The 64,640-nt window shown below is 47.2% G+C and overlaps 3 protein-coding genes and 1 pseudogene across 3 annotated transcripts; 2 read left to right on the top strand and 2 right to left on the bottom strand.

Annotated features, from left to right (window-relative positions):
• Positions 1-18,223: 18,223 nt before the first annotated feature.
• Positions 18,224-21,647, top strand: LOC123100640 (uncharacterized). Its single transcript, XM_044522534.1, has 6 exons — positions 18,224-19,216; positions 19,626-20,236; positions 20,331-20,598; positions 20,676-20,844; positions 20,999-21,098; positions 21,201-21,647. Exons 1-6 carry the CDS (start codon positions 18,353-18,355, stop codon positions 21,316-21,318), a joined length of 2,130 nt encoding a protein of 709 aa, XP_044378469.1. The 5' UTR covers positions 18,224-18,352; the 3' UTR covers positions 21,319-21,647.
• Positions 21,648-22,663: 1,016 nt separating this feature from the next.
• Positions 22,664-24,424, bottom strand: LOC123097180 (flocculation protein FLO11-like; annotated as a pseudogene).
• A 7,379-nt stretch (positions 24,425-31,803) lies between these two features.
• LOC123100639 (flocculation protein FLO11-like) lies at positions 31,804-33,747 on the bottom strand. The gene has a single exon (XM_044522533.1). It carries the CDS (start codon positions 33,728-33,730, stop codon positions 32,297-32,299), a length of 1,434 nt encoding a protein of 477 aa, XP_044378468.1. The 5' UTR covers positions 33,731-33,747; the 3' UTR covers positions 31,804-32,296.
• A 6,577-nt stretch (positions 33,748-40,324) lies between these two features.
• On the top strand, positions 40,325-41,495 carry LOC123100638 (LOB domain-containing protein 41-like). The gene has a single exon (XM_044522532.1). The coding sequence runs from the start codon at positions 40,462-40,464 to the stop codon at positions 41,287-41,289; it is 828 nt and encodes a 275-aa protein (XP_044378467.1). The 5' UTR covers positions 40,325-40,461; the 3' UTR covers positions 41,290-41,495.
• Positions 41,496-64,640: the final 23,145 nt, after the last annotated feature.

The following is a 64,640-nucleotide window of genomic DNA, read 5'->3' as shown; positions in this document are numbered from 1 at the left end:
GAGCCCGTCCGCGCGCTCGTGCGCGCCCACGGCCGCACGCGCGCCCGCTCGCCCGTGCGCCCGCGCCCACTATGGCCGAGCCCGGACAAGTCCGGTGCCCAAAGGGCCCGGGCGGACATGTCCGCCCCTGGCCTATGACAAACGGGCCCAGCCCCAGAACGAAAAAAAGGAAAAAAACAAATAAATAAATAATTAAGATAATTAATTAACTTATTTAATCATGTTAATATTAATTAATTAAGATTAATTAAACTAATAACTAATTAACTACTGATAATTAACTAACAGTCACTGACAGGTGGGACCCACCTGTCAGGTTGACCAGGTCAACGGTCAACGGTGACTGCTGACGTTAGCATGACATCATGCTGATGTCATAAATCCATTTTCGAATTAAATTAAATAATTAATTAAATTCCAGAAATTAATAAAATCTTTAGAAAATCATATCTTTTAATCCGTAACTCGGATTAAAATATTTTCAACATGAAAGTTGCTCAGAACGACGAGACGAATCCGGATACGCAGTCCGTTCGTCCACCACACCTCCCCAACCTATCGAACTCGCAACTTTCCCCCTCCGGTCCATCTGTCCGAAAACGCAAAACATCGGGAATACTTTCCCGGATGTTCCCCCCTTCGCCGGTACCACCTACTGTCGCGTTAGGACACACCTCGCACTGCTCATTGTCATGTCACGCATCGTCATGTTTATGTTTGCATTGTATTTACTGTTTCTTCCCCCTCTTCTCTCCGGTAGACTACGAGACCGACACTGCTGCTGCCCAGTTCGACTACGGAGTTGACGACCCCTCCTACTTGCCAGAGCAACCAGGCAAGCCCCCCCTTGATCACCAGATATCGCCTATTCTTCTCTATACTGCTTGCATTAGAGTAGTGTAGCATGTTACTGCTTTCCGATATCCTATCCTGATGCATAGCCTATCCTTGCTACTACTGTTGTTACCTTTACCTGCAATCCTACATGCTTAGTATAGGATGCTAGTTTTCCATCAGTGGCCCTACATTCTTGTCCGTCTGCTGTGCTATACTATCGAGCCGTGATCACCTGGGCGGTGATCACGGGTATATACTTATATACTATATACATGACACATGTGGTGACTAAAGTCGGGTCGGCTCGTAGGAGTACCCGCAAGTGGATCTTTGTGGCGGAGCGACAGGGCAGGTTGAGACCGCCTAGGTGAGAGGTGGGCCTGGCCCTGGTCGGCGTTCGCGGATACTTAACACGCTTAACGAGATCTTGGTATTTGATCTGAGTCTGGCCATTTGGTCTATACGCACTAACCATCTACGCGGGAGTAGTTATGGGTATCCCGGCGTCGTGGTATCAGCCGAAGCCTTCGTGACGTCAGCGATTGAGTGGCGCGCGCCGTGTTGGACCGCTTTGACGTAACCGCCATGATCGTGTGGGTTGCTAGGTCTGCTCGCGGCCGCGTTCGCAACGTGCAGGTGTGCATAGGGCGATGGGCCCAGACCCCTGCGCGCTTAGGATTAGACCGGCGTGCTGACCGCTCTGTTGTGCTTAGGTAGGGCTGCGACGCGTTGATCTTACGAGGCCGGGCATGACCCAGAAAAGTGTGTCCGGCCAAATGGGATCGAGCGTGTTGGGTTATGTGGTGCACCCCTGCAGGGAAGTTTATCTATTCGAATAGCCGTGTCCCTTGGTAAAAGGACGACCCGGAGTTGTACCTTGACCTTATGACAACTAGAACTAGATACTGAATAAAATACACCCTTCCAAGTGCCAGATACAACCCGGTGATCGCTCTCTAACAGGGCGACGAGGAGGGGATCGCCGGGTAGGATTATGCTATGCGATGCTACTTGGAGGACTTCAATCTACTCTCTTCTACATGCTGCAAGATGGAGATGACCAGAAGCGTAGCCTTCGACAGGACTAGCTATCCCCCTTTTATTCTGGCATTCTGCAGTTCAGTCCACTGATATGCCCCTTTACACATATACCCATGCATATGTAGTGTAGCTCCTTGCTTGCGAGTACTTTGGATGAGTACTCACGGTTGCTTCTCTCCCTCTTTTCCCCCCTTTCCTTTCTGTCTGGTTGTCGCAACCAGATGCTGGAGTCCAGAAGCCAGACGCCACCGTCGACGATGACACCTACGACACTGGAGGTGCCTACTACTACGTGCAGCCCGCTGACGACGACCAGGAGTAGTTAGGAGGATCCCAGGCAGGAGTCCTGCGCCTCGTTCGATCTGTATCCCAGTTTGTGCTAGCCTTCTTAAGGAAAACTTGTTTAACTTATGTCTGTACTCAGATATTGTTGCTTCCGCTGACTCGTCTGTGATCGAGCACTTGTATTCGAGCCCTCGAGGCCCCTGGCTTGTATTATGATGCTTGTATGACTTATTTATGTTTTAGAGTTGTGTTGTGATATCTTCCCGTGAGTCCCTGATCTTGATCGTACACATTTGCGTGCATGATTAGTGTACGGTCAAATCGGGGGCGTCACAAGTTGGTATCAGAGCCGACTGCCTGTAGGAACCCCCCTTTCCACACTCCTTGGCCGAAGTCGAGTCTAGACATTACAAAACTTTTACTAACATGGCTGTGTGTCTTACGGGCCCACGTCGCCATTGGGTGGTACTAGGATCTTTTACTCCTCGACCTTTACTCTGGGACTCTGAACTCTCTTCTACTCGGGTTAAACGAATTTACTAACTCTAACACTAGGATCCCGTGACCGCATTCACCCCAAAGTTGGATAAGCCATAGTTGTTTCTTAGAATAGTATTTTGAACAATTCACACACTGTCATTTGACTCCTTTGAAACGTCTTTGCTTTCAGATGGAACCCACGAGGCAGGTCGTGCGCCACACGACGGCCATTGGTGCCTCGGGATCACCGGCTGTGCTAGCTGAGATGATGACCTATCTGGGTTATCGCTGGCACCCTGAGTACACCGTCTACGAGGAGTACCAGGACTTTAACCAGGAGCAGTACCGTGCCATCGTCCACCTCTACTCGCGGGAGTATGACTCCACTACTGTGCTGCACACCGCACATGGTGTTGGTGTGACCATCGATATGGCTGTCCACGATGCTGCCTATGCTGCTCTGACACGTCTTCGTGGAGAGTATCGGGAGTTGGACACCTCCCCTTTCAGGCACATTGCTATCGCATCTGATGTTGGTGCGGAGGGATACTATACTGCTGCCTACTCCACTGTCACCCGAGAGCCCTTCTACCATCAGAACCTGGTTCTGCATGCTGATGGGCTGGATCGAGCTAACCGAGCTCTTCGCCACGAGATGTACACCACCCGTCAGCACCTTTACCGTGCTCTGACGCTGCTGCACCCCTTTGTCCGATCTGGACAGCTACCGCGTACTGCGATCTACCCAGCCAGGACCGTGATGCCCCACGGTGTCGGTTGGCCAGAGGTGGGAGGCTACTCTCCCGCACTTGGTCCTCTTCTGCCACCTGAGCGTCGGGCTCTACACCTGAGTATCCGCGGCCCCCAGTCTGCTGACGTGGAGGGCTATCCGTTGCCTCACTACCAGCTGTCGGGCTACGATTACCTCCACAGTACCTCTTGGGACTGATGTAGGCTTGCTTGTAGTGTTAGATGCATTCGCCGCGAGCCTGTGTGCCGCCTATGTTGTTTTAGTCTATGTACTGAACTCTGTGTACTGAACTCTATGCATGACCCCTTTTGTAAGTTATGCCGACTACTATGTAGTAGCTATCGTGCTCCTTTCATTATGCATGTTTCATCATGAATGATTCTTGTCTTTGCAAATTTCTCAATGCTGAACTACCCCTGTTATATATTAGCAGGATGGTTAGACCAGGTGGTCGTGGTAGTGGTGGCAATGCCCCACCACCACCTGAGTACATGGCTGGTATGATCCAACAGTTTGAACTGAACCGCCAATTCATGGAAAATATGATGGCTCAGTTTCCTCGCCCCAATATGGACCAGCAACCAACCCCAGTAACTCTGCAGGATTTCATGCGCCTCAATCCAACTGTGTACCGCAGCTCAACTCAGCCTCTGGATGCTGATGACTGGCTCCGTGACATCACCTATGAGATGGAGTCTGCCGATGTAGCCCCTGCCAGCTATGTCAACTTTGCTTCCTTCTTTCTGAAGGGACCCGCAGCTCAATGGTGGGACAGCCACAGGCGTACTCTGCCAGCTGGAACAATCATCACCTGGCCAGACTTCCAAGCTGCTTTCCGTGCCCGCTTCATTCCTCAGGGAGTCATGGACCGGAAGAAGCGTGAGTTCCGCAACCTCACCCAAGGCAACAAAACTGTTGAAGCTTATCAACGGGAGTTTCTGGACTTGTCCCGCTATGCTGAAGAAGACATTGCAACTGATGCTCGCAGACAGGAGAAGTTCCGTGATGGACTACAAGCTGACATCAAGCTCGCACTTCTAGTGCATGACTTCGCCGATTTCGCCACCTTGGTGAATAAGGCCATCAATGTCGAGACTGGTCTGCAGGAATACCAGAGCTCTCAGAGGCGCAACCGTGACACGGGCTCATCTTCGGGCCCGCCCTCGCAGAAGCGAAAGATATGGATCCCGAACAGCATGTACCGTCCAAATGCACCTGCTCCAAGGAAATCTTATGCTGCACCGCGTCTGCCTCCTCCACCATCTAGGCAGTCAAAGCTACCAGCTCCCCCACCTGGGGCTCCTGTTCCCACTCCCGATAATGGTCTGTGCTACAAGTGTGGTCAACCGGGTCACTTTGCCAGGAACTGCTATCAGAATCAGAACCAGAATCAACTGGCCCTTCCAGCAGCTGGCCGTGGTAACAACCAGCCCCGCAACAACAATGCTAAGTCTTATGGTCGTGCTCATGCCAACCACGTTGATCTCAACGAAGCTCAAGACCAGCCTGCTACTGTGATGGGTACACTCCTCGTAAATTCAGTACCAGCATCCGTTTTATTTGATACAGGAGCATCCCATTCATTCATATCAGCAGAATTTGCATTCCTGCATGGCATTAAATACGAAGAGATGAACACTCCGCTAGTGGTACACACCCCTGCGGGCCAATGTCAAACCTCTATGGTTAGTCACGACGTTCCTGTTGAAATTGAAGGACTGGAATTTCTTGTCTCTCCCATCGTACTGAAGTCCTGTAGCATTGATCTCATTCTGGGAATGAATTGGTTAAAAGCGCATACTGCTTCAATCGTTTGCACCACTAAGACCGTCCATCTGCTACACCCTTCAGATGAGATAGTTACTTACCAAGCCCATCTGGTGCAAAATGCCGAGGCAAGGCTCTATGCATTGAATGCATTGAACGCTGCACCACTCGAGGGCATTGAAAACATTCCCGTCGTGCGTGAATTCCTCGACGTCTTCCCTGAAGAACTTCCAGGGATTCCCCCTGCTAGAGCTGTCGAATTCATCATCGACTTGAAACCAGGCACCACTCCTATAGCCAAGCGACCCTACAAGATGCCGCCGCATGAACTCCTTGAGCTTAAGGAGGAAATCGACAATTCTCTTCGCAAAGGATTCATTCGCCCAAGTTGCTCTCCTTGGGGAGCACCTTCTCTCTTTGTCAAGAAGAAGGATGGGACAAACCGATTAGTTCAAGACTACCGTCCTATAAACCAAGCTACCATTCAGAATAAATACCCTCTTCCTCGGATCAATGATCTGTATGATCAACTGGCGGGTTCGTCAGTGTTCTCTAAGCTCGACTTGAGGTTGGGTTACCACCAGATCCGTGTTCGCGAAGAGGATATCCCAAAGACCGCCTTCGTGACTCGCTATGGTTCATACGAGTACACCGTCATGTCTTTCGGTTTAACCAATGCTCCAGCCACCTTCTCTCGTCTGATGAACTATATATTCATGGATTACCTCGACAAGTTCGTCGTGGTTTATCTGGATGATATCCTGGTATTTTCCAAGAACGAAGAAGAACATGCTGAACATCTTCGACTTGTGCTGGAAAAGCTACGAGAGCATCAACTATATGCCAAGTTCTCCAAATGTGAATTCTGGCTACCGGAAGTAACCTATCTTGGGCATGTCATCTCTAAGGATGGTATTGCCGTCAACCCTGAACGAGTCCAGGCTATCCTTGATTGGACTCCTCCCAAGAACGTTAAGCAAGTCAGAAGTTTTCTCGGTCTCGCCAGCTATTGCCGTCGATTCGTCGAGAACTTCTCCAAGATCGCCAGGCCTCTGACTAACCTGTTGCATAAGGGCGTCAAGTTCCAATGGACAGACAAATGTCAGGAAAGTTTCCAGGCACTCAAAGACAAGTTGACTTCTGCCCCAGTTCTAGCTCCACCTGATACTAAGAAGGACTTCGTCATTTACTGCGACGCTTCCCGTCAAGGATTAGGCTGTGTCCTAATGCAAGACCGCAAAGTGATTGCTTATGCCTCTCGGCAATTGCGCCCTCACGAAGAGAACTACCCAGTTCACGACCTCGAACTTGCTGCTGTCATTCATGCGCTGAAGCAGTGGCGACATTACCTTCTCGGTAATCGTTGCGAGATCTTCACTGACCACCAAAGTCTGAAGTATCTGTTTACTCAGCCAGACCTGAACCTCCGTCAGCAGAGATGGATGGAGCTTGTTGCAGACTTTGACTTGGGTATTTCCTATACGCCAGGCAAGGCTAATGTAATGGCTGATGCCTTGAGCCGCAAGTCTTACTGCAACCACCTCCAGGTTCACAAAGTTCAGCCCTCGCTTGTTGAAGAATTCAGGAAGCTGAACCTCCATATTGTTCCTCCGGGTGCACTCGCTCCCCCTCCTAAGGAGTTTGGCAAGGTGAACCTCCACGTTGTTACCCAGGGTTCCCTCAATACCCTAGTTGCTAAACCAGATCTCGTGGACAGCATCAAAAGGCTACAGAAGTATGACTCTGAAGCCCACAAGATTAAGCGCTACCTCGCAGAAGGAAAGCCCTCATTCTTCACTATTGCTGAAGATGGCACCTTATACTTCAAGGGCCGCCTAGTGGTGCCATGTGCAGAGAAAAACCTGGATATGACACAGGAAGTTATGAAAGAAGCTCATGATACGCCTCTATGTATCCATCCTGGTAGTACAAAGATGTACCAAGACATCCGTCAGAGATTCTGGTGGTCTAATATGAAGCAAGACATTGCTCGTTATGTTGCTGAGTGTGACGTTTGCCGTCGTATCAAAGCAGAACATCAAAGGCCTGCTGGAACTCTGCAACCTATCTCTATTCCTGAATGGAAATGGGACCATGTTGAGATGGACTTCGTCACTGGATTTCCCAAATCACAGAAAGGTAATGATGCTATTCTTGTCGTCATTGACCGGCTTTCCAAAGTTGCACATTTTCTGGCGGTCAAAGAAACGATCACTGCTAGCCAGTTGGCAACGCTCTATATGTCCAGGATTGTTTCACTCCACGGTATTCCATTGGTTATCAGTTCAGACCGTGGCAGCTTATTCACTTCAAGATTCTGGGCAAGTTTCCAAGAAGCCATGGGAACTCATCTGTCATTCAGTACTGCGTTTCATCCTCAGTCGCAAGGGCAAGTTGAACGCGTCAACCAAGTTCTCGAAGACATGCTTCGAGCTTGTGTTATTTCCTTCGGCAAGAAATGGGAGGAATCTCTCCCGTATGCTGAGTTCTCTTATAATAATAGCTATCAAGCTAGTCTGAAGATGGCCCCCTTCGAAGTGTTATATGGACGAAAGTGCCGAACCCCTCTGAACTGGTCAGAAACTGGGGAACGTCCACTCTTCGGTCCGGATATTATCCAAGATGCCGAAGAACAAGTCCGCATTATTCCGTGAGAATCTCAAGACTGCTCAGTCACGTCAGAAGAGTCAGTATGACCGTCATCATAAAGACATGGTCTATCAACCTGGCGAAAAGGCTTATCTTCGAGTCACACCTATGAAGGGTGCTCACCGCTTCGGGATCAAGGGCAAACTAGCTCCTCGCTATATTGGCCCATTCACTATTCTCGAAAGGCGTGGAAAAGTGGCATACCAACTGGAGCTTCCGCCGAACCTTTCTCAGGTTCACGATGTGTTCCATGTGTCACAGCTCCGCCGTTGCTTCAAGGACCCAATCCGAGCAGTGGATCATGAAGTGCTCGAATTGCAGCAAGACCTCTCCTATAAGGAGCATCCGGTCCGCATTCTCGACCAAGGTGAACGCCGCACACGTCAGAAGGCGATCAAGTTTCTCAAAGTCCAGTGGTCGCACCATTCTGAAGATGAAGCCACTTGGGAACGAGAGGATCGTCTGCGCGAAGAATACCCCGCACTGTTTCCTTCTACCTCCTAAATCTCGGGACGAGATTTCTTGTAGTGGAGGAGATTTGTAACGCCCGGATAATCATGCTACAGTAATCTCACGTTAATGATGGCACGTCACCTCTGTCACTGTAATTAATCTCGGGTTAATTCAAAACCGTTTCAAATTTAAATCCTAAATAAGTCAAACGACAAAAGTTTTCAAATATTAAAATAAAAATGTTCGGAAGATGCCATATTTTGCATAAGTAAATATGGTGTGGTAAACACATTTTTATAAAATGCCTAAATAGTTTAAATTGAAATAAAACAGAAAAGCAAATAAATAAAAGAAAGAAAATACCAAAAGAGAAAACAAACAAAAAAAAAGAAAGGAGAAACCCCCCCACTGGACCCTGGCCCAACTGGGCCAACCCCAGGCCCAGCCGGCCGGCCCACCGACGCCCCCACTCCTTATCCACTCCTCCCCCCACTCCCACAGTACCCACCGACGGCCACCCATTCCCCCCCGAAATATCCCTCCTCTGCCTCCCCCGATCTGGATCGAGGAGGAGGCCATCGCCGTCGCGCTCGCCCCGCTGCCCCTGGACCTCTCCGCCGCCGCCCGGATCGTCGTCGCCCGGAGTCGCCTCGCCTCCTCCCCTGCGTCGCGTCGTCCCCGACCCCCTCCACGAGCCCCGCTGCCCCGTCCCTACAAACCTCGGTGAGGCCACGGCCTCGTCCTCCTCCTTCCCTGCCTCTGATCGAGGCCGACCGCACACGCGCGCGCCCGCACGGCCATAGCCGCGCCCTCTCCCCCGTGAGGCTCCGCCTTCCTTCGCTTCCCCGCTCACCGCTGCTATCGCCCCGTCGCGGCCATCGCCCGCGTGCGCCCCGACCGCGCGCCCGCGTCGGCCACGCCCCGCCTGGCCCCCTCGTCGCGCTAACCCCCGCCGTCGCCTCCCACGGCCGTCCCACACCGCCCATGCCCGAGCCCCGCCTAGCTGCACCTCGCCACTGTCGCTGCCGAGCGAGGCCGCCGTCGCCTCGGGCCCCTGCTCGCCGTGCCCGACCTCCCTCCTCGGCGTCCACAGCGCCGCTCCGGCGTCGTCCTCGCGCTCGCTGCGGCCTCCTTCCCCCACGCGCAGGCGACGCCCCACGCCCATGGCCATTTCCGGCGCTCCGGCGCCCGCGCCCTGCTCCTCCCCTTCTGCCCTGCCGTGGCCTCGCCGCTGCCACGCCGGCGAACCCTCCCCCCTTGCCGTGGCCCCGGCTGGCCGCATCCAGGTCCAGCGCCCGCGCGGCGACCGAGCCCGTCCGCGCGCTCGTGCGCGCCCACGGCCGCACGCGCGCCCGCTCGCCCGTGCGCCCGCGCCCACTATGGCCGAGCCCGGACAAGTCCGGTGCCCAAAGGGCCCGGGCGGACATGTCCGCCCCTGGCCTATGACAAACGGGGCCCAGCCCCAGAACGAAAAAAGGTAAAAAAATAAAAATAATTAATTAATTAATTAATTAATTAAGATAATTAATTAACTTATTTAATCATGTTAATATTAATTAATTAAGATTAATTAAACTAATAACTAATTAACTACTGATAATTAACTAACAGTCACTGACAGGTGGGACCCACCTGTCAGGTTGACCAGGTCAACGGTCAACGTTGACTGCTGACATCAGCATGACATCATGCTGATGTCATAAATCCATTTTCGAATTAAATTAAATAATTAATTAAATTCCAGAAATTAATAAAATCTTTAGAAAATCATATCTTTTAATCCGTAACTCGGATTAAAATATTGTCAATATGAAAGTTGCTCAGAACGACGAGACGAATCCGGATACGTAGTCCGTTCGTCCATCACACCTCCCCAACCTATCGAACTCGCAACTTTCCCCTTCGGTCCATCTGTCCGAAAACGCAAAACATCGGGAATACTTCCCCGGATGTTCCCCCCCTTCGCCGGTACCACCTACTGTCGCGTTAGGACACACCTCGCACTGCTCATTGTCATGTCACGCATCGTCATGTTTATGTTTGCATTGTATTTACTGTTTCTTCCCCCTCTTCTCTCCGGTAGACTACGAGACCGACATTGCTGCTGCCCAGTTCGACTACGGAGTTGACGACCCCTCCTACTTGCCAGAGCAACCAGGCAAGCCCCCCCCTGATCACCAGATATCGCCTATTCTTCTCTATACTGCTTGCATTAGAGTAGTGTAGCATGTTACTGCTTTCCGATATCCTATCCTGATGCATAGCCTATCCTTGCTACTACTGTTGTTACCTTTACCTGCAATCCTACATGCTTAGTATAGGATGCTAGTTTTCCATCAGTGGCCCTACATTCTTGTCCGTCTGCTGTGCTATACTATCGGGCCGTGATCACCTGGGCGGTGATCACGGGTATATACTTATATACTATATACATGACACATGTGGTGACTAAAGTCGGGTCGGCTCGTAGGAGTACCCGCAAGTGGATCTTTGTGGCGGAGCGACAGGGCAGGTTGAGACCGCCTAGGTGAGAGGTGGGCCTGGCCCTGGTCGGCGTTCGCGGATACTTAACACGCTTAACGAGATCTTGGTATTTGATCTGAGTCTGGCCATTTGGTCTATACGCACTAACCATCTACGCGGGAGTAGTTATGGGTATCCCGGCGTCGTGGTATCAGCCGAAGCCTTCGTGACGTCAGCGACTGAGTGGCGCGCGCCGTGTTGGACCGCTTTGACGTAACCGCCGTGATCGTGTGGGTTGCTAGGTCTGCTCGCGGCTGCGTTCGCAACGTGCAGGTGTGCATAGGGCGATGGGCCCAGACCCCTGCGCGCTTAGGATTAGACCGGCGTGCTGACTGCTCTGTTGTGCTTAGGTAGGGCTGCGACGCGTTGATCTTACGAGGCCGGGCATGAACCAGAAAAGTGTGTCCGGCCAAATGGGATCGAGCGTGTTGGGTTATGTGGTGCACCCCTGCAGGGAGGTTTATCTATTCGAATAGTCGTGTCCCTCGGTAAAAGGACGACCCGGAGTTGTACCTTGACCTTATGACAACTAGAACTGGATACTGAATAAAATACACCCTTCCAAGTGCCAGATACAACCCGGTGATCGCTCTCTAACAGGGCGGCGAGGAGGGGATCGCCGTGTAGGATTATGCTATGCGATGCTACTTGGAGGACTTCAATCTACTCTCTTCTACATGCTGCAAGATGGAGATGACCAGAAGCGTAGTCTTCGACAGGACTAGCTATCCCCCTTTTATTCTGGCATTCTGCAGTTCAGTCCACTGATATGCCCCTTTACACATATACCCATGCATATGTAGTGTAGCTCCTTGCTTGCGAGTACTTTGGATGAGTACTCACGGTTGCTTCTCTCCCTCTTTTCCCCCCTTTCCTTTCTGTCTGGTTGTCGCAACCAGATGCTGGAGTCCAGGAGCCAGACGCCACCGTCGACGACGACACCTACGACACTGGAGGTGCCTACTACTACGTGCAGCCCGCTGACGACGACCGGGAGTAGTTAGGAGGATCCCAGGCAGGAGGCCTGCGCCTCGTTCGATCTGTATCCCAGTTTGTGCTAGCCTTCTTAAGGCAAACTTGTTTAACTTATGTCTGTACTCAGATATTGTTGCTTCCGCTGACTCGTCTGTGATCGAGCACTTGTATTCAAGCCCTCGAGGCCCCTGGCTTGTATTATGATGCTTGTATGACTTATTTATGTTTTAGAGTTGTGTTGTGATATCTTCCCGTGAGTCCCTGATCTTGATCGTACACATTTGCGTGCATGATTAGTGTAGGTCAAATCGGGGGCGTCACAAGGAATTATCCAAAGATTGGTCATGTGAGAGTTGAGCTTATTGCAAGCATGTCTTGGAGAAGAAGATTGTGACATCATCCAAATGAAGAGGGTTGAAAAGATTCAAGGTTGATCAAGACTAAGTCAAGAGTGAATCAACTTGATCAACTCACAAAGCGTAGAAGATGTACCGAGAGGGATCAAGCGATCCCATGGTGTGGTAAGCATTGTCAATTACGCTTTGTGTACTAACCCGTGATCTTCGTGAGAGTTATTTGTGGGGTTAGGTTGCGGTGTGCAAGTTCAAGTGAAGCATCATGAAGAGATCAAATGCTTGAAGCTTGCCGTCCATTGTGGTGACAATGGACTTGTGAAGATGTGCGGAAGAGTGGCTCACCCATAGTGGAGTATGGGGGAGCAATCAACTAGTCTTCATCGAGCCAACACAACCAAGAAAGGTGGTCCAACTTGAGGGATTCAAGATCGTCATCATCTAGCTCAAGTGGACCATGTGCAAGGCAAAGGTTTGCCCTTGATAGGTTTTCTATTTTACCGGTCTCATGATGGTAGTTGGGAGACCGGGTTATAGGATCGATTGTCGTACTATCAAGGGGGGCTCTCGATGAATAGCTTGATCATATCATTCGTAGAGAGCTCAAACCATTGCATCCTTGCATCATCTTTATTGGTTCTTGTTTGGTTCTTCTCTTTGTGAGTTTTGGAGCTTATGGTCATCTTGATGACAAGCTCGAGTTCATCGAAAACGGAGTTCACTCACATCTTCTATGATGTTTTCGATGTTGGAGGTTATGCCGGTTCTTCTCGGTTGGAGGTTTCACTCCTCTATTTGTTGGCATACCTCCCCTGCCTCTTCTTACTATACTCCCCTGCTTATGGTCGCTGTTTTGATGCTACTCGTCTTCCTCTATCCAACAAGCTTGAGTTTGCTCAATTCGGAGCTCATATGCAGAAGTTATGGCAGTTTTGGTTTCCTAGCGGTAGTACCGCGGGCCGGAGCGGTAGTACCGCTTGGGTGCTACAAGCGGTAGTACCGCTCTAGAGCGGTAGTACCGCTCCTGAGCGGTAGTACCGTTGGTAGCCCCCAGCCGTAGTACCGTTGCGGTCTCGTGCTAGTACCGCCTCGATTCGAGGGGTCTTTTTCGTGTCGGGTTCTACGGTACAAGCCGCGGCAGTGGGGGCCGTAGTACCGCTCTCTTGCGGTAGTACCGCCCTGCCACCGCGGTAGTACCGCTCTGGGCCCAGCGGCAGTACCGCGAGGGGGAGTGGTAGTACCGCTTATAGGGGCAAGCGGTAGTACCGCTGGCCAAGCGGTAGTACCGCTCTCTGCGGGGCTGAAGTGGGGGTAACGGTTGGATTGTTCCCCCCACTATATAAGGAGGTCTTCTTCCCAAATGAACCTTATCCTTTGAGCTCGTGTTCTTCCCCCATTGTTGACCTTCTTCGAGCTTGCTAACTCTCAATCCCTCCATGGATTCTTGCTAGTTTTTGAGGGAAAAGAGAGAGGAGATCTAGATCCACATTTCCACCAATCACTTTCTCCTCCATGTGAGGGGAACCCATTGGATCTAGATCTTGGAGTTCTTGGTGTTCTCCTTCTTGTTCTCCCTCTCATTTTCCTCCCTAGCATTAGTTGCTTCGGTGGGATTTGAGAGAGAAGGACTTGGGCACTCCGTGTGCCCTTGCCATTGCATTTGGTGCATCGGTTTGAGTTCTCCACGGTGATACGTGGAAGTTACAAGTTGAGAAGCTTATTACTCTTGGGTGCTTGGTGCCCTTGAGCTTGTTCCTCTTGGGTGCTTGGGCGCCCTAGACGGTTGGTGGTGTTCGGAGCTCAATCATTGTGGTGTAAAGCTCCGGGCAAGCGTCGGGGTCTCCAATTAGGTTGTGGAGATCGCCCCGAGCAATTTGACGGGTTCCGGTGACCGCCCCAAGGGTTGCCAAAGTGTACGGGTTCGGTGACCGCCCCCAAGGGTTGCCATTTGTACGGGTTCGGTGACCGCCCTCAAGGGTCCCTTAGTGGAATCACGGCATGTTGCATTGTGCGAGGGCGTGAGGAGATTACGGTGGCCCTAGTGGCTTCTTGGGGAGCATTGTGCCTCCACACCGCTCTAAACGGAGATTAGCATCCGCAAGGGTGTGAACTTCGGGATACATCATCGTCTCCGCGTGCCTCGGTTATCTCTTACCCGAGCCCTTTACTTATGCACTTTACTTTGTGATAGCCATATTGTTTCTTGTTATATATCTTGCTATCACCTAGTTGTTTATCTTGCTTAGCATAAGTTGTTGGTGCACATAGGTGAGCCTAGTTGTTGTAGGTTTTGTGCTTGACAAATTAACCGCTAGGTTTATTCCGCATTTGTTCAAGCCTAAACCGTAATTATTTTAAAGCGCCTATTCACCCCCCCTCTAGGCGACATCCACGATCTTTCAGGTTGTCTGTTTCTCCAACTTTAGTTGAATCGAGTTTGACTATGGCCGGTTTTTGTTGAAGGTTAAAACAACACACTTGACGAAAAATCATTGTGGTTTTGATGCGTAGGTAAGAACGGTTCTTGCTAGAAGCCCGTAGCAGCCACGTAAAACTTGCAACAACAAAGTAGAGGACGTCTAACTTGTTTTTGCAGGGCATGTTGTGATGTGATATGGTCAAGATGTGATGAGATATAAATTATTGTATGAGATGGTCATGTTTTGTAAAAGTTATCGGCAACTGGCAGGAGCCTTATGGTTGTCGCTTTATTGTATGAAATGCAATCGCCATGTAATTGCTTTACTTTATCACTAAGCGGTAGCGATAGCCGTAGAAGCAATAGTTGGCGAGACGACAACGATGCTACGATGGAGATCAAGGTGTCAAGCCGGTGACGATGGCGATCATGACGGTGCTTTGGAGATGGAGATCAAAGGCACAAGATGATGATGGCCATATCATGTCACATATTTTTGATTGCATGTGATGTTTATCTTTTATGCATCTTATTTTGCTTAGTACGGCGGTAGCATTATAAGTTGATTCCTCACTAAATTTCAAGGTATAAGTGTTCTCCCTGAGTATGCACCGTTGCTACAGTTCGTCGTGCCGAGACACCACGTGATGATCGGGTGTTATGAGCTCTACTTTCACATACAACGGGTGCAAGCCAGTTTTGCACACGCAGAATACTCGGGTTAAACTTGACGAGCCTAGCATATGCAGATATGGCCTCGGAACACTGAGACCGAAATGTCGAGCGTGAATCATATAGTAGATATGATCAACATAGTGATGTTCACCATTGAAAACTACTCCATCTCACGTGATGATCGGACATGGTTTAGTTGATTTTGATCACGTGATCATTTAGATGACTAGAGGGATGCCTATCTAAGTGGGAGTTCTTAAGTAATATGATTAATTGAACTTTAATTTATCATGAACTTAGTCCTGATAGTATTTGCATATATATGTTGTAGATCAATAGCTTGCGATGTAGCTCCCCGTTTATTTTTTTGATATGTTCCTAGAGAAAAATAAGTTGAAAGATGTTAGTAGCAATGATGCGGACTGGGTCCATGATCTGAGGATTATCCTCATTGCTGCACAGAAGAATTATGTCTTTGATGCACCGCTATTTGACAGACCCCTGCAGGAGCAACTCCGGATGTTATGAACGTCTTGCAGAGCAAAGTTGATGACTACTTGATAGTTCAGTGTGCCATGCTTTACGGCTTAGAACCGGGACTTCAGCGACGTTTTGAACGTCATGGAGCATATGAGATGTTCCAAGAGTTGAAGTTAATATTTCGAGCAAATGCCTGGATTGAGAGATATGAAGTCTTCAATAAGTTCTATAGCTGCAAGATGGAGGAGAATAGTTCTGTTAGTGAACATATACTCAGAATGTCTGGGTACCACAACCACTTGACTCAACTGGGAGTTAATCTTCCTAATGATAGTGTCATTGACAGAGTTCTTCAATCACTGCCACCAAGCTACAAAAGCTTCATGATGAACTATAATATGCAAGGGATGGAAAAGACTATTCCTAAGCTCTTCGCAATGCTAAAGGCCGCGGAGGTAGAAATCAAGAAGGAGAAGTGTTGATGGTTAACAAGACCACTAGTTTCAAGAAAAAGGGCAAAGGGAAGAAGGGGAACTTCAAGAAGAACGGCACGCAAGTTGCTGCTCAAGTGAAGAAGCCCAAGTCTGGACCTAAGTCTGAGACTGAGTGCTTCTACTGCAAAGGGACTGGTCACTGGAAGCGGAACTGCCCCAAACATTTGGCAGATAGGAAGGATGGCCAAGTGAACAAAGGTATATTTGATATACAAATTGTTGATGTGTACTTTACTAGTGTTCATATATAGTAACCCCTAGGTATTTGATACCGGTTCAGTTGCTAAGATTAGTAACTCGAAACAGGAGTTACAAAATGAACAGAGATTAGTTGAGGGCGAAGTGACGATGTGTGTTGGAAGAGATTCCAAAGTTGATAAGATCACCATCGCATACTCCCTATACCTTCGGGATTAGTATTGGAACTAAATAAATGTTATTTGGTGTTTGCGTTGAGCATAAATATGATTGGATCATGTTTATTACGATACGGTTATTCATTTAAGTCAGAGGATAATTGTTGTTCTGTTTACATGAATAAAACCTTCTATGGTCTTACATCCAATGTAAATGGTCTACTAATCTTGATCACAGTGATACACATAATATTGATGTCAAAAGATGCAAATTTAATAATGATAGTGCGACTTATTTGTGGCACTGCCGTTTAGGTCATATTGGTGTAAAGCGCATAAAGAAACTCCATGCTGATGGGCTTTTGGAATCACTTGATGCTTGCGAACCATGCCTCATAGGCAAGATGACTAAGACTCCGTTGTCCGAAACAATGGAGTGAGCCACTGACTTATTGAAAATAATACATATTGATGTATGCGGTCCGATGAGTGTTGAGGCTCACGTGTACAAATTTAAATCAACGAGCAAATCATAACTAAAACTAAAGCGTTATGTATAAATGCATATATAGAAGATAATAAGTGAGAAATAATATTTATCTATCATTGAATGTATAGTTAAAAAATGAACTAAAGATGACTCTAACAGGAAGGGTATACAAGGCGTCGTATGGACAACTCCTATAGGAAGCTCATTAATCACCAACTAGCGACAATCATGACCTCCGTTAACGCACTCAGACCCACTCGTGTGTCTCTACTACCGCATATAGCTTCCCACACATATATTGTATTAACTGCACTCGTCGACTGTTAGTGAGACTTGAAACATTTATTAGAGGTGATGATTTGCACAACGCCTTTCATAACGGAAATGCCGGAAGGAGGGAGTGATTTCCACGTGTACAAATTTAAATCAACAAGCAAATCATTACAATTAAAGCTCTATGTATAAATATAGAACATAATATATAATATTTATCTGCCATTGGATGCATAGTTGTAAAATTGGACTAAAGATGACTCCAACAAGAAGGGTATCAAAGCGTTTTACGAACAACTCGTGTACCAAGCTCATTAATCACCAACTAGGGACAATCACGATGTCCCTTAACATCCTCAAACCCACTCGTATGTTTCTTAATGCAGGAAATAGGTTCCCACACATATACCATATTAATATGCTGTGAACCGTTAGTGAGACTTGAAGCATTTATCATAGGCGATGAGATACATAATGCTTGCGTGGAGTAGCGACAATCACGATCTCACTTAGCACGCTCAAACGCCCTCGTGTGTATCTCCCTACACGCATATAGTTTCACACACATATATCGTATTAACTGCGCTTGTGAACTGTGTGTAAAACTGAAAATATTTATCAGAGGAGACGGGATGCACTCCGCCTTACATAGCGATGATACCGGTAGGAGAGAACAACTCTTACATGTACAAATTCAAATCCGGTAGTAAATAATGTTTTTTTAAATCATGCAAGGTGAGTAAATAATATGTGCAATTAAAAAGATATACTATATGAAAATATAGAACTTAATAAGTGAGGTCCAATATTTTGGGTCATAAAAATGCGGGTTACAATATTTATCTACCATTAGATGCACGGTCATAAAAACGCGCCGATGAATAATCATAAAATCCGACTAAAGATTCTGCGATGACTCATATTATAATTACCCCATTAATTCCTGCGATTTTTACATTTACCCCGAGCAATATATATATGTGCCGATTTGGTCGCCGAGAAACACAACAAATCCAGAGAAGTAAATAACTAAAATATCAGCAGCAAAACAATGGTGAACTCGCTAGGGCCACACCACTCTTCTTCTTCTTCTTCTTCTTCCTCCACCTCTCGATCGGGCCAGCGTCCCGCCTCGGGATTTGCTAGGCTGCTCTGGACCAACTCCTCCTCCTCCTCCTCTGCTCGCGCGCCCGTGGAAAAATGCCGCCTCCGCCTCCCCGCCTGCTGCTCTACTTATACCTGCCACTCGCCCTCCCGCCTAGCTAGGACCATGTCGGCGAGCGCCATGGAGGACCTCCGCGCCAAGAGCATGGCGTGCGCCGGGGTCGGGGGCGGGGAGGCGTCGTCGTCCGCAGCGGCCAGCGCCGCCGCGTCCAGGATCATCGCGCAGTGGGCCGCGCGGCGCCGGCAGGCCTGCGAGCAGATGGTGCTCGGCGGGCTCGACCGCCGCGACCGCGACTCGGAGCTCATGGCGCTCGCGCGCCTCCACGCCGTCTCCACCATGCTCGACGCCTCCTCCTTCCTCCGCGCCCGCGCCGACGCCAACGACGACGACGACGACGACGGGAGGCGCGCGCGGTCGCCGGAGCGCGCACTCGTGCGGCGGATCGCGCGTGAGTGGACGGCGCCCGCGCCCGCGCAGCCGCAGGGCTCCCCGCGCGGCGGCAACGACGGCGGCGTAGGCGAGGAGTGGCTGGGCGAGACGGAGCGCGAGCGCGTGCGGTCGGTGCGGGAGCGCGTGCGCAGGGCCAGCCAGGGCGGCGACGGCGGGGACGGCCACGCGCCGGGGCTCCGCTGGCGGCAGGCGCGCGCGCCGACCGCCGCCAGGCGCATGTCCATGGAGCGGCTGCGCGAGCTCCAGGGCCTCTCGGAGCACCGCGCTGTGTCCTCCTTCGCCCACCGCGGGCGCATCCAGGTCCGTCCGTCAGCTCGAAGCCCAGCATCCCCTGCTCCTCTTCTCTCTGTCCCCAAACAGTACAAATCTTTCCTCTTAAAAAATACTACTTCGTTTGGTCGACGATCGGAGTGTCAGAAACAGGAGTGGCATTTTTCTAATCTTGCTGAGAATTTCTAGGAAGTAATTTACATTTGGCATGCCACCATGATGATCATCCATCACCATGGGGTCCTCTGCACATTGCTGCTTGTAGCAGCTGAAAAGTTTGCATCTTTCTGGCCAAAACCCCACCTGTACTTGATTCACGCCTATTGTGCCTGCACTTCTCACTCCGGAGACCATGAGTGGAAGTTGAACATTCGCACTCTGCCGCCTTTTGTGTTGGATCATGTGCGCTAAAAGAATGATTGATTGTTATTGTTTCCAGTCCATTCTGCGAGGCAGAATCATTGGTGGTGGAAGGCCTACGCGGGACGACGTGACGATTTCTACGGCAGCCGGAGAATCGGGACAGATTACACAGAGTCGTCCTGGATCTGGAGCAGAAAACATCACCAGTGATCAAGCAACTCACCTGGAGAATGCTTCTGCCAACCATGAGATCATCCAGACGCTTCAGCCAGCACAAGATCAGCCCGACAACGTACCAAACACCAGTGATGCTCTGCAGGATGGCCAGCTTGATCAGGCACAAGACATGCACGGGTACCAGGAGTACTCGTCGGACTCGGGGTCCTCGGCGCAGAGCGGCGAGCACTCCGGCTCTTCCTCCGACGGCAACGGCAGCGCGCGGCAGGAAGCCATAGCTTACGTGCAGCCTCCACCCAGTGTGCAGTGGCCAGGGGAGACATCGGGATCGGGTGCTAGTGGCCAGGAAGCAGAGGAGGAGGAGGAGGAGTGGCATGTCATTGATAATCCAGAAGCTGAAGCACAGCAATGGCGGCCGGAAGATCTAGGCGGCTTCGCTCGGCATAACCGTCTCCAGGAAGACGCGCTCTACGGAATGTACAGGGCTGAGCTCAGAGAACTCCTAAGCAGGTAGACTAAAGATCACATAATTTTTTGCAGTGTATATATAAATTGTTGCATCATCGTGCTTGATAAAGATCAGGTGATCATCTTTGTTTTGCAGGCGCAGCGTCTCCAATCTGCTCAGCAGCGGCTTCCGCGAGAGCCTGGACCAGCTCGTCCACTCGTATGCTCAGAGGCAGGAGCATGACCCTCCAGCTCCACTCAACCAAGACCATGTTCAACACCAGCGGATCGGTGGATCAGACCGGGCCGAGCACGCCGCCGCCGGTGCGCAGCCTGCCGCCGGCCAAAGGCAGCAGCGGCGCTGGCGGATGGTGCCGCCTCGTCGTGACTGGAACCGGCAACCTGTGCACCGCCCAGATGAACTTGTGAGTCTCCGCTCCACCTCTTTCTTCAGGATACCATCTTGTGTGTTATTGCTGAAGAGCAGGAATGTGTTTGGCAGGAAGTTGATGAGGCCATCCACGACCTGCGGGACGACATGGCCGTGCTCCAGCGCGGGATGGCCAGCACGCAGCAGATGCTGCAGGCGTGCATGGAGATGCAGGTCGAGCTGCAGAGGTCCATCCGGCAGGAGGTCGCCTCTGCCATGCACCGCTCTCTGTCCCTCCATGGTCTGTCAGATCATATCATATCACTCTCCCCTCTTCTTCTTCCTCATCCATCTCCTACCATCTATCTATCTATCTATCTATCTATCTATCTATCTATCTATCTATCCATGGTGATTGACCAAGAAGACTAATCTGGATTCTGAACTTATACCAGGGACAGTTAGATGGTACGATGATGGATCACAGTGGGAGCTGGTGAGGAAAGGGACCTGCTGCATCTGCTGCGACAGCCAGATCGACTCGCTTCTCTACAGGTCTGTTCTTCTGCTTCCGTTTGCCATCTCTCAACTTAATTATCTGCACACACATACACAAACACAATGTGACATTGGTTCATCTTGTGATGCCATTCTCAGGTGTGGGCACATGTGCACCTGCTCAAAGTGCGCCCGCGAGCTGCTCCGCGGGGCCGGCAAGTGCCCGCTGTGCCGCGCGCCCATCGTCGAGGTCGTCCGGGCTTACAGCATAATCTGACAGGTCTTTATATAGAACAGAAGGAAAACAAGGAAGCAAACAGAAGCTGTCTACTAGAGGAGAGGAGTGTTTTAGTCTGACTGGAACTGGAAGGACAAGGGTTATGTGCTCGCTAGGGGTTTTGCAAGTTTCTGAAACTAGTGTCGAATTTCTCCATTGCTTTTTCCGTGGCCTCCATTACCATGCCGATGTGCCATCATACAAACTTTTAATCCAATTACATTGTAATGCAATAAATTATCAATGAGATTATTCTCTAGAAACTTTTAATCCAATAACATTGTAATAATGCAGTAAATTATCAATGAGATTATTCTCTAGAAACTTTAGTTCTGCCATGTTCTTTGTCTCTTGGAATGTTAATTCAGTCTCATTTCGGTTGAACGATGGGGTTGAAGCATATGCCTCATAGCAGGGACGTGCGTGTGCGTTATATATAAGAACCAGATTTCTAAGTTTTGTTAGGGTTTGTGCCATGCTCAAGAAGACGAGGCGGCGGCGGCTTCTTGAAGATGAAATAAGGTCCTCCTGTCTAGCTCCCGCCCCGGTGATGTTTCAAGCATCGTCGCAAAGCGTGTGGAGGTTTGTCTCCGACGGATCTCGTGGGATCCGGTCGGCGTTTGTCTTCGATGGATCCGACTGGATCCGGTTTTCATTCGTCTACGTCTATGTGTCTGCAGGTTGGATCCTTTCGATCTACGCTTCTCTTCATCGGCAGCGGTTGCTGTTTTGGTGCGCTGGTCCTATGGGGCCTTAGCACGACGACTTTCCGATTGTCTACTACAACAATGTTTGCCCGACTCCCCCGAGGGAGGGGCGATGACAGTGGCGTACCTTCGGCTCGCTCCAATGCTTCTTGTCGTCGTTAGGTGGTCTACAGACCTGGATGTAAATTTCACTTCTGGTGTTCTTTGTACTACCTTGACAATTGATGCACAGCTCAGAAGTTTTCTCGAAAAAAAAGATTACATCCAGAGATTACAAGGCTTGAGATACAATAAAAGAATCAAATCGAATTCCAAACCCTTATCTGTATGGGTTGAGTTACATTATAACACTAATAACAAAAGAATATGTCACTGAACAAATGACAGAACATAAATGAATATCCAAGCAATTGGTGGACAACATGTACTATGTCTAAGCAAGCTCATTCCAAAGCAAAACAATTGTACAATATATTTGTTACTGGCAAACTGTCACACTCGTTGTCATTACCAACATTGTTGCATGTTGTCTTACTCACCGAGTAGTTCAGCTCAAGTGATCATGGATCTTTGCATATCATCGTCGTCGGCTCTTGATCATGGATCTTTGCACATCACTGTAGTCCGCTTCGGTGCCCCTACTCTGTCGTTTCTGTGCAACGGCACACGGAGCAGGAGTTCGCCACCGCTCGATGCAGTGTGAGTGGAACATGTGGCCGCACACGTGTGCCGCCCTCACGTCGCCACCACCAACGAGTAAGGGCTTGAGGCACATTGGACATTCGCCCCCGGAGTTGGAGTTGAAGACGACAGTGCACCGGCACACGTAGCATGATCCTCGTTGGCGTACCCACCGCTCAATGCATCGCGAGTGGAACACATGGCCGCACACGTGTGCCGCCCTGATGTCATCACTATCAGCGTGCAAAGGCTCAAGGCACACCGGACAGTAGCCGATGGGGCTGGAGGTGGAGGTGGAGGTAGAGTTAGAGTTAGTGGTGGGGGTGAATGTAGAGGTGGAGTTGAAGGTGGAGTTAGGATTGGAGGAGCTGAGGTAGAGTTGACGGTGCACCGGCACATAGGACAGGAGTCCTGCTGGTGGAGCCACGGCTCAATGCAGTGCGAGTGGAACACATGACCGCACGCGTGTGCTGCCCTGACATCATCACTGCCAACGTGCAAGGGCTTGAGGCACACCGGGCAGTCACCGATCGGGGTAGATGTGGAGTTTGAGCTAGGGGTGGATGTAGAGGTGGAGTTGAAGTCAGAATTGAAGGTGGAGTTAGAGTCAGAGATGGGGTGGGCAGTGCACCGACACACGGGGCAAGACCCTCGGTTGTGGAGCCACGGCTCAATGCAAGACGCATGGAACACGTGGGCGCACGCATGCGCCGCCATGATGTTGGTACGCCCATGTAATGGCTTGTGGCACACTGGGCAGTTACCAAGGCCAGAGTTGGTGGTGGTGTTGGAGTTGGCTCCCTGTGGGCGGCGGACCGGCGCTGCTCGAGAAGGCGGTGGCGGTGTTGCTTCTCGGGGAGCCGGTGTCACGTCTATGCGGGAGGACGATGTGGCTGCTTGAGGAAGTGGTAGCACGTGTGTGCGGGAGTGTGTTGTTGCTGCTCGAGGAGACCGTGGCACGTCAGCACGAGAATTGGAGGTGGAGTTGGAGTTGGAGCCTGGAGGTGGGGATAGGGATAGAAGTGGAGGTGCGGTTAACGTTGGAGGTGGGGGTGAAGATGGGGTTAGAGGTGGAGTTGAAGGTGAAGGTAGAGTTGATAGTGCACCGACACACGGGACAAGGGCCTCCTTGGCGGAGCCACGGCTCAATGCACGGCGCGTGGTACACGTGGCTACACGCGTAAGCCGCCATGATGTTGCTACCGCCATGTAATGGCTCGAGGCACACCGGGCAGTTACCCGGGCCGGAGTTGGAGGTGGAGTTGGAGTGGGCTTCCTGTGAGCTCGAGGCTGTTGCTGTTGGAGGGGGCGTTGTCGCTACCGTAGGAGGCGGCGGCACGTCAACGTGGTCGGTCCTTGTCATTGCTGGAGGAGGCGGTGGCACCGGCGTGCGGGCTGGCCGTCCGAATTCGGGGTCCGTGTCGATTTCGCTTATGTGCCTTACGAAGTTGCCGCGGGCGGCGGAGATGGCGCGGCGTCGAGCGAGGAAGGAGTAGACGCAGAAGACGACGACGCAGAGCGCAAAGGAGACGAACACGGCGGCACATACCGGCCCCGAGAAGAGGTTGATGCCCGGCCGCCGCCCGGCGCCGACCCCGGAGGACGTGCCGCGTACACCATCAATCGCCGGGGCCGGCCTGTTGGCGCCGGCCGCCGCCGTCCATGTGGACGCTCGACCTGCCCATGCGCCGGGGCGGCGCCGCCGCGGCCGCGGCCATGTACGTATGATCCGTGGATCCTTTCGGACAAGCTGAGCTGCAAATGGAAGGGTAGCCAGCAAGTTAGCCTGTATATATAGGTGGGAAGACGAGCGGCCGGAGAACATGCATGTGGAAGAGCCATTATTCAGCCAAGCCAAAGGCACTCCAGAAGCAGAACCCGTCTTTACAGGTCACCGCCGTGTTGCTACCGTCGGAGTGTAGCTGGCTCGCTTCTTGAGGTGGCTGACGACGTCGTAGCTACCTTTTCTAAGTAAAATAATAATAATTCATTTTGAGGTATATACGACTTTCTTAGTTTGCGCGTTTTGCTGTTGATATTCGTACGCGTATATACGCAAGTCAAATGATATGCTAAATCTGTCCAATGGTGCGATTTATGTTAGCTTGTTGACATAAACATATATGAGTAATTAACATATACTACTACATAGGGATGTTCTGATGGCAATGCTTTGTAAGACGTCATGCAATAAAGAACAGAGATAGTATAAAGAGTCTTGTACCTTTGACTTCAGAAAGAAAAGGCAAGGAGAAAGAGCTTTTGCGTGTGCTGAGTGCTATGTGGCGTAGGATTCCTTCCATGATCATTTCCGAAAACTCATCAGATGATTAATTAGTTTCTAAAAACAAATTACTAAATCTGATTTGTTTTGGTCTTGATTGTGTGCCTATTAAGAGTCTCGTTGACACATAGGAAAAGTGAAGGGAAAACGTTGGAATCGGATTTTTTTTCTCTGATGACACTATTCATCTATTTGATTTAAAGGATGTGAAAAATGGAGGAAGTTTTCCTTTGGGTTGAGTTTCATAGAAACAAAGAAAATTTAGAATCCCAAGCCCAATGGCCTCTTTGATTCGCAGGATTTATACGAAAAAGGGTTTCCCCCCGCTTTATATTATAAAGCAACAACACCAAGCATCCAACAAGTCGGTTCAAAGTACAAGCAAGTCTCAAATCATCGCTGGGGGCACAGCAAGACAAGGCCCAAATAAACAGAAAAAGCAGCTAATCCGGCTCAGGAGGGGGGTGGCAGTGGCGGTGGAGCTAATGCTGCGGCCGAGGAGCGGAGACCCATGATGATGTTGTCGATGACGTCCCGATCGCGCCGCTTGCTAAGCGGTCTCCATAGCTGTAAGAAGCCGCACATTTTGTAGATTGCATCAGTCACACGGCAAGGAATCACGCGTTCGATGACTAGTTTATTGCGGATGCACCAAAGGGTCCATGCTAGGGTACCCATAGCCACCCAGGTGGGGGCACGTCTAGGACTGGGGAGCCTAAGGATCTCCCCGAACAAGTCCGGAAGGTTGTCATGGCACCAAACGCCACCAACAACCTCCCGAAAGCAGCTCCAAAGGAACTGCGCCGCCGGGCACCGGAAGAAGATGTGGTTGCAGTCTTCCGGTACCATGCAAATGGGACAAAGGCCGTCCCCAGGGCATTACGCTTACGCACCTCCGTGCCCGAAGGCAGTCGGCCTCGGACCCATTGCCAGAGGAATATGCGGATTTTCAAGGAGAGTTTGATCTCCCATAACACCGAGAGTTCAATTGGTCCGGGAGTGGAAACAATCGCCTGGTACATGGACCTAGTAGAGAATCGGCCGCTTGGCTCGAGTCGCCAAGTCAGTGAGTCGGGCTCAAGGGAAGGGGTGTGGAGGGCAACACACTCGAGCAGCTCCTCCCATTGAGCGTGCTCCACCGCCCCGAAGGTACGGCGGAAGGCAATTGCGCCCATGTTAGCCAAAGCCACGGCCACCGAGAGTTGTGGGCGGGCACATATCGAGAATAAAGCATAGAACCGCTCCGCAAAAGGTCGAGTCCCGGCCCATCTGTCAAGCCAGAATAGGGTGCCGGACCCAGAGCCCACGCTAATGGAGGTCCCAATACGCAAGACCGGCATCAGTTGGATCACGGATTGCCAGAATTGGGCCCTCCAGCTCTAGAGGCAAACGCCAGAGGCTGCCCTCGGAGGTGCTTGGCGCGAATAATCTCCATCCACAGCCCACCATCACCGGTCTGGATGTGCCACAACCATTTGGAGAGGAGGGCAATATTCATCCGCTTGGACGAGATGACCCCGAGGCCGCCCTGGTCCTTGGGCTTGCAAATCTCAGACAACTTAACCATGTGGTACTTCCGTTTATTGTTCTCTCCAGCCCAGAAGAATCTGGGGAGAAGCTTGGTGACCTCATGATGAAGGGATTCATGTAAACTATAGAATCCCATAACATACATCAAGAGGCTAACAAGGGAGGAGTTCATCAGAACCACGCGAGCGGCCTTGGAAAGCCATCTCCCCTGCCAAGGTCCAACTTGGAAATTATTGGGCGGAAGTATTTTTCCTGTAGACGGGTGTCACTAATCGGCATGCCGAGGTAAGTAGTCGGGAAGGATCCCAAGCGACAGTTCAAGCGATTAGCGATTCGCTGGGCTTCCTCCACAGAGTACCCAAGAACCATCACTTCACTCTTGGTGAAGTTAATCGTGAGACCCGACATCTCCTGAAAGCAGAGAAGGAGGAACTTGAGGTGCCGAATATCCTCGCCCGAGCCTTCCACCATCATAATGGTGTCGTTCGCATATTGGAGGTGGGTCAGACCTCCATTAGCCACGAGATTGGGGTAAATCCCCCTAATGTGGCCCGCCCGCTTGGCCAAGTCTAGGATCGTAGCTAGAGCGTCGACCACAAGATTGAATAGAAATGGGGAGATAGGGTCGCCTTGCCATACCCCGTGGCCAGTCTGGAAGTATGGCCCGACCTCCCCATTTATGTTGACAGCCGTGCGTCCACTCGTAACCAGCTGCATAACCCGAGCCACCCAATGGTGATCGAAGCCACGCTTCAACATCACCTCCCGAAGAAAGGACCAACATACAGTGTCGTACGCTTTATGGAAGTCAATCTTGAAGAACACCGCGCGAAGGCGCTTGCTCTTGACTTCATGGATGACCTCGTGGAGAACAAGGATCCCATCCAAAATATATCGGCCTTTCGTGAAGGCCATCTGGTTTGGACGATGGATACGGGGCGATTAGGGCCGCCCTAGTGGCGCACCCTTTGGCCAAAATCCGAAACAACACATTGAGGACCGTGATGGGTCGGAACTGCGGAATGTCAGCTGCTCCAGGAACCTTTGGCATCGAGGAGATGATCCCGTAGTTCAGTCGGGAAACATCCAATGTTCCTCGAGAAAACTCAAGGAACAGGTCAAGGATGATCTCCTTGACCATCGGCCAGAATGCCTGGAAGAAGCGAACCGGTAGGCCGTCGGGGCCTGGGGCCGAGGCCAAGTTCATTGCTTTGACAAAAGTCTCAACCTCCGCGGCATCAAAGGGAGCGAGGAGAGCAGCATTCTCCTCAGGAGAGATATGCTGGTTAGGCGACCAAATGTGGTCCGCAAGGGCGATCCCACCCTAGGGCGCCCGGCAAAAAGCGACTTGTAAAAGTCGTCAACCAGCGAACGGATCGCTGGGGGATCCTGAAAAAGCTGACCTCCTTCCCATAATAGGGGAATGGAACAGCGTCCGAGGGCCATTAGCGATGGCCTGGAAGTAGGCAGTGTTGGCATCACCAAACAGCACCCAGTTCATGAAACCTCACTGGCGCCAATACTCCTCTTCTTTGGAGTAGATGTCCATGAGAGAGTCTTCCAGATTATATCTGTGAGCCCATTCTTCTGTGGAGAGACCTGCAATGTCCGCACGAATGTCAAGGGAGCGGATCTCCTCAAGAAGGGATGCTTTCTGGATCCGAAGGTCCCTCCCTATATTGGCTCCCCAACCCTTCATGAATTGCCTGGACCGCTTGAACAGGTGATGCCACTCGTCCAGGATAGACATCTGCCTATGGGGCTCGTTCAGCGCCGAGGCCCAATGAGCCTGGATGGCCGCCACAAAGCCCGGCTGCCGGAGCCAGAAAGCTTCGAACCTAAACCGAGGGGGGGGGGGAGACGGGGTCTCTCATCCCTAGAGGACAAGAGTAGGGGCACATGGTCGGACCCGATGCGCGTAATAGCCTGAAGAGAAGCTAAAGGGAACCGAAGTTCCCAGTCAGGGGTGACGAATACTCGGTCAAGCACACTAAGGGTAGGGGCAACCTGTCTATTAGTCCAGGTGAATCTCGCCCCGACCCTGTCAAGCTCCAGAAGGCCGAAGTCAGCAACCCAATCGTTAAATCGCCGGATCTCAGCAAGATAGACACGTGAGTTACTCTTCTCAGCGGCGGAGCGGAGGAGGTTGAAATCCCCCACCATCACTATCGGGAGGGTAGCGGAGGCTATACAGGAATACAAAAAACATACTGATGGAACGAAATGTCATCTTCAATATTGCCGGATTAGTATGCGAGTATGATTGCGCTAAAAAAAGACATATAATTCTTTATATGAGGTTGATGCGGATAATTTTTTTCAATGAAAACTAACGCAAATGAATCCTAACCAAAAAAGTTCTATGCTAGACTGTAATCCCTACAGTCAAACAACCTACGTAGGAAAAATCCTTAGGATTAGAATCCTCCAAAATTCCTTAAAAAATCCTTTGAATCAAAGAGGCACAAACCTCTTTTACATTTTTATGCAAATAGAATAAGGTACTGGTAATAGGTACTCCCTCCATTCCATAATGTAGTGCATATTTTTTTCAGAAGTCAAACATTGCAAACTTTGACCATGTTTATAGACAAAAATATGTACATTTAAAATATCAAATGCATATCATTGGATATGTCATCAATTATATTTTTCATGTTGTATATGTTTGGAATTGTATATATAAATAGTTTCTCTTTAAACTTGGTTAAATTTTGCTTGGTTTGACTTTTCAAAAAATTCATACGCGCTACATTATGGAACAGCGCAAGTAGCATATAATATTAATTAATCTTACTTTTGGATATGATTTGACCTTAAGTTGATCAATATTTTCTGAATCCTTGTGTTTTCCCTATTCTCAGCGGATCAAACAACCAATGCTGCAGATATTTGTGTCTGCACAATCATCTATTTTGAACATGTAATCCTATCATATTTCTCTGTTTTGTTTAATTTCCTGTGTTATTAAATCTTGCGAAAAGAGGCCCTAAATGCACATAACGTGTACAGGTTAGAACTACATGTACGTCTTAAGAGATAATTAAATTAAAACTCTATGTTACTAGGATTCTTGCAATCCAAGTTTAGTCATACATACACGGCCAATGAGACTCGATACAATCAACACATGAATTTCCAGGGTATACTATCTCAATACATCATATAATTGGAACTTATCTCGGTTTGTCAAGATTTGTCTACAGATCCAAACTGACCAGGTTTGTCAAGTTCCTAAGTTTCAAAGTTATTGTCCTCGCATGTCGCCAAGTTATCAATGAGATTATTCGCATTGATCCACTAACGTTAGTTGCAGAGACTTGCTCAGATACACAATGTGACACTGGTTCATCTTCTGTTAACGTTTTCATGTGTGGGCACATGTGCACCTGCGCAAAGTGCGCCTGCGAGGTGCTCCACGTGCACCCGAGTCCCCCTTCCCTCTCGCGTCGCCCCCGCGAGGCGACCGAGAGGGCGACCAGATCCGTCGCTCGCGTCTCCCCCTTCCTCCCCTCCCCTGCTTCGCCGCCGGCGCCGGCGGGGCACCGCGGGCGTGCTCCCCTGAGCCGGAGCGTGGCGCGGCGGTGGGCGCGACGGCGCAGCGATGGGCGGGCGTGGCAGCCGCGCGCGGTGGCGGCGGCGCCGCGCTAGCTCCTGCTGCGTGGCGGACACCTTCGGTGGCAGGGCGTGCCTGGGCTGCGGCTGGATCTGGCCGCCGGACGACGAGGGCTGCGGTGGCGCGGGTTGGAGGCCGTCGCGGCTCGGTGGCGTTGGGCGGCGGATCTGTAGCCAGGCGGCGCGGGCTGCGGGCGGCGCGGGCGGCGGTTGGGGTCCGGCTTCGGGCTCCCAGCGGCGGCGGTTGGATCTTCCCGTCGCAAGCGTGCGGCGGGTCTGCTCGGGCGATGGTGGTTCCGGCAGCGGCGCGGTTCTTCGAGCGCCGCAGCTTCGGGTGGTGATGGTGTGTTGGCATGACCACTTGGTGGCGGGCTGGCGGCGGTGCCCTCTCGGTCCAGATCTGGGCCCCTTGGGGCCCCATCTGGGTCTGGGCGGGCCTGGCTCGGCCCTCGCCTGTGTTGGCTCTGATGGACGGAGATGCGGCTCGTGCAGGGGGTTGCGGAGACGGTGGCACGCCTACTGCAGCGCGGCGACGGGAGCTTCACGAGCTATTTCAAGCTCGGCCGGGCCTTCGTGTCTGGTGTGCTCCTCTTGCTGCGTCCGGTCGGTGACCGCCGATGGCGGTGGAGGTGGTTCCCTCCCGCGTCGCGGCTGACTCTGCCGCTCCTTGTTCCCGGCTGCTCCCTCTCATCCCGTCGGTCCCGCTTCGTTCCCCATGGAGAGACGGCGATGGCGGCTCCAAGACCGTGGTGGCGCATGTTGGATAGCCGGCGAGTTTGGTGGAGCGTGCCGGATCGGTTGGGGTGGTGGGTGTGTGGTGGACGGGAGAAATCCCGGTTGGCTTGGCCGGCACCGACGCAGCGACGCCCGCGGGCGCCGTCCTTCCTTCCTGAAGGGCGTCGGGTATCCCCCTTACCCACCCCCCTCACGCGTACCTGGGGAAACCATAGGATCTCTCCGGGCAGCAGCGTCATCATCGTCGCATTCCTTCTTGAAGGTCTTGCTTGGTATGCGTGGGTTCGAGGCGCTAGTAGTGTGGTGGATTTCTTCGGAGGGCGCAACGGTTGCGGATCATCATTGTTTTCGTTGATCCGACTCTGTTGTCATTCCTTTCTTTTGTATTTTCTCGTCTGTTTCTTTTGGGCGTGACTGTGCTGCTTCCGCCCCAGCACCTGTCGTTGGATGTATCGGTCAGTTGCTTTGGAATACAAAGCGGGGGGGGGGGGGGGGGGGGACCCTTTTTCGATGAGGTGCTCCACATGGCCAGCAAGTGCCCGCTGTGGCGCGCGCCCATCGTCGAGGTCGTCCGGGCTTACAGCATAATCAGACATGTCTTTAGATCGAACAGAAGGAAAACAAACAAACATAAGCTGTCTACTAGAGGGGAGGAGTGGTTAGTCCGACTGGACAGACAGGAGTTGTGTAATGATCGCTAGGGGTTTTGCTAGTTTCTGAAATTAGTGTTGAATTTCTCCATTATTTTTCTGTGCCCTCCATTACCATGTCGATGTGCCATCATAGAAACTTTTAATCCAACAGCATTGTAAATTTGTAATGCAATAAATTACCAATGAGATTATTCTCTAGAAACTTTAGTTCTGCCATGTATTTTGTCTCTTGGAATGTTAACGCAGTCTGAACCAACTGTAAACTTTTGGTTGAACGATGGGTTTGAAGCGTATGCCTCTTAGCAGGGACGCGTGCATGTTATTTATATATGCAACAAATTACATTCAGAGATTACAAGGGTTGAGATACAATAAAAGAATCAAATCGAATTCCAAACCCTTATCTCTATGGTTTGGTTTACATTGTAGCAAACTCTATATAACACCAATAACAAAAGAATTTTCTGTCACTGAACAAATGACAGAACATAAATGAAATATATCTACTATGTCTAAGCAAGCTCATTCCAAAGCAAAAAACAACCGTACAATATAATTGTTTACTGGCAAACTGTCACACTCATTGTCATTACCAACATTGTTGCATGTTGTCTTGGTCACTGAGTAGTTCAGCTCAAGTGATCATGGATCTTTGCATATCACCGTCATCGGCTCTGGTGCCCCTACTCTCCCGTTTGTTCCGCAATCACTATGACCACCGTCTCTTGGGGGTTGCAAGCACCACCACTGGTAGCAGCAGATGCTACTTAGTTTCATGGGTTGCGACTGCACGTGACAGTGCAACGACACACGGGGCATGAGTTGCGGTGGCGTAGCCACCGCTCGATGCAGCGGGAGTGGAACACATGGCCGCATACGTGAGCTGCCCTCATGTCGCCACCACCAACGCATAAGGGCTCAAGGCACACTGGACATTCGCCAACGGGTCCGGAGTTGGAGGTAGAGTTTGGGGTGGGGGTGTGGATGGGGGTGGGGTTGGAGGTGGGGATGGAGGTGCGGTTAGTGTTTGTGGTGGGGTTGGAGGTGGAGATGGAGGCGGGGTTGTAGGTGGAGTTGGGGTTGAAGCTGACAGTGCACCGGCACACAGGGCATGAGCCCCGTCGACGTACCCACCGCTCAATGCATCGTGAGTGGAACACGTGTCCACATGCGTGTGCCGCCCTGATGTCGCCACTACCAGCGTGCATGGGCTCAAGGCACACCGGACAGTAGCCGATGGTGTCGGAGGTAGGGGTGGAGGCGATGGTGGAAGTAGAGGTGGGGGTGGGGGTGGAGGTAGAGGTGGGGGTGAGGTTGACAGTGCACCGGCACACGGGGCATGAGCCTTGTTGGTTGAGCCACGGCTCAATGCAACACGAGTGAAACACATGACCGCAAGCGTGTGCCGCCCTGACATCGCCACAATCAAGGCGCAAGGGCTCGAGGCACACCGGACAGTCGCCGATGGAGGTGGAGGTGGAGGCGGGGTCAGGGATGGGGATGGAGGTGGGGATGCCAGTGTACTGACACACGGGGCAGGAGCCCCGGTTGTGGAGCCATGGCTCAATGCAAGACGCGTGAAACACATGGGCGCACTCATGCGCCGCCATGATGTTGGTACGCCCGTGTAATGGCTCGAGGCACACCGGGCAGTTACCTAGGCCAGAGTTGGAGGTGTCTCCCCGTGCAGGGCGGGCCGGCGCTGCTCGAAGAGGCGGTGGTACGTCATCGCAGGTGGCCGTTGTCGCTACTGGAGGCGGCGGTGGCACGTCAAAGCCGGGGGCCGTGGTCGCTACTGGAGGAGGCGGTGGCTCGTCAACGCGGTCGGTCGTTGTCACTGATGCCGGAGGAGGCTGCGTCGCTGCCGGAGGAGGCGGCGGCACTGGCTCGTCGGCTGACCATTCGGAGAGGCGGTTGAAGTTGTCGCGCACGCGGCCGAGGAACCTGCGGCGGGCGTCGAAGATGGCGCGGCGACGAGCGAGGAAGGAGTAGACGCAGAAGGCGACGATGCAGAGCGCAAAGGAGACGAACACGGCGGCACATACCGGCCCCGAGAAGAGGTTGATGCCCGGCCGGCGCCCTGCCCCGGCGCCAGAGGACGTGACGCCTACACCATCAATCGCCGGCGGCGTCGGCCTGTCGGCGCCGCCGCCGTCCATGTGGACGGTCGACCTGCCGATGCGCCGGGGCGGCGCCGCCGCGGCCATGTGCGATCGATCCGTGTGGATTCTTTCGCACAGGCTGAGATGCAAATGGAAGAGTATATGTAGGCGGCCGGAGATGGAAGAGCCGTGCTAAGCTAAAGGCACTGCACGGAAGAACTCGTCTCACAAGTCACCGCCGCGTGGCCACCGTGGGATTCTAGCTGGCTCCCATTGCACTGACGTCGTAGCTACTTTTTCTAGCAAGCACTTCTGTTTAAGAATGCACGAGACATTTTTACTTTGCGCGTCTTGCTCCAAATATTTGTAGGTCAAATGATATGCCAAATCTATTTTTCATGGAAGAACCAATGGCGCGACTTAGTTGCACCTAATGAATTCAAATAATCTTTTGTTAGCTTGTCGTAGACAGAGATGTATAGGGACGTCATGTGTTATAAAATGGAGATTGTATGTGAGTCTTGTACCTTTGACTTCAAGAAGAAAAGGCAAGGAGAAAGAGCTTTTGCGTGTGCTGGTTGCTTTATGGCGTAGGATTCCATCATTATTCCATGGGATAAATCAGTTTAGTGCTTAGCTTTCGGAAATGTATATACGGCCCTCGTCATTCTACAGACATTTTTTTAGGCTTCTTGGCGCCCAAGTTTTGCAATGTATATACGGCCCCATTAGAATCGGTGCAATCAAATACATCAATATCAACCGCATCAGTCACAAATATATCAAGGGCATGTTTGGTTTGTAGCCTAAAATTGCCTAGTCATACCACAACATTTTAGGCATGTGTTTGGGTCACTGCCACGTTTTTCCATCTACATGATCCATATGGCATAAGCACATTTTTATTGGCAAATCTTGCCACACTTTTTTTTTGCGGGGGAGATCTTGCCACACTTGTGGTGGCTATTTTGTTTGTCATCCTTTTTGTGGCAGCCAAAATTTGCCTAAGGTTAGCTGTGGCAACCTTAGTCATAAATCAAACATGCCCCAATATTTTCCCCTTACAAAAATTAGCAATAATTTGTGCGTGCAACTGGTTAGGAATCGCCTTATTTGGTAGTGTAATAACAAAATTGTCTCTTTGGGGCATGTCTAGCATAGTAAAACGGCCTTCTTTTGGGCTTATTAATCCAGGAAGAAGCAACAGACACCAATCGAGTAGTTATTAGTATTGATAGTAGACCATCAGTACTATTCAGTGATCACCTTATCATTGATAAAGATAAAGAATACTCCTAGAGACGATAATTAAAACAAAACTAGAAAGCGCCCCGCTTGAAAGAAAGAACTTGCATGGTCGTGTATGACTTGGCATTTGGGTCGATGGAGGTGACTAGTAGCACAAGGCTTTATGTAGACAGTCGCCGGCAGACGGTACGGTCGTGCGTGTAAAGCAGGACATGCCCGGTCGGATCGGAGATGCTCCTACTAGAAAGAAAGAAAGCAAGCAAAAGCTTCTACAGTATTTGCGTGTGCACCAGTGCTATGTGAAGTGGACTTCCAACAACAGCGCCCATTCCTCCCATTTTCTTTTTTAACACAGCAGCGTCCATTCAACAATAGTATACATCACTGATACCACTTTGCATTGCATCCATAATTCGATCAGTCACACCCAAGAAAAAAGAAGACCCGAAAACTGTACTTACACATCCAAAAACATCTGAAAAAAGTACTCGCCCACACACATTTATGATAATATTTGTTCATACATTACTTATACACAAAAACACATATATTAAAATTGGCTTATTGTTTTTCGCTTTTGGGCCGGAAATTTGTCCTCTTGTGCAGCTTACAAACTACCACATCATTTGATGAACATTTACACATATGTAGCAAACACTATAAGTTTTCACATAAAAAAGTTTGAACTTTTAAAAAAAAAATAGAAAATGTTCTTAAAAAAAATACATGGCTCTGAGGTGTTTGGGAACCAAAATTTCGCACTCACATGCCCCGCCCTTTTAATAAGGATAAGCTAACAAAAAATGAAGAAATTTTGAATCAGCTTGGTATAATATTAAAAAAAGGTGTAAATAGATAAGAAATTATGTGGTATAATATTTATCTACGATTAGGTATATAGTTATTAATTTGGACTAAAGATAACCCCAATATGAATATACAAGGCGTTTTAGGGACAACTCGAATACCAAGCTCATTAATTGTCAACTAGCAATAATCACGATCTCCCTTAACGCGCTCAAACCCACTCGTGCGTCTCTTATTGCATGCATAGAGGTTCCCGCGCATATATCGTATTAACTGCACTCGTGAACTGTTAGTGAGACTTCAAACATTTATCAGAGACGATGAGATGCACGCCACCTTGCATAATGGAAATACCAGAAGGAGGGAGTGATTCTTCTTCTACAAATTTAAATCAGCTAGCAAATAATAATTACAATTAAAATTTTGTGTATAAATATAGAAGATTATAAGTGAGGTATAATATTTATCTACCATTTGATGTACAGTTATAAAATTGGACTAAAGATGACTCCGACAAGAAGGGTATACAAAAGCATTTTACGAACAACTCGTGTACCAAGCTCATTAATCACCAACTAGCGACAAAGACGATCTCCCTTAATATGCTGAAAACCTGAAACTCACTCATTTGTCTCTTATTGCAGTCACATAAGTTCCCACACATATATCATATTAATTTCTCTCATGAACCGTTAGTGAGGCTTGAAACATTTATCTGAGAAGATAAGATGCACGTCGCCTTGTAGAATGGAAATACCGAGATGGGGGAGAGGTATTCTCATGTGTACAAAATTAATTAGCAAGCCAATAATAATTACAATCAAAGCACTATATAAAAATGTAGAAGATAATAAGTGAGGTATAATATTTATCTACTGTGAGATGTACAGTTATAAAATTGGACTAAAGATAACTCAGACAGAAACAAGCTATATAATGCGTTTTATGGACAACTAGTATACCAAGCTCATTAATCATCAAGTAGCGACAATCATGATATCCCTTAAAGCGCTCAATCCCAATTGTGTGTCTCTCCCTTGACGCATACATGTTCCCACATATGTATCATATAACCGCGGTTGCGCACTATGGGTGAAACCTTTGTCACGGGCGATAAGATACACACGCCTTGCATAACGGAAATACCGGAAGGAGGGAATGATTCTCATGTGTACAAATATGAATCAGCCAGTAGATGAAAAATACAATTACAACACTATGTACAAATATAGAAACCGACTAAGTGAGGTACAATACTTCGGTCATAAAAGCGACTTATAATATTTATCTGTGATTATATGTATTGTCTTCAAATTGGACTAAAGATGTATAGTCTTTAATATTTATATATTTTTTTAGTGTTGCTTTATGTTTACCTCTTTCTTGTTTTTATTTTTTGAAAATTATCATTTTATTAAAAATCTAGAAAAAATACAAATATTTATTTTAAATTTCATGAACCTAGTTACATTTGATGGACCATATAACATGTTTTAAACCCATTAAGACATTTTGTAGTCCGTGTATATTTTAAAATTTTGCAAGACTTGCAAAAACGTAAATATTTATTAAAATTTATGAAAAAAAATCATGTGCCTTTTGCTTAAATCGGTGCACATTTTAATACAATGCAATTATTTTTAGAAACCATAAACTGTCTTTTTAACCCGCCAAAAAATATACTACATTTTTTTAGGACAACTAGAAATTGTGATGAAAGCTAAAATTTGGGATCAAAATTAGTTGGACCATGCTCACTTAGCTTTTATCTAGCGTTTGGCCCATTAGTCTCTTTACCCCTAGTAGTAATAATGTCAGTACCCCATGGCCCATGATTGAAGGGGCTCTGCAACTGCTCCTATTGCATGCGATAGGGAACAACTAGTTGGAGGGTGTAATCAGACGGGGCATTTACCTCATGTCGCACGCTGGGCGCTTTATTTTCTTTTCTGGTTTTACTTTTTTATTTCATGGTATTTTTTTAATTTTTTAGTTAATTTTTCTAGGTTTTCTTAGGTTTTTCTCTTTCTCGGTTTTTTGGGGGATTTTGTCTGTCTTGAGCAGGGAGCACATGTGTGTTTTCATATGAAGCATAGTAGTGCTTCACCTGGCGGGAAGCACATGTATGATTTTGTGTGCTTCTCCTTATAAAGGCTTCCGTGTAAAGCGCAGTAGTGCTTCACCCTACGGGGAACACAAGTGTGCCTCATCGGGAAGCACATTTTGTTTGAATTGGGGGCACTATTTAGATAACATTGGAAGCACAAGTTACTACTAGCTGAAAGCACAGATGTACCAAAAAAATTCATTGAAACCTACCAACATAGGAATTAGTTTCGAATATCTTGACGCAATAAACGCAAGGTGAAAATGGTTTGTGATTTGGATGCACTGTCCAAGAGATAAATCATTTTGATAAAATGACTACAAAAATTGAACAAACAGTCAACCTTCCATTCTCACGTGCAGGGTGAGAAAACCCCACCAAAGCTCTTGGTTGTGACAAGTGGCACGCATGTGGTGCGCCACTTGTCACTACGAGAGGAGAAGGGATAACCTTTGCATGGGAAACCCCTTAAATAGTGATTTTGAAGCACATACGAATCTGATGGGGTAAGGTCGAAAAGTAGCATCTCACATATTGCGAGAAAGAAGAAGTGCTCGCCTCTAGGTGATTCAATGTGGGAAGTAGAGAGCATAAGAGGTGCACCAAGTGTTAGCTGTTCTGGGAAACTTGTGTGTAGTTTAAAGGTTTCGTCCAATTTTTTTCTTCTTCTATGTTCTTATTCATTTTTTTTCTCATTTTAAACTTTTTAAATACACGGTGACACTTTAGCGTTAGCGGTTCTGGGAAACTTGTGTGTAGTTTAAAGGTTTCGTCATTTTTTTCTTCTTCTATGTTCTTATTCAAAATTTTCTCTTTTTAAAATTTTTAAATGCATGTTGACACTTTACAAATACACTTTAAAAAAAAATAAGATACACATCAAAAACATTCAAGTGCATATTCAGCATTATAGAATACATGTTGAGCATTTTTATAATGCATGTTCAACATTTTTTAAATACACGTCACACGTTAAACATTTTTCAAATACATGTTGAACATCTTTCTAATACACAGTGAACACGCTATTCAAACATATTAAACATTTTTAAATTCATAGTCAATATTTTTAAAGCATATTGATTTTTTTAAATATAGAGTGAACATTTGTAAAAATAAAATCCCTCTGTTCCTAAATTTACACTCTTAAATATGCTTATATACATCCGTATGTACTTCATATTGAATTTTCTAAAAGGGCTTATTAGAAACGGAGGGAGTACTTAGCATTTTTTTACAAAGACGGTGATAATTTTTTAAGTACACGGCGAATATTTTTTAATACACAATGATCATATTGTAAACACATGACGAACTAAAAAAAATATTAAACATCTTTTAAAAAGATGGTGATCATTTTTAAGTATAAGATGCATGACCAACATTTTTTTAATACATGATGAACATTTTTTAATATACAATGAAGAATTTTCAAGTACACGATGAACATGCTTGTATAAAGATGTGAACAGTTATTTAAAATACACAATAAAAAATCACCCAATGATCCTTTGCCAAACACATGATCACATGACGAACTTTTTATAAAACATTTTTAGAAATTATAGGAACAGACTTTTAAAATGTTTCAAATATATTAATTAGAGCATTTTCAAAAAGAAAAGAAAAAACAAAAGAGGAGGAAGATGACAAAACAATACATAACGACAGATGCTCGTTCTCAGTCCAAGGTTGATAAAACTAGTACTAAGGTGTAGTGGGCCGGGCCTTGGGGATAGTTGTAGGCAAGTGGCTACTCCAACAAGTAGCACATAATATGCAGTGTGACAGTTGCTCAAAAAAACATATAGTGTGACACTTGTCACAATCTGAGAGTTGGGAGTAATATTGCAAAGAGTACTCCTTAATTAGTGATTTCGGGGTCGTCCTATTTGACGTGTTTAGCGTCAAATGGCCGTTGTTCCGCACAAACCCGCTCCGATTGGGCCAGCCCATTGGCGACTCAACTGGCACTACAGCGACTTCACCGGGGTACTGCAGCGACTTTACCGAATATTGTGCCTAAAATATTTTAGCAACTTGACTGGATACTGTAGCGAGCACATCTTTTCAGTTGGTTTTTTATTTGGTTTAAAAAAAGTGAAATGTCTTTAAAAAATTGAGAACAGTTAAGGTAAAACTTGAAAAATAGTTAACATTTTTTTCAGAAACACTAACATTTTTAAAGTGTTTGCGAACATTTTTCCGAAACACAGACATTTTATGAAACATGATATTTTTCAAAAGCACAAACAGTATTCCAAAAAAGAAAAGACAGACAACCTGCCTGCACCATATCCCTCCGGTCGGGTGGGCCGGCCGGGATGTCGCGTACCACGGAGCACTCCAAGAAAACCGCGGCGGCACGCCGCACAGAAACTCCACCGAAAGCGAAAGCTCCCTCCCGCCGATTGTTTGCACGCTAAAATCCATTTTCTTGTTTCCCTTTTGGAACCCACGGTGAGTGATCGCTCTATCCATCTCCCTCCCTCCCTCCCTCCCTCCCATTGTTTTGGCAGCGGCGCCCAACCCGCCCTCCCAAAACCATGGGCCAACCAACCTACAAAACCCTCCTGCCCTTCCCCCCATCTCCTCTCCACCGTCCCACACCACCATCACCGCCACCAGCTCACCGGAGCAACAAGATAAACCTATAGAACCACCTCGACCGACGATGCGGGCGAGCTGCAACGGCTGCCGGGTGCTGCGCAAGGGCTGCGCCGACGACTGCACCATCCGCCCCTGCCTGGCCTGGATCCGGAGCCCCGACGCGCAGGCCAACGCCACCGTCTTCCTCGCCAAGTTCTACGGCCGCGCGGGGCTCATCAACCTCCTCGCCGCCGCCCCGGACGACGCCCACCGCCCGGCGCTCTTCCGCTCGCTGCTCTACGAGGCGTGCGGCCGGGCGGCCAACCCCGTCTACGGCGCCTCCGGGCTCTTCTCCACGGGCAACTGGGAGGCCTGCCAGGCCGCCGTCCAGGCCGTGCTCGAGGGCCGCCGCATCCCCCAGGTCGGCGCCGACCAGGCCGCCCCGCACCCCGGCCTCGTCGCGGCCTACGGCGTCCGCTATATCCCCAAGGACGGCATCGACCGTGCGTCCGCCGCGCTCCGTGTCTCGCCCGCTGGCCGCGCCAGCTTCAAGCGCGCGGCCTCCTCCTGTTCGGCGGCCAGGTCCAAGCGCGACGGTGGCCACGAGGGGGAGTCCGACGGCAGCCACGACCACGTTGTTGAAGACGACGGCAAGGCGCTGGCAGACAAGCACAAGAGGAGGGAGTCGTCGTCGTCGGAGGCCGAGGCGGGCTCGCACGTGAGCCAGGCAGAGCAGAGCGCGAGCGCCACTGTGCCGCAGGAGGCACAGGAGGACGGCGAAATTGGGCTGGAGCTCACCCTCGGCTTCGGGCCGGCCACGCGCGTGATGAGGTCGCCGCCGGCGCGCTTCGAGGCCCGCACCTTGAGCACCGAGTCCGGCCACATCGGCCTGCTGCTTGGGCTGCCGGTGTGAGACAAGAGACGCGGCGACAGTGCCGTCCTTCGTACTGCTGGCAGGTAGAGAGAGACAAAAATGGCAGTTTTTTTGGGATCATCGTTCGTGTCATACTCGCACCTTTGGGATACAGATATCTCTTACTAGAAGAGAAGAATATTGTGTACTCCTAAAACCTGTAAAAATTAAATTAAATCAAATCAAGAAACCTTTTTGTCTCTGCTGAGGGATTTGTTCAAGGGGATACATCAATTAATTAATTTTCAAAAATAAATGACCATATCTGTCTTGTTTTGGTATTTTGAAGACTATGTGTGAGAGGGTAGTGAATACAATAGCGTGTACCCCTTAGAGGTACATGTACTTTGGGAGGTGGATCGAAATTTCATGAACCTTGACACAGCGGCACCGACTGCACCTGCACATGCCGCATGATTCAACCAAATCCGAGGGAACATAACCTTCACGCATCCTCCATCGGCACTCGACGCGCCACCCAATCCGAGGCAAGCGGGATAGGGCCTTATTCCAACTCTAGGATGTGAGCGCCTCGTCGCCCCAAGCAGACACGAAACGTAAAAACAAATGTATTCCTGCCGAAAAAACCTGGAAAAAAGAAGGCCTGGGAGCCCTCCCGCTGGCGGGGCATCATGATTCGCCGCACCTCTAAGATATGAGAGGGATATTTTCCTATAGGGGGGAAGTCATCCACTAAGTTGCAGCAAAAGTTGTTTTTTTTAGCAATTCACCAAGCTTTATTAATGAGAAGAGGTGGTCATAGAGATACATAAAGGGTCATGAGGAACACCAAGCTATAGATCGCGACCCTGCAGTGGAGAGAGAACTTGGCAAGGTTATGGGCTTCATAATTCAGCTCGCACCATTTGAAACTAAAATCACAACTGATAAAGTTGTGCGGCAAAAGTTGGTTGTATTTGGAAATTTGGAAATGAGTGAAATATGTTAGGTAGGTCCAACTGAAATGAACCTGGGCCGGAAGTTGGGCCTATGCCGACTCACACAGCCGACCTCAGATCGAGGTATCCCCGTCCCCGTCTAGTGCATGTTGCTACATCTTTCTGACACTGAGAGGATGTAAAACCTTGCCAAGGTTCCTTCTATTACCGACCACTAGTTGCAACGCTTGCTACCAAGTCACTGTCGCCCCCCATATTTGTCTTCCGTTCCTTGAATTTGCAGGTAGGTACGTCCTCCCCAGCCCCCCTCCACTCCTCTGTCCACTGCCACCAATCTCCATATCATTTGATGCGAGAAATTTCCAATATATTAAGGTCTACCAAAGGAACAACGACTCAAGTAAGCATGAAATTTTCAACCCATCTCGGAATTTTCAACGACACAATGGTGCTAACTACATGAGCGCACGATGCATGACGGAACATAACCTTCACGCGCCTTTCACTGCCATTGATCGCACCACTGGAATGGTGATATAGAAGAAATTACCCTATTCCAACTCTAGGATGTGGATGCCTCACTACCACACAAAACCTAAAAAAGAAACGAGGCCCTCTTGCTGGTGGTGGACCGGGATCCGCAGCACTTCCAAGGCTCATAGGAACATCGAAAGTGAGGCGGGCCGTGAGCGACAACGGCGAGAAGCGAGGGCGGCTGGATTTGAGGAGACATGATTTTTTTACAAGATGGGTGAGATTCATATAGGGAAAAATCATCCACTCAAGTTGCAGCAAAAAGTATTTTTTTAGGGGTAGCAAAAGTTGACTTTTTTTAGAAAGAAAAAGTTGGCTATGGTTGGAAAATTGAGAATGAGATCAATGTGTTGGGTCCACCCAATTGAAATGAGCCGGAAAGACATGGGAGGAGGACACAAACCTCATAAGTCCTACGATGGAGTTGTATCTCGTTGAGTTTCATCAGACAGAGATGGAACAGAAGAACAAAAACACGATACAATGACATCCCCTTTCTAGGACGTCGCTTTGCACCAGAACGTATGCCCGACGGTTGACACCAACCTACAACTCATTGGAACACCCCCCCCCCCCCGAGGAAGGCCATCAACATGGAGAAAGGGAGGAACTATTATTCCCATCACCGCCATTGGCCCAACTTCACAGACACGCAAATGCTCAAGAACCCTGGACCAGACACACAAATGTAGGGTTCCCTTGCCATCCTGTTGACGCATGACCGGTGGAGGGTATATAGAAACCCGCGACAACATTGGTGGGTTCAGGAGAAATGTTGGACTCCTCCTGGTCAACTTGTATCTTCTGAAACCATAAATACGATTAATTTTTATTTTATCAGAGGAACCATTACTGCTCACGCGATATTTCAATTTTGATTGAATTCCATGTGAGGACTTCGGAAGGCAAGGGCACCAAAGCTGGGACAAAGACGAGTTTGGTTGCACGTTGCAGAAATTGTGGCAACTTAAGATATACAATGGAAACCATATGTAATTGATTGCACCTGTGAGCTATAGATGAGACCAAAGTCATTTATCAGAGGTGATGATATGCCCGTTGCATTGCGTAACTGAAATAATGAACGCAGGAATGTTTCTCACGTGTACAAATATGAATCGGCAATATTAAAAAATTATATGTAAATATAGAAGAGACTGTGGGGTATAATATTTACGTACGATTAGGTGTATGATTATTAATTTGAACTAAAGATAATCCCAACATGAAGATACAAAGCGTTTGAGGGACAACTCGTATACCAAGCCCATTTATTGTCAACTAGCAGTAGTCAAATCTCCCTTAATGGGTTCAAACCCACTCGTGTGTCTATTGTTGCATGCATATAGGCTCCCACACATATATCATATTGACTGCACTCGTGAACCGTTGGTGAGACTTGAAACATTCATCAGCGGGCGATGAAATGCACGCCGCCTTGCATAGCGGAAATACTGGAAGGCGGGGGTGATTCTTGCGTGCACAAATTTAAATCAGCAAGCAAATAATAACTACAATTAAAGCATTAGGTATAAATATAGAAGATAATAAGTGAGGTATAATATTTATCTATCACTGGTTGTGTAGTTATAGAATTGGGCTGAAGATGACTCTAACAAGAAGGATATACAAAGTGTTTTACAAACAACTTGTTGTAGGGTGAAACCCTAAGATGGATTTTTCACACTTGGAGGGGGGAAAGGAGATGAACACCAATAACACAAAGAGGAAATCACTCCAACAATACCCAATTACACATCCACTAGAGTAGCAACACAAGATCCACAAGTTCACAAACACAATCAAAGAAAAGATACAATGGTAGAGTTCTTCCCACTCCTAGGAGATGAGGTCTTGATGATGGTAGTCTTCTCCAAGATGGATGTCTTGAAATCCACAAGTGGATCCTCTCCTAAGAGGCCTTAATCTCCAATGGAGGTGGTAGAAGGAGAAAAGCTCACAAATATCTCATCTAATACTTTGCTAACCCTAAACATAACCCTAGGTACAAATTATATAGGCTTGGGGAGGTAGGAGACGAAGTCGATGCATAGTGGAGGCCCAACAGCAATCTCAGCCGCTCATCCTGTAGGGTCCGTCCGCACGGGGTAAGTTGGTCCCGTGCGCATGGGGTGCTACATCCGTAGCTCCCTGTGTAGTCCGTGGGCACGGGGTCTGGGGGGCCGTGTGCACGGGGTCGCCCGGGACCTTCTGTCCAGATTCTTGGGGACTCCTTCTTCATCCTTGGCGACTTGGGGCGCTTCTCCTTGGACTTGGTGATGCTCCTTAGCTGCTTGGTGGTGTTCCTCTTCATACCTATTGAGGCATAGAGTATCTTGGTGAGGTAGCAACCAAGTTCCGTTTGTGTCCATATGCATATCAAGTAGGAAGGAGTTCACCTCGGTTTCCATTGCACGTGCTCTAGCTCTCATCATGGGTCCACGTGGTGCTCGATGTGTTGGTGTAGAGTCCATGGGGATGATGGAAGGATGCTCCACATCATCTCCCCCCTTGGGAGAGATCCGTCCATGAATCGTGATCTTCATCACCATGGTACTTGGCCAAGTCTTTGACGTTGAAGATGTCGCTTACGTTGTACTTGTCGCGTGGGATGTCAATCTTGTAAGCGTTGTCTTTGTAGCGTGCTAGCACCTTGAAGGGTCCGTCGGCTCATGGTAGTAGCTTTGACTTGCGCTCGTTCGGGAAGCGGTCCTTGCGAAGATGAAGCCATACAAGATCGCCCGGTTGGAACACCATTGGTGTCTTGTTGATGTTGAGCTTGGTGGCGATGCGGTGTACTTGTCGCTCGATTGTTGCCCTTGTATGTTCATTCATCTTCTTGAGAAAACTTGCCCTTGCACTTGCATCCATGTTTGCGCGTTCTTGGAGCGGAAGAGGTAGGATGTCCAATGGGGACAATGGGTTGAAGCCGTAGACAACCTCGAAGGGGGACTTTCCGGTAGTAGTGTGTCGAGCGCGATTGTAGGCTTACTCGGCGATGGGTAAGCACTCCTCCCACTCCTTGATGTTCTTCTTGATCAACACGCATAGGTGAGTACATAGCGTCCGGTTAGTGACTTCCGTTTGGCCATCGGTTTGAGGATGATAGGCGGTTGAGAATAGAAGCTTGATGCCGAGCTTGGCGCAAATGGTCTTCCAAAAGTAGCTTAAGAACTTGACGTCCCGGTCCGAAACAATGGTCCTCGGCACTCCATGCAACCTCAAGATTTCCCTACAAAAAATATTAGCAACATGTGAAGCATCATCTATCTTGTTGCATGGTATGAAATGTGCCATTTTTGAGAATCGGTCCACAACAACACAGACGGAATCCTTTTCATTTTGAGTTCTAGGCAAACCAAGCACGAAATCCATACTAATATCCTCCCATGGTTCATATGGAATTGGAAGTGGCATATGTAAACCATGAGATTGGGCTTTGGACTTAGCTTTGCGGCAAGTAGAGCATTTGTTGGTGAAGCGTGCCACGTCGCGGAACATCTTTGGCCAAAAGTACTTGAAGGAGAGTGTGGCGAAGGTCTTGTCGTGTCCAAAATGTCCCATGAGTCCACCTCCATGAGCCTCTTGCAAAAGTAACTAACGAAGAGAAGACTCGGGTATACAAAGTTTGTTACACATAAGGTAGCCATCTTTGAGATAAAAGTTCTCCCAACAAGTGTGAGTAAGACATTTGGCATAAGGAAGTTCAAAATAAGGATCATTTGCATAAAGATCTTTAATATGCTTAAAGCCAATCACATTTAACTCAAGTGTAGTAACAAGCATGCATATGCGGGAAACGGCATCCGCCACAACATTTTCTTTGCCTTTAATGTACTTGATCACATAAGGAAAAGACTCAATAGATTCACCCCATTTAGCATGCTGTTTATTCAACTTAGTTTGACCTTTAAGGTACTTTAGAATCTCATGATCGGTATGTATGAAAAATTCATGTGGGTGAAGATAATGTTCCCAAACATGCAATACTCGCACTAAAGCATACAATTCTTTGTCATATATGGGCTAGTTAAGTTGAGCACCGGAAAGTTTTTCACTAAAATATGCAATGGGTCGCTTTTCTTGCATCAAGACTCCACCAATTCCATGACCGCTAGCATCACAATGAACCTCAAAAGTTTTGGTGAAATCGGGTAATGCAAGAATTGGGGCATGTGTAAGCAAAGATTTGAGCTCATCAAATGCGGTAGATTGAGATGGTCCCCAAACAAAAGGTGCATTTTTCTTACTCAAAGCATGCAACGGTGTGGCAATAGTGCTAAAGTCTTTCACAAAGCGACGATAAAAACCCGCTAGGCCATGGAAACTACGCACTTGTTGCAAATTCGTGGGTTGGGGCCAAGTTTTAATTGCTTCAATTTTAGATTCATCTACATGAACTCCCTTGGAAGACACAACAAAGCCCAAGAAAACTATCTTGTCAACACCAAAAGTGCATTTCTCCATATCTGCATAGAGACGCTCTTTTCTAAGAGTTTGCAAAACGGCCCTAAGATGATTCACATGCTCTTTGAGAGATTTGCTAATCACAAGAATGTCGTCAAAGTAGACCACAACAAACACACCAATGTAAGGACGAAGCACATAATGCATAAGACGCATGAAAGTGTCGGGTGCTTCCGATAATCCCATAGGCATGACTAACCACTCATACAAACCAAACTTTGTTTTGAAAGCGGTTTTCCATTCATCACCTTCTTGTATGCGGATTTGATAGTAACCACTTTTAAGATCAATTTTTGAGAAAATAGTGGCACCGCTAAGCTCATCTAGCATATCATAAAGGCGTGGAATGGGATGCCTATATCTAAAGGTGATAGCATTGATGGGTATACATTCGGAACACACACGAAAGCTACCGTCTCTTTTTGGCACAAGAATGACCGGTACGGCACAAGGACTCAAACTTTCGCGCACATGTCCATGGTGTATGAGATGTTGTACTTGCCTTTGTATTTCTTTGGTTTCTTCGGGGTTGACGCAGTATGGTGCCTTGTTAGGAAGGGGTGCGCTGGGGATGAGGTCGATCCGATGTTCGATGCCATGTAGAGGAGGAAGACCGGGAGGTAGCTCATCGGGAAAGACATCCGCGAATTCCTGCAACAAATTAGACAACACTGGTAGAGGATTATGAGTGTTAGTCTTTGCCACCTCATCTTTGCACACTGGGGCATAGTGGATGACACTCGATGGGTTCTCACACACTTCTCTCATCTTTGTTTTTTGTGGCAAGGAGGATTAAGTTTTTCTCTCGTGGCGAAGAGTCGCTCAATTTTGGCTTGTGGCGCTCACTCTCTTTTTGGTGGTTCACTCTCTCACTAGCCTCTCCATGATGTGTGGATGCTTGCTTGTCGGCGATCACTTGGCTTGGAGACATAGGTCGTAGCATGTACTCCGTTCCCTTCGTCTTGAAGCTATAGTGGTTTGTTCTCCCGTAGTGGATGACGCCGCGGTCGAATTGCCAAGGTCTTTCCAAGAGAAGATGGCACACGGACATAGGAACCACGTCACACTCAATGGTGTCCTCGTAGGCACCGATCTTGAAAGAAACGTGCACGTTGTGCTCCACTTGAATTGTGCCGGAGTCGCTTAGCCATTGAACCTTGTAGGGGCAAGGGTGCTTCTTCTTGACCAATTGCAGCTTGCAACATAGATCTTTACTTGCCAAGTTATGGCAACTCCCTCCGTCGATGATGACTTTCACGGAGCGCCCATTGATGCCGACCTTGGTGTGGAAGATGTGACACCTTTGGTCTTCGTCTTGTTGGTGTTGGAGCGTCAGGACCATGGAGACCACGAGAGCAGGACTTGAATCATTGTCACAATAGACTTGAGCATCTTCTTCTTTGTTCACTTGACGGTGCATGGCGACATGCTCGATAGCTTCCATCTCATCTTCACTCATGGAGTCGTACGTGCCATCATCATTGGCGATCATGGTTCGCTCGTTAATGCATATTGGAAAGTCTTGTGTCCACGGCCACCACATGTGAAGCACTTGATAGAACTTGTCTTGGCGGGATCTGTTGGGGAACGTAGTAATTTCAAAAAAATTCCTACACACACGCAAGATCCATCTAGGTGATGCATAGCAACGAGAGGGGAGAGTGTTGTCTACATACCCTCGTAGACCGAAAGCGGAAGCGTTATGTCAACGCGGTTGATGTAGTCGTACGTCTTCACGATCCGACCGATCCTAGTACCGAAAGTATGGCACCTCCGCGATCTGCACACGTTCAGCTCGGTGATGTCCCATGAACTCTCGATCCAACTGAGTGTCGAGGGAGAGCTTCGTTAGCACGACGGCGTGATGACGATGATGATGAAGTTACCGGCGCAGGGCTTCGCCTAAGCACTGCAATGGTATGACCGAGGTGGATTATGGTGGAGGGGGGCACCGCACACGGCTAAGACAATGTTAACTTGTGTGTCTATGGGGTGCCCCCCTCCCCCGTATATAAAGGAGGAGGAGGGGGGAGGGCCGGCCCTCTATGGCGCGCCCTGGAGGAGTCCTACTCCCACCGGGAGTAGGATTCCCCTCTTCCCTAGTTGGACTAGGAGAGGAAGGAAGGGGGAGGAAGGAGGAAGGAAAGGGGGGCCGACCCCCCACCCAATTCGGATTGGGCTTGGGGGGGGGCGCGCCCCCTCCTAGGCTCCCTTCTCCTCTCTCCCACTATGGCCCAATAAGGCCCATATACTTCCCGGGGGGTTTCGGTAACCTCCCGGTACTCCGGTAAATGCCCGAACTCATCCGGAACCATTGCGATGTCCAAACATAGTCATCCAATATATCGATCTTTATGTCTCAACCATTTCGAGACTCCTCGTCATGTCCGTGGTCATATCCGGGACTCCGAACTACCTTCGGTACATAAAAACACATAAACTCATAATACCGATCGTCACCGAACGTTAAGCGTGCGGACCCTACGGGTTCGAGAACTATGTAGACATGACCAAGACACGCCTCCGGTGAATAACCAATAGCGGAAACTGGATGTTCATATTGGCTCCCACATATTCTACGAAGATCTTTATCGGTCAAACCGCATAACAACATACGTTGTTCCCTTTGTCATCGGTATGTTACTTGCCTGAGATTCGATCGTCGGTATCTCAATACCTAGTTCAATCTCGTTACCGGCAAGTCTCTTTACTCGTTCCGTAATGCATCATCCCGCAACTAACTCATTAGTCACATTGCTTGCAGGGCTCATAGTGATGTGCATTACCGAGAGAGCCCAGAGATACCTCTTCGACAATCGGAGTGACAAATGCTAATCTCGATCTATGCCAACTCAACAAACACCATCGGAGACACCTATAGAGCACCTTTATAATCACCCAGTTACGTTGTGACATTTGGTAGCACACTAAGTGTTCCTCCGGTATTCGGGAGTTGCATAATCTCATAGCCATAGGAACATGTATAAGTTATGAAGAAAGCAATAGTAAATAAACTAAATGATCAAGTGCTAGGCTAACGGAATGGGTCAAGTCAATCACATCATTCTCTAATGATGTGATCCCGTTAATCAAATGACAACTCATGTCTATGGCTAGGAAACTTAACCATCTTTGATTCAACGAGCTAGTCAAGTAGAGGCATACTAGTGACACTCTGTTTGTCTATGTATTCACACATGTACTAAGTTTCCGGTTAATACAATTCTAGCATGAATAATAAACATTTATCATGATATAAGGAAATATAAATAACAACTTTATTATTGCCTCTAGGGCATATTTCCTTCAGTCTCCCACTTGCACTAGAGTCAATAATCTAGTTCACATCGCCATGTGATTTAACACCAATAGTTCACATCACCATGTGATTAACACCCATAGTTCACATCGCCATGTGACCAACACTCAAAGGGTTTACTAGAGTCAGTAATCTAGTTCACATCGCCATGTGATTAACACCCAAAGAGTACTAAGGTGTGATCATGTTTTGCTTGTGAGAGAAGTTTAGTCAACCGGTCTGCCAAATTCAGATCCGTATGTATTTTGCAAATTTCTATGTCTGCAATGCTCTGCACGGAGCTACTTTAGCTAATTGCTCCCACTTTCAATATGTATCTGGATTGTGACTTAGAGTCATCCAGATCGGTGTCAAAGCTTGCATCGACATAACTCTTTACGACGAACTCTTTATCACCTCCATAACCGAGAAATTTCCTTAGTCCTCTAAGGATAATTTTGACCGCTGTCCAGTGATCTACTCCTAGATCAAAAATTGTACTCCCTTGCCAAACTCAGGGCAGGGTATACAATAGGTCTGGTACATAGCATGGCATACTTTATCGAACCTATGGCTGAGGCATAGGGAATGACTTTCATTCTCTCTCTATCTTCTGCCGTGGTCGGGCTTTGAGTCTTACTCAACTTCACACCTTGCAACACAGGCAAGAACTCCTTCTTTGACTAGTCCATTTTGAACTACTTCAAAATCTTGTCAAGGTATGTACTCATTGAAAAAATCTTATCAAGCGTCTTGATCTATCTCTATAGATCTTGATGCTTAATATGTAAGCAGCTACACCGAGGTCTTTCTTTGAAAAACTCCTTTCAAACACTCCTTTATGCTTTCCAAAAATTCCACATCATTTCCGATCAACAATATGTCATTCACATATACTTATCAGAAAAGTTGTAGCGCTCCCACTCACTTTCTTGTAAATACAGGCTTCACCGCAAGTCTGTATAAAATTATATGCTTTGATCAACTCATCAAAGCGTATATTCCAACTCTGAGATGCGTGCACCTGTCCATAGATGGTGATAACCCACAAGTATAGGGGATCGCAACAGTTTTCAAGGGTAGAGTATTCAACCCAAATTTATTGATTCGACACAAGGGGGGCCAAAGAATATTCTCAAGTATTAGCAGCTCAGTTGTCAATTCAACCACACCTGGATAACTTAATATCTGCAGCAAAGTATTTAGTAGCAAAGTAGTATGATAGTAATAGTAACGGTAGCAAAAGTAATATTTTTGGGTTTTGTAGTGATTGTAACAGTAGCAACGGAAAAGTAAATAAGCGAAGAACAATATGTGAAAAGCTCGTAGGCATTGGATCGGTGATGGAGAATTATGCCGGATGCGGTTCATCATGTAACAGTCATAACATAGGGTGACACAGAACTAGATCCAATTTATCAATGTAATGTAGGCATGTATTCCGAATATAGTCATACGTGCTTATGGAAAAGAACTTGCATGACATCTTTTGTCCTACCCTCCCGTGGCAGCGGGGTCCTAGCGGAAACTAAGGGATATTAAGGCCTCCTTTTAATAGAGTACCGAACCAAAGCATTAACACATAGTGAATACATGAACTCCTCAAACTACGGTCATCACCGGGAGTGGTCCTGATTATTGTCACTTCGGGGTTGCCCGATCATTACACATAGTAGGTGACTATAGATTTGCAAGATAGGATCAAGAACTCACATATATTCATGAAAACATAATAGGTTCAGATCTGAAATCATGGCACTCGGGCCCTAGTGACAAGCATTAAGCATAGCAAAGTCATAGCAACATCAATCTCAGAACATAGTGGATACTAGGGATCAAACCCTAACAAAACTAACTCGATTACATGATAAATCTCATCCAACCCATCACCGTCCAGCAAGCCTACGATGGAATTACTCACGCACGGCGGTGAGCATCATGAAATTGGTGATGGAGGATGGTTGATGATGACGATGGCGACGGATTCCCCTCTCCGGAGCCCCGAACGGACTCCAGATCAGCCCTCCCGAGAGAGTTTAGGGCTTGGCGGCGGCTCCGTATCGTAAAACGCGATGAATCTTTCTCTCTAATTTTTTTCTCCCCGAACACGAATATATGGAGTTGGAGTTGAGGTCGGTGGAGCTCCAGGGGGCCCACGAGGCAGGGGCGCGCCCAGGGGGGCAGGCGCGCCCCCACCCTCGTGGAAAGGGTGTGGGCCCCCTGGCCTTGATCTTTTCGCCAGTATTTTTTATTATTTCCAAAAATAATCTCCGTGAAGTTTCAGGTCATTCCGAGAACTTTTGTTTCTGCACAAAGATAACACCATGGCAATTCTGCTGAAAACAGCGTCAGTCCGGGTTAGTTCCATTCAAATCATGCAAGTTAGAGTCCAAAACAAGGGCAAAAGTGTTTGGAAAAGTAGATACGACGGAGACGTATCAACTCCGCCAAGCTTAAACCTTTGCTTGTCCTCAAGCAATTCAGTTGACAAACTGAAAGTGATAAAGAAAAACTTTTACAAACTCTGTTTGCTCTTATTGTTGTAAATATGTAAAGGCAGCATTCAAGTTTTCAGCAAAGATTATGAACTAACCATATTCACAGTAACTCTTAGGTCTCATGTTTACTCATATCAATGGCATATTCAACTAGCGAGCAATAATAATAAATCTCGGGTGACAACACTTTCTCAAAACAAACATAATATGATATAACAAGATGGTATCTCGCTAGCCCTTTCTGAGACCGCAAAACATAAATGCAGAGCACCTTTAAAGATCAAGGACTGACTAAACATTGTAATTCATGGTAAAAGAGATCCAGTCATAGTCATACCCAATATAAATTAACAGTAATGGATGCAAATGACAGCGGTGCTCTCCAGCTGGTGCTTTTTAATAAGAGGGTGATGACTCAACATAAAAGTAAATAGATAGGCCCTTCGCAGAGGGAAGCAGGGATTTGTAGAGGTGCCAGAGAGCTCGATTTTGAAATAGAGATAAATAATATTTTGAGCGGCATACTTTCATTGTCAACATAACAACCAAGAGATGGCGATATCTTCCATGCTACACACATTATAGGCGGTTCCCAAACAGAATGGTAAAGTTTATACTCCCCCTCCACCAACAAGCATCAATCCATGGCTTGCTCGAAACAACGAGTGCCTCCAACTAACAACAGTCCCGGGGGAGTTTTGTTTGCAATTATTTTGATTTGATTTGCATAAAGCATGGGACTGGGCATCCCGGTGACCAGCCATTTTCTCGTGAGTGAGGAGCGGAGTCCACTCCTCTTGAGAATAACCCGCCTAACATGGAAGATACGGACAGCCTTAGTTGATACATGAGCTATTCGAGCATACAAAACAGAATTTCATTTGAAGGTTTAGAGTTTGGCACATACAAATTTACTTGGAACGGCAGGTAGATACCGCATATAGGAAGGTATGGTGGACTCATATGGAATAACTTTGGGGTTTAAGGGATTGGATGCACAAGCAGTATTCCCGCTTAGTACAAGTGAAGGCTAGAAAAAGACTGGGAAGCGACCAACTAGAGAGCGACAACAGTCATGAACATGCATTAAAATTAATGAACATTGAGTGCAAGCATGAGTAGGATATAATCCACCATGAACATAAATATCATGAAGGCTATGTTGATTAGTTTCAACTACATGTGTGAACATGTGCCAAGTCAAGTCACTTGAATCATTCAAAGGAGGATACCACCCCATCATACCACATCACAACCATTTTAATAGCATGTTGGCATGCAAGGTAAACCATTATAAACTCCTAGCTAATTAAGCATGGCATAAGCAACTATAATATCTAATTGTCATTGCAAACATGTTTATTCATAATAGGCTGAATCAGGAACGATGAACTAATCATATTTACAAAAACAAGAGAGGTCGAGTTCATACCAGCTTCTCTCATCTCAATCAGTCCATCATATATCATCATAATTGCATTTCACTTGCACGACCGAACGATGTGAATAATAATAATAGTGCACGTGCATTGGACTAAGCTGGAATCTGCAGGCATTCAATAAACAGGAGAAGACAAGGCAATATGGGCTCTTGGTTAAGTCAACAATAATGCATATAAGAGCCACTTCAATATTTTCATTATGGTCTTCTCCTATCGACCCCAAAGAAAAGAAAAGAAATAAAAACTATTTACACGGGAAAGCTCCCAACAAGCAAAAGAAGAACGGGAAATCTTTTTGGGTTTTCTTTTTAGTTATTACTACATCAAGAAAGGTAAACTAGCTAAACGCTACAACTAATTTTTTTTGGTTTTCTTAAGATTTTTCAAACACACAAGAAGAAAGCAATAAAAAGAAAATAAACTAGCATGGATATTACAGTGAAAAAGTATGAGCACCGACAACTAGCAATGAGTGTGTGAACATGAATGTAATGTCGGTGAGAGATACGTACTCCCCCAAGCTTAGGCTTTTGGCCTAAGTTGGTCTATGGCCACGGCTGGCCTGGCGGATATCCAAAGTTATAGCTGGGGTCGTACTGAGATGAAGCCTCGGATTGCCACTGGTTGGCAATCGCCTCCGGATCCCACTGGTAATCAGACTGTCGTGGAGGATCAAATTGTGGTTCCAGCTCTGGCTCTGTAGCTGATGTAGGGTTCCGGTAGGCGTGGATGGCCACCAACAGAACAAGATACTGGGCTGCAGATAAATCAAACAAGGAAGGAGTAGGCAAGGTAATAGTCTCTTGGTGATTCTTATCAAATAACAGTTTGTGTTTAAGCGACCTTTCCCTATTCTTAACAATAAAATCATGTGCTACCATACTCTTGTAATCTAGATAAACAGGAGGCAGTAATTTTTCTTCTTTCTCATAGTGCCTAATAGGTATGTTATAGTATGCAGCGAGGCGCGAGGCGAAGATCCCTCCCAAGATGGGGCCCTTAGTACGGTTAAGATTTAACCGCTTTGCAACAATAGCGCCCATACTAAATGTGTCATCATGAAACAAGGCATGGCACAAAATAATAATATCAGGGGCACTCAGGTTTCCACAGTTTCCGCGACCAATTAAGCACCTACTAGCAAATATAGCAAAGTAACGTAGAACAGGAAAATGTATGCTAGTGATTCGTGCGTCGGAAACCTTCCTCGTTTCCCCTACAACAATTGTATCAATAAACCCCTCCACATCTTTACGATGTGGTTCCTCTATGAAACCCGGAAAAGGCAACTTGCAAACCTCACAGAATTCATGAAGGGTCATCTCCTTATACTCATCATATAAATAAAAATCCACCGTGGGTGGTGACCTCCTAGAATGGAAATGAAAATTTTGCACAAAGGTATTGGTGAGTAAGAGATACTGTTCGCGTTGGTCGCGGAGGAAGTCGGTGAGGCCTGCATTCTCAGCCAACTCATAAAAAATCATCATAAATCCCGGCTGATCTCAAGAAATCATCGTAAGGCCATTCACATGGCCGAACCTCCGCGGTGCGAGGCAGATTATATTTGGGCCTCTCTTCTTCTTCACTTTGCTTATCCTTCGACCTTCGGCTCGAAGGCCCCTCAAAAATCTCTTCATCATTTTCTGAAAATTTCTGAAATTTTTTAGTAACTTCAAATAAAAGTGAACCAAGCTCAACAAAATTGATAGCAACTACTCATGTAAATGCCTAGAGACTATATCATGCATTAGAACTACTTGAAACCATATAAATTTGACATGCAAGCTTAAGAACATGGTCACCTAGGCAGCACAAATTTGCAATGAATAAAGCATTAGAACAAAAAGTAATTGGACCAATGGAGGAGTCACATACCAAGGAACAATCCCCCAAAGCAGTTTTGTGAGAGGTGCTTTGAGCTATGAGATCAAAAATCGCAGCAAAATGAGCTAGAACTCGTGCTTGAGCTGGTTGGTGATTTTTTTGGGAGGAAGAAGGAGTGTGTGGTGGCTGGAATAAGTGGAGGGGAGCCACCATGGGCCCACGAGGCAGGGGGCGCACCCAGGGGGGTGGGCGCGCCCTGGACCCTCGTGGCCAGGTGCTTGCTCCCCCTGCTGTGTTCTCAGTGCCAGATATTCTCAAATATTCCAGAAAAAATCATATTTCAATTTCGGGGCATTTGGAGAACTTTTATTTTTGGGGTATTTTTTTATTGCACGGATAAATCAGAAAACTAACAGAAAATACTATTTTTACTTTATTTCAACTAAATTACAGAAAGTAAAAGGAGGGTACAGAAGGTTGTGTTTTCTAACTTCATCCATCTCGTGCTCATCAAAAGGAATCCACTAACAAGGTTGATCAAGTCTTGTTAACAAACTCATTTCGAATAACATGAAACCGGAGAAATTTCGAATAACACTAAGTTACCTCAACGGGGATATGCACATCCCCAATAATAAGAATATCATATTTCTTCTTGACAATAGGTAGAGGAAATTCAAAACCTCCAAAAATAATCGATGGAATTTTCCCAATAGAGTTTATACTATGAACTTGAGGTTGTTTCCTCGGAAAGTGTACCGTATGCTCATTACCATTAACATGAAAAGTGACATTGCCTTTGTTGCAATCAATAACAGCCCCTGCAGTATTCAAAAAGGGTCTTCCAAGAATAATAGACATACTATCGTCCTCGGGAATATCAAGAATAACAAAGTCCGTTAAAATAGTAACATTTGCAACCACAACAGGCACATCCTCACAAATACCGACAGGTATAGCAGTTGATTTATCAGCCATTTGCAAAGATATTTCAGTAGGTGTCAACTTATTCAAATCAAGTCTACGATATAAAGAGAGAGGCATAACACTAACACCGGCTCCAAGATCACATAAAGCAGTTCTAACATAATTTCTTTTAATGGAGCATGGTATAGTTGGTACTCCTGGATCTCCTAACTTCTTAGGTAATCCACCCTTGAAAGTGTAATTAGCCAGCATGGTGGAAATTTCAGCTTCCGGTATCTTTCTTTTATTAGTAACAATATCCTTCATATACTTAGCATAAGGATTCATTTTGAGCATATCAGTCAAACGCATACGCAAGAAGATAGGTCTAAACATTTCAGCAAAGCGCTCAAAATCCTCATCATCCTTTTTCTTGGATGGTTTGGGAGGAAAAGGCAAGGGTTTCTGAACCCATGGTTCTCTTTCTTTACCATGCTTCCTAGCAACAAAGTCTCTCTTATCATAACGTTGATTCTTTGATTGTGGGTTACCAAGATCAACAGCAGGTTCAATTTCCACATCATTGTCATTAGTAGGTTGAGCATCAACATGAACATCATCATTAACATTATCACTAGTTTCATGTTCATTACCAAATTGTGTTTCAGCATCAGAAATAGAAATATCATTGGGATTCTCAGGTGTGTCTACAGCAGGTTCACTAGAAGCATGCAAAGTCCTATCATTTTTCTTTTTCTTCTTCTTAGAAGGACTAGGTGTATCAACATTATTTCTCTGAGAATCCTGCTCAATTCTCTTAGGGTGGCCCTCACGATACAGAGGTTCCTGAGTCATTTTACCAGTTCTAGTAGCCACTCTAACAGCAAAATCATTATTCTTACTATTTAATTCATTGAGCAAATCATTTTGAGCTTTAAGTACTTGTTCTACTTGAGTGGTGACCATAGAAGCATGTTTACTAATGAGTTTAAGTTCACCTTTAACTCTAGACATATAATCACTCAAGTGTTCAATCATATAAGCATTGTGTTTTAATTGTCTACCAACATAAGCATTGAAATTTTCTTGTTTGACAATAAAATTATCAAACTCATCTAAGCATTGGCTAGCAGACTTATAACGAGGAATATCACCTTCATCAAATCTATAAAGAGAATTTACCTTTACTACCTGTGTCGGGTTATCAAGACCATGTGTTTCTTCAATAGGTGATGAATTAAGACCATATATTTCTTCAACAGGCGGTAAATTAAGACCATGTATTTCTTCAATAGGAGGTAAATTCTTAACATCTTTAGCTTTAATACCCTTTTATTTCATAAATTTCTTTGCTTCTTGCATTTCTTCAGGACTGAGAAATAGAACACCCCTTTTCTTCGGAGTTGGCTTAGGAGTTGGCTCAGGAAGTGTCCAATTATTTTCATTGGTCAACATATTATTCAATAGAATTTCAGCTTCATCTGGTGTTCTTTCCCTGAAAACAGAACCAGCACAACTATCCAGGTGGTCTCTGGAAGCATCGGTTAGTCCATTATAAAACATATCAAGTATTTCATTTTTCTTGAGAGGGTGATCAGGCAAAGCATTAAGCAATTGGAGAAGCCTCCCCCAAGCTTGTAGGAGACTCTCTTCTTCAATTTGCACAAAATTATATATTTCCCTTAAAGCAGCTTGTTTCTTATGAGCAGGGAAATATTTAGCAGAGAAGTAATAAATCATATCAGATCAAGAGAATTAAACCATATCTTAGCATCACCCTTTAATGAGAACGGAAATATTTTAAGGATATAGTAATAGCGAGTTTTCTCATCATTAGTGAACAGGGTGGCTATATCATTTAATTTAGTAAGATGTGCCACAACTGTTTCAGATTCATAGCCATAGAAAGGATCAGACTCAACCAAAGTAATTATATCAGGATCAACAGAGAATTCATAATCCTTATCAGTAACAAAGATAGGTGAAGTAGCATAAGCAGGATCATATTTCATTCTAGCATTCAGAGTTTTTTTTTCAGCTTAGCTAATAATTTCTTAAGATCACTTCTATCATTGCAAGCAAGAAAGTCTCTAGCAGTTTCTTCATCCATAACATAGCCCTCAGGCACAACAGGCAATTCATATTTAGGGGGAGAATCTTCATCATCACTTTCATCAATATTATCAGTTTCAATAATTTCATTCTCTCTAGCCCTAGCAAGTTGTTCATCAAGAAATTCACCAAGTGGCACAGTAGTATCAAGCATAGAAGTAGTTTCATCATAAGTATCATGCATAGCAGAAGTGGCATCATCAATAACATGCGACATATCAGAATTAATAGCAGAAGCAGGTTTAGGTCTCGCAAGCTTACTCAAAACATAAGGTGAATCAAGTGCAGAGCTAGATGGCAATTCCTTGCCTCCCCTCGTAGTTGAGGGATAAATTTTTGTTTTCTCGTCTTTCAAGTTCTTCATAGTGACCAGCAGATATAAATCCCAAGTGACTCAATAGAGCTATGCTCCCCGGCAACGGCGCCAGAAAATAGTCTTGATAACCCACAAGTATAGGGGATCACAAAAGTTTTCGAGGGTAGAGTATTCAACCCAAATTTATTGATTCGACACAAGGGGAGCCAAAGAATATTCTCAAGTATTAGCAGCTGAGTTGTCAATTCAACCACACCTGGATAACTTAATATCTGCAGCAAAATATTTAGTAGCAAAGTAGTATGATAGTAACGGTAACGGTAGCAAAAGTAATATTTTTGGGTTTTGTAGTGATTATAACAGTAGCAACGGAAAAGTAAATAAGCGAAGAACAATATGTGAAAAGCTCGTAGGCATTGGATCGGTGATGGAGAATTATGCCGGATGCGGTTCATCATGTAACAGTCATAACATAGGGTGACACAGAACTAGCTCCAATTCATCAATGTAATGTAGGCATGTATTCCGAATATAGTCATACGTGCTTATGGAAAAGAACTTGCATGACATCTTTTGTCCTACCCTCCCGTGGCAGCGGGGTCCTAGCGGAAACTAAGGGATATTAAGGCCTCCTTTTAATAGAGTACCAGACCAAAGCATTAACACATAGTGAATACATGAACTCCTCAAACTACGGTCATCACCGGGAGTGGTCCCGATTATTGTCACTTCGGGGTTGCCGGATCATAACACATAGTAGGTGACTATAGACTTGCAAGATAGGATCAAGAACTCACATATATTCATGAAAACATAATAGGTTCAGATCTGAAATCATGGCACTCGGGCCCTAGTGACAAGCATTAAGCATAGCAAAGTCATAGCAACATCAATCTCAGAACATAGTGGATACTAGGGATCAAACCCTAACAAAACTAACTCGATTACATGATAAATCTCATCCAACCCATCACCGTCCAGCAAGCCTACGATGGAATTACTCACGCACGACAGTGAGCATCATGAAATTGGTGATGGAGGATGGTTGATGATGACGATGGCGACGGATTCCCCTCTCCGGAGCCCCGATCGGACTGAAGATCAGCCCTCCCGAGAGAGTTTAGGGCTTGGCGGAGGTTCCGTATCGTAAAACGCGATGAATCTTTCTCTCTGATTTGTTTCTCCCCGAACACGAATATATGGAGTTGGAGTTGAGGTCGGTGGAGCTCCAGGGGGGCCCACGAGGCAATGGGGCGCGCCCAGGGGGGCAGGCCCGCCCCCCACCCTCGTGGAAAGGGTGTGGGCCCCCTGGCCTTGATTCTTTCACCAGTATTTTTTATTATTTCCAAAAATAATCTCCGTGAAGTTTCAGGTCATTCCAAGAACTTTTGTTTCTGCACAAAGATAACACCATGGCAATTCTGCTGAAAACAGCGTCAGTCCGGGTTAGTTCCATTCAAATCATGCAAGTTAGAGTCCAAAACAAGGGCAAAAGTGTTTGGAAAAGTAGATAAGACGGAGACGTATCAGATGGATCGCTGGAGTTTGCACATTTTGTTAGCACCTTTAGGATTGACAAAACCTTCTTGTTGCATCATATACAACTCTTCTTTAAGAAATCCATTAAGGAATGCATTTTTGACATCCATTTGCCAGATTTCATAAAATGTGGCAATTGCTAACATGATTCGGACAGACTTTTAAGCATCGATACAAGTGAGAAAATCTCATCGTAGTCAACACCTTGAACTTGTCGAAATCATTTTTGCGACAATTCGAGCTTTGTAGATAGTAACACTACTATCTGTTGGGAAACGTAGTAATTTCAAAAAAATTCCTACGCACACACAGGATCATGGTGATGCATAGCAACGAGAGGGGAGAGTGTGTCCACGTACCCTCGTAGACCGAAAGCGGAAGCGTTAGCACAACGCGGTTGATGTAGTCGTACGTCTTCACAATCCGACCGATCCAAGTACCGAACGTACGGCACCTCCGAGTTCAGCACACGTTTAGCTCAATGACGTCCCTCGAACTCCGGTCTAGCCGAGCTTTGAGGGAGAGTTCCGTCAGCACGACGGCGTGGTGACGGTGATGATGATGCTACCGACGCAAGGCTTCGCCTAAGCACCGCTACGATATTATCGAGGTGGAATATGGTGGAGGGGGGCACCGCACACGGCTAAGAGATCAAGAGATCAATTGTTGTATCTCCAAGGGGTGCCCCCTTCCCCGTATATAAAGGAGTGGAGGAGGGGGAGGGGGCCGGCCACCCTAGGCGCGCCCATGAGGAGTCCTACTCCCACCGGGAGTAGGACTCCCCCTTCCAAGTGGGAGTAGGAGAGGAGAGGGAAGGAGAGAGAGGGGGAAAGGAAAGGGGAGCGCCGCCCCCCTCCTTGTCCAATTCGGACTGGGGGGAAGGGGGCACGCTGCATGCCCTTGGCCGCCCCTCCTCTTCTCCACTAGGGCCCAATAGGCCCATTAGTCTTCCCGGGAGGTTCCGGTAACCCCCCGGTACTCCGGTATGTGCCCGAAACTCCCCGAAACCATTCCGGTGTCCGAACATAGTCGTCCAATATATCAATCTTTATGTCTCGACCATTTCGAGACTCCTTGTCATGTCCGTGATCATATCTGGGACTCCGAACTACCTTCGGTACATCAAAACACAAAACTCATATACCGATCGTCATCTAACTTTAAGTGTGCGGACCCTACGGGTTCGAGAACTATGTAGACATGACCGAGACACGTCTCCGGTCAATAACCAATAGCGGAACCTGGATGCTCATATTGGCTCCTACATATTCTACGAAGATCTTTATCGATCAAACCGCATAACAACATACGTTGTTCCCTTTGTCATCGGTATGTTACTTGCCCGAGATTCGATCATCGGTATCTCAATACCTGGTTCAATCTCATTACCGGCAAGTCTCTTTACTCATTCCTTAATACATCATCTCGCAACTAACTCATTAGTCACAATGCTTGCAAGGCTTATAGTGATGTGCATTACCGAGAGGGCCCAGAGATAACTCTCCAACAATCGGAGTGACAAATCCTAATCTCGAAATACGCCAACCCAACAAGTACCTTCGGAGACACCTGTAGAGTACCTTTATAATCACCCAGTTACGTTGTGACGTTTGGTAGCACACAAAGTGTTCCTCCGGTAAACGGGAGTTGCATAATCTCATAGTCATAGGAACATGTATAAGTCATGAATAAAGCAATAGCAACATACTAAGCGATCAAGTGATAAGCTAACGGAATGGGTCAAGTCAATCACATCATTCTCCTAATGATGTGATCCCGTTAATCAAATGACAACTCATGTCCATGGCTAGGAAACTTAACCATCTTCGATTGACGAGCTAGTCAAGTAGAGGCATACTAGTGACACTATGTTTGTCTATGTATTCACACATGTATTATGTTTCCGGTTAATACAATTCTAGCATGAATAATAAACATTTATCATGATATGAGGAAATAAATAATAACTTTATTATTGCCTCTAGGGCATATTTCCTTCACTATCAGCGTCCGTCTTCCTCTTGAAGATCCATTTATTCTCTATTGCCTGCCGATCATCGGGCAGGTCAACCAAAGTCCATACTTTGTTCTCATACATGGATCCCATCTCAGATTTCATGGCCTCAAGCCATTTCGCGGAATCTGGGCTCATCATCGCTTCCTCATAGTTCGTAGGTTCGTCATGGTCAAGTAACATGACCTCCAGAATAGGATTACCGTACCACTCTAGTGCGGATCTTACTCTGGTTGACCTACGAGGTTCGGTAGTAACTTGATCTGAAGTTTCATGATCCTCATTATTAGCTTCCTCACTAATTGGTGTAGGAATCACTGGAACTGATTTCTGTGAATAACTACTTTCCAATTCGGGAGAAGGTACAATTACCTCATCAAGTTCTACTTTCCTCCCACTCACTTCTTTCAAGAGAAACTCCTTCTCTAGAAAGGATCCATTCTTGGCAACGAATGTCTTGCCTTCGGATCTGTGATAGAAGGTGTACCCAACAATCTCCTTTGGGTATCCTATGAAGACACTTTTCTCCGATTTAGGTTCAAGCTTATCAGGTTGAAGCTTTTTCACATAAGCATCGCAGCCCCAAACTTTAAGAAACGACAACTTGGGTTTCTTGCCAAACCACAGTTCATAAGGTGTCGTCTCAACGGATTTAGATGGTGCCCTATTTAACGTGAATGCAGCCGTCTCTAAAGTATAACCCCAAAACGATAGCGTTAAATCGGTAAGAGACATCATAGATCGCACCATATCTAATAAAGTGCGGTTACGACGTTCAGACACACCATTACACTGTGGTGTTCCAGGTGGCGTGAGTTGCGAAACTATTCCGCATTGTTTCAAATGAAGACCAAACTCGTAACTCAAATATTCTCCTCCACGATCAGATCACAGAAACTTTATTTTCTTGTTACGATGATTTTCCACTTCACTCTGAAATTCTTTGAACTTTTCAAATGTTTCACACTTATGTTTCATCAAGTAGATATACCCATATCTGCTCAAATCATCTGTCAAGGTCAGAAAATAACGATACCCGCCGCGAGCCTCAACGCTCGTCGGACCGCATACATCAGTATGTATTATTTCCAACAAGTCTGTTGCTCGCTCCATTGTTCCGGAGAACGGAGTCTTAGTCATCTTGCCCATGAGGCATGGTTCGCAAGCATCAAATGATTCATAATCAAGTGATTCCAAAAGTCCATCCGCATGGAGTTTCTTCATGCGCTTCACACCAATATGACCTAAACGGCAGTGCCACAAATAAGTTGCACTATCATTATTAACTTTGCATCTTTTGGCTTCATTATTATGAATATGTGTATCACTACGATCGAGATCCAACAAACTATTTTCATTGGATGTATGACCATCGAAGGTTTTATTCATGTAAACAGAACAACAATTATTCTCTGACTTTAAATGAATAACCGTATTGCAATAAACATGATCAAATCATATTCATGCTCAACGCAAACACCAAATAACATTTATTTAGG

This window comes from Triticum aestivum, chromosome 4D (genome assembly GCF_018294505.1).
Source record: "Triticum aestivum cultivar Chinese Spring chromosome 4D, IWGSC CS RefSeq v2.1, whole genome shotgun sequence".
Classification (NCBI taxonomy): domain Eukaryota; kingdom Viridiplantae; phylum Streptophyta; class Magnoliopsida; order Poales; family Poaceae; genus Triticum; species Triticum aestivum.
This window is presented reverse-complemented; position numbering and strand designations above follow the sequence as displayed.

Excerpts from the sequence above, each read along its gene's own strand:
- LOC123100640 (XM_044522534.1), top strand. The coding sequence starts at position 18,353 with ATGGTGAACTCGCTAGGGCCACACCACTCTTCTTCTTCTTCTTCTTCT. Across the intron at positions 19,217-19,625 it reads CCCACCGCGGGCGCATCCAG|TCCATTCTGCGAGGCAGAAT; the intron begins GTCCGTCCGTCA and ends TATTGTTTCCAG. Across the intron at positions 20,599-20,675 it reads TGCACCGCCCAGATGAACTT|GAAGTTGATGAGGCCATCCA; the intron begins GTGAGTCTCCGC and ends TGTGTTTGGCAG.
- LOC123100639 (XM_044522533.1), bottom strand. The coding sequence starts at position 33,730 with ATGGCCGCGGCGGCGCCGCCCCGGCGCATCGGCAGGTCGACCGTCCAC.
- LOC123100638 (XM_044522532.1), top strand. The coding sequence starts at position 40,462 with ATGCGGGCGAGCTGCAACGGCTGCCGGGTGCTGCGCAAGGGCTGCGCC.